General features: G+C 40.9%; 3 protein-coding genes across 3 annotated transcripts; 1 reads left to right on the top strand and 2 right to left on the bottom strand.

Annotated features, from left to right (window-relative positions):
- The first annotated feature begins 4,154 nt into the window (after positions 1 to 4,154).
- Positions 4,155 to 5,495, top strand: LOC133791770 (spermidine coumaroyl-CoA acyltransferase-like). Its single transcript, XM_062229685.1, has one exon. The coding sequence runs from the start codon at positions 4,155 to 4,157 to the stop codon at positions 5,493 to 5,495; it is 1,341 nt and encodes a 446-aa protein (XP_062085669.1).
- Positions 5,496 to 35,636: 30,141 nt separating this feature from the next.
- Positions 35,637 to 37,793, bottom strand: LOC133792784 (uncharacterized). Its single transcript, XM_062230728.1, has 4 exons — positions 37,435 to 37,793; positions 36,506 to 36,545; positions 36,304 to 36,420; positions 35,637 to 36,221 (listed from the first exon to the last, which is right to left on the bottom strand). The coding sequence occupies exons 1-4, from the start codon at positions 37,515 to 37,517 to the stop codon at positions 36,024 to 36,026; spliced, it is 438 nt and encodes a 145-aa protein (XP_062086712.1). The 5' UTR covers positions 37,518 to 37,793; the 3' UTR covers positions 35,637 to 36,023.
- Positions 37,794 to 38,810: 1,017 nt separating this feature from the next.
- LOC133792783 (uncharacterized) lies at positions 38,811 to 46,099 on the bottom strand. The gene is made up of 8 exons (XM_062230727.1): positions 45,700 to 46,099; positions 43,921 to 44,016; positions 43,707 to 43,791; positions 43,101 to 43,222; positions 42,953 to 42,977; positions 42,772 to 42,855; positions 42,625 to 42,654; positions 38,811 to 38,867 (listed from the first exon to the last, which is right to left on the bottom strand). The coding sequence occupies exons 1-8, from the start codon at positions 45,787 to 45,789 to the stop codon at positions 38,851 to 38,853; spliced, it is 549 nt and encodes a 182-aa protein (XP_062086711.1). The 5' UTR covers positions 45,790 to 46,099; the 3' UTR covers positions 38,811 to 38,850.
- Positions 46,100 to 72,089: the final 25,990 nt, after the last annotated feature.

Here is a 72,089-nt window from a genome sequence, read left to right as displayed (position 1 = left end):
TTGAGATTTTATAAAAGCTCTCATCCTAACTTTCCAATATGGATAGTTTGAGTCATTTAGCAATGGAGGTCGAGACACCGAACTACCTTCAGCAAAGAAAGACATTTCACACAAAACAAATCAAACGGAAAATAACCACAAGATCTCACTAAGAGTTTAGTGAACCGCTCTGATACCAAGTGAAATTCTGTTTTTTAAGATTACCAACTTAATTATTCAAATTAAATAATTAATTGTTGAACTGTTACAGAAATGTTTAAACAAATACAAAGACTGTTTAAACACAAATGTTAGTGATATGTTTAAACTGTTTGTGACCAGAAGATAAAAACGAACATAAGGAAAAGAACACACGAATTTTTACGTGGTATCAACAATCTTTGCAGATTGCTACTAGTCCACGAGGCCACGCCCAAGGAATGAAATTCATTAGAAGAATATCTAAACGATTACAAAACCAAATTGACTTATACAAATAAAGACTCCCTCTTGAATTTGTCGCAACTGTTGTAATCTAAACTCCTAATCAAATTTCTGAAGTGCTAAGATCTTCAACTCCCTTCAAATCATAACACTTGCACTTTTCCTCTCGAAAAGTGACTCACGAACAAGACTTCTCCCGAAGCTTGATGAACAATGTCCAAGTGTGTTCAACCTGCACAATTAACACAAAGAAAACAATACAGAAGTACACTGTAATAAACCACTAAGAACTTGCTGGACTTAAGTTCTTCACATAATAAAAAGTCTCTCTAAAACTTGAAAAATATTTGGAAAATAATACACCAAGAGAGATGATAAAAAACCAGCGACCTAAGGATGATTATATACTTTTTAGAATCCCTTTGGGTCGTGGAAAAAAAATCGGAAACCAATCAGCCAATAAATGGAAAATCTTCCAAAACAGGAAAGTCAGAATCTGTTCAAACAGACTGACAATCCGTTCAAACAGATTCATTGGACCTGGACAGTTTTTTAAACCAGTTTCCCTAAATAAATAAGGAAACTATATATACTTTATCTCTGCAAGCTGTGCATGATTTATGGACAAATAAATCAGATCAAAAAATAAAATAAATACCAATAATTTCCATTTCAAGAAAAGATATTGTTTTATAGGAAATTATATATTTATTTTATTAACATATGTATAATAATCTGATTATAAAAAGACACATTTCAACAAAACAGGAAACTACCCATTTTCGAAATTTACCACTCAATATTACTAAACAGGAAACTACCCATTTCGAAAATACTCATTTAATTAATTTTGTCAATATTGTCAAATATGTCAATAAAAGATTTTACATGAATCGTCCCACTCTATTTATAGAGTGGTTTTCTAAATATCTTCCCACATAATTCGGGTTGATACATTACAAATCAATTAAAATAAATGCCATTAAATACATTAGTTACTATGTACGCAGTAATATCCCATGATATTTGGGATTCACTAACAGATTACATCAGATCCCTTAAACATAGGGATTTTACAACAATAAACATGTTCGCATAGCTTACGAGCTTAGGCATTTGACCCACACGCCTTCGAGACCATTCACCTATCGCGAGCTCATCACCTTGGTTCGCTTCTGTTATTGACAAATAATGTTGACGAGACCATCCTCTTCGAGCTCACAGTACTCGAGCTCAAATCGTCTTGTCTGAGGGCACGAAATGAATCAAGAAATTTATACAAGTGTTGAACCATTGCCATTGTGAGTTTCGAGCCTTACTTATAACCTAGGAACACCTCCAAGCTCACCTATCTCGATGTTGTTGCATTTACTGCTCAACGAGACCGTTTCTGACTCGCTGATCACATGACGACTACGCTTGTTTCGAGCTAACACCTTACGACCCTGAGTTTCGAGATCAAGATTTCCATTCTCGAAATTGGGGTGTAACAGTCGCCGCTAATAATGTCGCTGCTAAAAACCGTTTTTCTTGTGGTGTATTTAATATCTACATGTATATGTATGAATAATTACTATATATCTTGGAAGTTTTTCGGTTCAAAATTGAAGTTGTTCTTATCCATATCTATTTAGATCAATCAAAACATATTAATATATTATGGTCAGGTGAACTTCATGTGGATTTCGTTTGCACTATACTTTTAACTTTAATTTCTGTACGTGTTTATCTATTTGTAATTGCGCTAGCTAGCCGACATTTATTAATAATTGCACTGACCGCACTCATATACACAGGACATATATATCTATATAATCATTCTAATATATATCCACACAGTGGTAAACTAAAAATTTAGACATGTTTTGGATGGAAAAGATTACTACTATATAATAATTACACAAATATACACAAAATATGTACCAAAATAACAAGTATTTTTAATAAAATTATCAGTTGAAACTTAATGTATTGGTACATATATTTTGTGTGGAGATATCATTACTAAGTATAGATCGTAATCTCTTAACTAAATAGGTACATTTCTCTTTGAAATCCTTAAATAATTCCCCAAATCGTCAAGTTGTCCTGTAATTATTGGCTGAAGGAGAGGTCTTAATTTTTTAATTTTGTTTAATAAATCTGCTGGCGATGAGAGAATCTCATGCGTGTGATATATATGAAAGATATAATTTTCTGTCGATGGAATATTATAAGTTTCAAAACTACTCCTTTTCAATCTCAAATGAAGTACATAAAAGGAAAGCTGATCTGTCTAGTTCTGTAGTGGACAGTGGGTAGTTGAAGATGTAGATGAGTTCATATATTTTTAATATATATACATATTTATAAATATGAGTAATTGTATATCATGAAAAGTAACTAGCCAGTCGATTGAACACATATAAAATAATAATTTCGAAAGACTAGTGTTGCTTTCGCCTAATCGATCGATCATTACAAAGCGAGGCTGGCATAAGAGTATTAATTATTATTTTCTACTATTTGTTAAGGTTTAAATATAGATAATAAACAAAGAGATTTTACTCTTAAAGCAGTTTTTTTTTTTTGTGTGTGTGTTATTTAAAAATTAACAACAACAGCATCTTTATTAGTTGCTATACTTCGAAAAGTTGGCTTATCAGATTTCCAAAAGAAAAAGGGAGCAATTACTATAAACAAATATGTACACACTGAAGTCAATGTTCTTATCTTGACCTACCAACCCCTTGTACAAGTGTAGAATTCACTAAGACTAGATCAATTACTTGTGATCATTTTAATCAATATTTATTCAATGAAGTGTCGTTCAATTTTTTTATTTTACGTTGTAGGTAAGCAAAATACGCGTAAGAAACCATCAAACTTTTGCACAATTTGGATACAATCAAATAAATACTGTATATACAGTTAATATTTTTTATAAAACAAAAGAAAAACGTCAGAAGTTTTTTCAACTCTCTTATGTTATATTAGCAGGTTTGTCAATTTGTTTTATGAAAAGAAAATGTACATATTAATGGATTAATTAATATATATAACCACGTAATAGTAGTAATTTTTTTTTAAAGATTATATGTAATATTATGAAATATGCTTTTACATTCGTGGTAAAAGGCTTTTTACTCGTGTGTGTATATGTATATTTATAAAGCAGTGATTTTTTTTTTCTTCTTTCTATGAAATCTAAAGGTCCAGAAAAGGTACGGGTTTGAAGATTTCTAATTAACAGGTCCCATTCACATTGGAAAATTCTACATAAACTAATGGAGTATTACAAAATAAGCAACTACTTTTTCAAAATAGTGCTATAAAATATTGAAAAACGGCGCGTGAGTGACATATGCTAACCTACCACACCCCAATTTCCAAACAAAACTTGACTATAACAAAACGAATATCGAAACATATATATTAGATTAAATTTTATCAGAACAGAGATATATATCTATATATTATTACTTTTAAACATTTATGTAAAGGGTACATTTAATTTGAACTATTCATAGATACTTTCGATATGATCATTTTGCACACCAAACCCACCCACCAACCAACAACTGAACTATATATATTAGAGAGAGAGAGAGAGAGATCAGGCTTATGAGATAAATATAGAGCAATACTGTCTATAATAGCTAGAGTCTCTATAAATAAGCATAAAAATCCCTTCAGAAACATAACCTACCTTGTATAATATTTTCCCATACCAAACTCTCTCCTATTAATCCATGGCGCCATTTTCTGTTGTTAGGAAAGATTTTGAGCTTGTTAAGCCCTCAAAACCTACTCCTTCAGAGGTTCTCTCTTTCTCCACCATTGACAACGATGTTAACATGGAAACCATCTCCCCAACCATCTTCGTCTGCCAATCAACTAGCGATTCATCCAATAAGACCGACCCAGCTAACATGATCAAACAAACTCTCTCCGAGACTTTGGTGCATTACTACCCTCTAGCTGGGAGGCTCAAACGACACAGCCACGACGGACGTCTTAGGCTCACATGCAACACAAACGGCGTGCCGTTTTTGGAGGCCACGGCCGACTGTACTCTCTCTTCTCTCAGTTACTTGGACGACCTCAACTTCGACATAGCCAAAGAGTTCGTCTCTACTTCATCGCCATTCGTCGACGAAGAGACCGGTTACGCCCCTCTTATTATGCAAGTGACTAAGTTCTCCTGTGGGGGTTTCACAATTGGATTTGGACTCTCTCACTCGGTCAGTGACGGGTTCGGTGCTGCTCAGTTTTTCCAAACCATAGCTGAGCTTTCTAAAGGCAAAGAACTTTCAGTGAAGCCGGTTTGGGAACGAGAAAGACTTGTGGGGTCACCTATCAAGGAGCCTATAAAGCTTGAGAATGGCTCTCCTGCTAAGTCACCTTATTTGCCATTTTCAGACGTTGTAGATGAGTGTTTTTACGTGAAGAGTGAAAGCATAAAAAGACTGAAAGAAAGTTTAGCTAAGGAGAAGAAGAGTGCTAGTAGTTTAACTACTTTCGAAGTACTTGCTGCCTATGTTTGGAGAGCAAGGTTGAGAGCTTTGAAACTCAACCATGATGGAATAACGACTCTCTTTTTCGCCACGGGGCTAAGAAGGGTGATTAACCCTCCTTTGCCAGAAGGGTATTATGGGAATGCTTTTCTGACATCGGCGGTTGAGATAACTGGGAAAGAACTTGATGAGAAACCGCTCTCTGAGATAGCGAGTTTGATTAAGGAGAAGAAGAAAGATGTCTATGACAACAACTACATTAGAAAATCTATTGACCTGTTGGAGACAGAGTTGGTGACTAGGCAGAATGAGAAGATTAAGGCCACGGGTGCACTTATGGCAGTGACTGATTGGAGGAATTTGGGTTTGGTTGTTGAAGAAATTGGGTTTGAATGGAAAGTGGTCAACGTCACAACGTTACAATGGGAGTGTTTTGGGTCAGTGGATTTGTGCACCTTCTTGCCTCCTCCAAAATCAGACCCTTCAATGAAAGATGCCGTTGGGATTTTGGTTTCTCTCCCTAGACCAGCCATGGTCAAGTTCAAGGAAGAGATGAACACTCTTATGATTAATTAACTATGATCATAATAATGATGGTTGTTTATTTTAATATAGATATATAAATATATACATAGTCGCTTTGAAGATTATATATATAAATTACTGTTTAATCAGAAATATAATGTTTGAATATGTAAAAACTAGTGCTGCATGCAGCCTTTTATTTTATTAGCGCTGGCCACGCGCGCTTTCTATGCTTTTTGACAAAATGTCTTTTGATGAATTATGTATTAGAAAGTGTTAACTAGGCGAGTGTTTTAAAGTACTCAGCCAAATATATATGTATATGCTTTTTATTAGCTTGAGTGTTGATGGAGAATATGTTGGAATTTTATATGAATTATTTAAAAAAAATTAAAGTGTCTCTTGAGTCTCTTTAGTATTTAGAGTTTACATAGAGAGGTGACTATAGTCTCTTTATTTTTATTGAAACCTTTATATATATGAAGCACAAAAGTAATAGACTAAATATTCCGATTCATTCTATTAATTCCTTTGACGGCATGGCATCAACTCCTCCCACATTAACATTCAATTTTTTTCAAAACTATAAAAAATACATTTTCATTTTAGAAACACAAAAACCGTGTTTTCTTCTTTGTAATTTCTAAGCATATTAGCATTGTTAATGTGTTTGTATTCCGGTCTTCTTCAGTACAGGAAAGGTCCAAAATAGATGAATATGCATTGTTTTATCCTCACCGTCAAACCATATCTCATAGCGTCTCAAAAGAACAACATAATTTGCAACTCTACCCAATAATTACATTCGGTAATCTCTTTCCTATTTATTTTCTACACCAAAAGAATATATAGTACAAGCACGTACACACCATGTATTTTATATTATATATATATACGTTTCATTTAATTATTATTAAAATAATGAGAGACCTCTTCTGCCACCTGTATATTATATAGATATCTCATTATTTAAAGCAACGTATATTTACGATCTTCAACGCCAAATGATTAACTTCTTCAAGGAAAATAAAAAAGAAGCCAAACGATGAAGTACGATGCAAATACTTATACACATGCATACCGAACCTCAGTAAATTATAACCGATTCAAGTGAGAATCACTTTAAAATTATATAACATCTCAAAAGAAAAATAAAGGGCTGTATAATATAATCATAGGCGTCTCGCTTAGTAGCACTAGTAGTAGGTAACCAACATTTTCTTTTATATATTATATAATATATATAATACAATTCGTTACCTTTTTTCCTTTGAAAAAAATATATAAAAGAGAGAAAATAAGAAGTTTACTGTTTCTTACGTACGTAATTGCTCACGTCCCTGGTGGTTTTGTTGAATTGTAGCAGTTTAATGATCTGTGTGGGGTTAATGACGACTTGTTAATTTACAAAACCAAACCATGACTAGGTATAGATATGTCATATTATAATAATATACAACAATATTAAATTAACTTATGTCTACTAGGCACTATATCTCTATATATAAAAATTATGTATTTAACCGTTATTTTTAGTTTTAATGATTTTCTTTGTTAACATTTAGCATAATATTATGAATATTTAATAGATTATATTTTTAAAGTACTAATTAAAAATAAATAATTATTTATTATATTAATATAAATTAAAATATAATAAAATATTATAATTATAATAATCTATAATATAAAACTAGATATTTAATAATTATATTCATATAAATTTAAATGTTATAAAATATTATTATAATAATTTATAATATACAATCCTAATTTTATAAAAATTTTGGTAGAAATTATATTAAAATAAATTCACATATTATAAAACATTATTATTATTATTATTAATACAAAACTAAACATTGAATAATTATAGTAATATACATAAAATATCATTATTATAATAATCTATAATATTATATGTACGCCCTGGTTTTCCCACGGGCTGTTTAGCAGGACGAGCCTCGGACTAAACATGGTTGAGCCCGAGGCTCCCACAGGCCGGAGGCTCTATTTCCAGGACGGGCCCTTGCTAGCTCGAGGGGGTCCTGTTTCTAGCTCGCACTTGTTGCCCCAGGAGCTGGGAATAACATCCGACGGCCACGGACGGATAAACTCGGGTTATGAACTGCTCCGGTAGCGAGCTTCTCAGGAAGCTCCGACCCTATGGGAAGTCAACACGCAAGCTAAACGTGCATATTCCTGCCATCACGTGTCCGATATCCCCCTGACTTCTCGGACACGCAGCAGGAACGTGCGTATTCAGACACCCACGGACAGGTTGGGCCGTGCGGCCCATTATCTCCTTCCATACTGATTAGACCACACTTGTGTGTCAGGTTTAGGAATTAATCATGAATATCACAGACTTGACATGACAAATGGTAAGGTCACGGGATGACCTCCCTACCAACTTCCAGGTGCCTTCTCCTATAAATATGGAGACCCTGGGAGTTGATAGGGGTTGGAAAAAAAATAGTCTTTGAAGAACTATATACTTTGTAAACCAATTACCCAGAGAATATCAATAAGATTGACTAGTGGCATAGAAGGATTTTAACCTTCGAACCACTTAAAAACGTGTCTCGAGTCACCTAGTTCTTTCCCCAAAGATTTCCTATCTGTGACGGTTCTACTTTTAGTACTAATCTCTTTCTCTTCTTCTCTTAATTATCTGTTGCCGAAGAACCGCGTCAACAGTTTGGTGCTTTCATTGAGAGCAAGTCCGATTAGTACTACCACAAACATACAACTATGGTGACCACTCGATCCAAACATGGCAACGAGACAGAACAGCATGATGGGCAGGAGGCCCGCCATGTTGCCCTCCCTGATGAGCAAGTTCCTGAAGTCCAGCAGAGGCCAGGAAAGCAGCCGGCGGGCCAAGACGACACTGGTAGTTCAGCGCCCCGACCGCCTAATCCGAATCCATGTTATTACACTGCGGTGGAGATGGAGAATGCTCAGCTGAGGAGCCAGTTAGCAGCAGCTGGTCAGCAAATCCAGGATATTCTGAGTCGACTACCCCCTCTCACAAACAACGGTAACGTTGGAGAGAGGCAAGGCGAGGCTCCTAAGTCTCGCCGGAGTAATCGATCCAGGCATAGCCGTTCGGGTAGACTCCCTGCAGCCAACTCTACCCCTTCACCACACCATCAAGAGGCGAACTTCAGGGAAATGCCTCGGACCGAACAGCAGCAGTACAGCCGTTCGGTTAGGACGTCAACCCCTAGCTCTCAGCCTTCCTCGAGGACGCCCAGAAGAGATCGAGGAAGTTCCCAAAGGAGGGCCGAGGAGATCCGGAGACGTCAGCCCGTCCCCGAAGAACGTCCAGTTCCTCGTCCAGCTCGCTCAGCGCGAAACCAGCAAGCTGGCAGGGCCGAGAGGCCCCCACCTAATTTAGTCCGTCCTGACGGCACTAGGATCGCCTCTCCGGTCAGGCATCCCCCTTCTCCCATCAGATATCCGTCTCCTCAGCCCGTCCGAGACGTCCCGACCTACGGAAATAGTAGGAGAGACCCTCCATCGGCTGGGCCTTCCCGGCGCAGCAGGGTGCCGGGGGAAGGATCAGGTCATGGCCGCCGAAGACGCACTCCGAGTCTATCCAGCCGGAGTCACTGGACCGGCAGTGCACGGAGTGATCTTTCGGGAGGAGACTTGCGCCAGCGACTGAGTTCAGCGCAAAGTCACCATACTGCCCAGGGAGGCGACCTTCGAGATCGCCTCAACTCTCACAGAGAGGATCGAGTTAGGGATGGCAGCCAGGCCCGCTCAGTGGGGGTCCGATCCGAAGTACGTAACGGCGGGAATGCCCCAAATGACCTATCTCAAGATAGGAGGGGCAACAACCCGCCTAATATGTACAACGGGTCCGGAGCTGTTGAGCAGCCACGGAATAACCCAGGATCTCAGGACAAAACCCTAGAGCGCTTAACTCAGATGGAGGAGCTGATGAAGAAGCTCCTGTCGGAAAAAGAAAAAGACGAATATGATTCAGGGGATGAGATGGAACTCTTCGCCCCCAATATAGCAGCAACGGCATACCCTTCTGGCTTTCGTATGCCCCACTTGTCAAAGTTCAACGGGGATGGAGACCCATCTGACCACTTAGGGATGTTCAACACCCTAATGATGGCTCATAACATCGGACCAGAGCTTCGTTGCTTGATCTTTCCTTCCACCCTAACTGGGCCTGCCAGGCAGTGGTTCAAGCAAAGTAAAAGGCAGTCAATCAGCTCCTGGAAGACCTTTTCGGCTGACTTCAAGAGGGCATTCCGCGCCTCTCAGGCCGCCAGGGTCCAGGCCGACTCCCTAGCTAACGTGAGACAGCAACCTGGAGAGACGCTAAGAGCCTACTTGAGCAGATTTGCAAATGTCGCTGCTCGAGCCAGAGACGCCGACGACAGCTCCAAACTCATGGCTATGAGGACCGGGATCCTAGTCGGCGGAGATCTGTGGAAGAATATTCAAAGGAGGGGGGTCAGCTCGGTTAGTGAATTCCTTAACAGAGCCCAAGAGTGGATAAACTTGGAAGAAGCTGAAGCTTCAGCTGCAGGGACCAGCCAGGTCCTCGAGAAGCCCGCTGGGACGGGAACAGAGATCGTAGTGGCGACTCCCGATGTCACGCAGAATAACCAGCCGGTGGCGGCAAAAGAAAAGGAAATGGTGAAAACAGCCAGCACGGTCAAAAGAAGAATAAGTCCGTGGATAAATTCAAGCCCGTGTTCACAACGTATACCGAGCTCACCCAGACCAGAGAGAATATTTTCCTGGCCAACGCTACGCGAGTCCCCTGGAAAAGGCCGGAGCCATTAAAACACCCTAAGGGAAAGAGAGACGCTTCCAAATTCTGCCGTTTTCATAACGACGTCGGGCACAATACCGACGACTGCAGGCACCTCAAAGATGAAATCGAGACTCTCATCCGAGCAGGTCCGTTGGCACAATACTCGCGGAACAGGGTCCCGACAGGTCGACCCGCTCCGGAGATCCCAGCCAGTCAACCTGGACCTCGGGTAGATCAGGACGTCCTTCCCCCCGTGGTCGAGGGAGAGATTTCAACCATCTCTGGAGGACCACACATGGCTGGCACGAGTAGAGGCGCCCAGAAGAGGTATGTGAATGAATTAAAGGCCCACAACGGAGCGGGGTTCGTCCCGGAACAGCGTCAATCAAAACAACAAAGATTAGAGAAACAACTGATTATCTTCGCGGAGGAAGACGCAAGCCATGTCCAATTCCCTCATAACGATCCCTTGGTCGTAGCAGTCCAGCTCGCCAACCGGAGAGTAAGTCAAGGGCAATCAGCTCGCTGCCAGGGAATGCTACAGCATTTCCATGAAGGGAAAATCTAAACCCGGGCAGGTGACGATGGCCGTTCAGGACGAAGAGGAATCTCGGGGACCCAAGGCGGCTCCCGAGATTGAAAAACCTCAGATTTCCGAAGGCGAAGAGCTCGCCCTAAGCGAGGACATTGACCCCCGAGTAGGCGAGGACAGGTCCGAGCTCCAAGCTATTGAAGAGCTCGAGGAGGTAAGCATCGATGAACAAAACCCGTCACGGACGGTTAAGCTCGGAAAGAACCTCTGCGATGGAAGAAAGGCGGAGCTAACTACGTTTCTGAAGAAGAACCTGGACGTATTCGCATGGTCGCACGAGGACATGATAGGGATCAGTCCGAGCGTAATCATGCACACGCTCCACCTAGACAAAAGCGTCCCTGCCAAGTCTCAAAAGCAGAGGCGTTTAGGGACAACCCGAGCCGAAGCCCTTGAAGAAGAAGTGGCCCGGCTCAAAAAATGTGGCTTTATCCGCGAAGCTAAATTTCCCGTTTGGGTTGCCAATCCCGTGTTAGTTCCAAAGCCCAATGGGAAGTGGCGGACCTGTATCGACTTTTCCGACCTGAATAAAGCCTGCCCCAAGGATTGCTTTCCATTACCAATGATCGATCAGCTGGTGGATGCCACGGCAGGGCACGAGCTTATGTCCTTTATGGACGCGTACTCAGGCTACAATCAGATCGCGATGAATCCAGCAGATCAGGAACATACCAGCTTCATGACCCCGACTAATGTCTATTGCTATAAGGTCATGCCGTTCGGTCTTAAGAATGTCGGGGCTACCTACCAAAGGCTGGTAAATAGAATGTTCGCGGACCAGATCGGGAAAAACATGGAAGTGTACGTTGATGATATGCTTGTCAAGTCTAAGATTGCCAGCAACCATGTCACCGATCTGGAAGAATGCTTTAACATACTGCGAGAATATGGCATGAGGCTCAATCCTCAGAAGTGCACTTTCGGTGTCGCATCGGGGAAATTCTTGGGTTTCATAGTCAATACCCGAGGAATCGAGGCAAACCCCGACAAGATCAAGTCACTGCTCGAGCTTCCTTCCCCCCGGTCGCGGAAAGATGTCCAAGGCCTCACAGGAAGAGTGGCTGCACTGAACCGGTTCATTTCCAAATCGACCGATAAGTGCTTACCCTTCTACAACCTGCTCCGGGGAAACAAGAAGTTCGAATGGACAGTAGAATGCGAAGGCGCATTCCTCGACCTAAAAGCGCACCTGGCTGAACCACCTGTGCTATCAAAGCCCAAGGTAGGAGAACCTCTTTTCCTCTACATGGCCGTAACTGAGGACGCAGCTAGTGCCGTTCTGGTGCGAGAAGAGGACCAGACTCAGAAACCGGTTTATTACATCAGCAAGAGACTCCTCGAAGCTGAGTCAAGGTACCCATTAATGGAAAAACTGGCGTTCTGCCTAATCACGGCCTCGCGAAAACTCAGGCCATACTTCCATTCCCACTCTGTACACGTCATGACCGATCAGCCTCTAAGGCAGGTTTTGCAAAATCCTGAAGCCTCAGGACGCTTGCTAAAGTGGGCGGTCGAACTCAGTCAGTTCGAGATTTTCTATACTCCCCGAACTACCATAAAAAGTCAAGCCTTGGCCGACTTCGTGGCAGAATGCGCGGGATTCCATGAGATCCCATCAGAAGACTCACATCAGCTCGTCTCCTCAGGTTCATCGTGGAAGATCTTCGTTGATGGCTCATCTAACGAGAACGGCTCCGGGGCCGGAATCATTCTGATATCCCCAGAGGGGCATAGATTCCACTCGGCGCTAAGGTTTGGGTTCAAGGCATCTAACAACGAGGCAGAGTACGAAGCCTTGTTAGTTGGACTTAGGATAGCTAGTGAGCTAAAGGCAAGCTTTGTCCAATGCTTCAGCGACTCCTAGCTCGTGGTGAATCAGGTTCTAGGCGAGTATCAGGCGCGGGGTCCCAAGATGGCCGCCTATTTGGCAAAGGTAAAATCCGAACTGTCTGCGTTTGGGCGGGGGTCGATCGAACAGATACCTCGGGAGCAGAACGCCAACGCAGATGCTCTCGCCAAGCTCGCCACCTCGGGAGAGACAGAAACCCTGGGGTTGGTGCCAGTTGAGTTCTTGAAGAAACCTAGCATAGATGGAGATCGAGCAGATATTGAAATGATTGACATCAGGCCGACCTGGATGACTCCCCTTATTGAGTATCTCGTCGAGGGTAAGTTACCCGTAGGGCGCAACGACGCACGACGAGTCCTTTATCAAGCTCCGAGGTATACGCTAGTCGAGGGGGTGTTGTACCGACGTGGGCATTCCTTACCTCTCCTTCGGTGCATTCTTCCAAGTGAAGCGAAGGCCATCTTGCAAGAAGTTCATGACGGATTCTGCGGAGATCACACTGGGGGGCAAAGCCTGGCCTTGAAGATCCTCCGGCAAGATTATTATTGGCCGACTCTGTCCAAAGACTCGATCTCATATGTAAAAAAGTGCGACAAGTGTCAGCGGTTCGCGGCGGTTGCCCGAGCTCCTCCGACCGAGCTAAAAATGATTTCATCTCCCTGGCCATTTGCCGTTTGGGGGATAGATCTAATAGGCGCCCTGCCCACCGGAAAGGGCGGGGTCCGTTACGCCGTGGTAGCCATTGACTACTTCACCAAGTGGGCCGAAGCAGAACCGTTGGCGACAATAACATCGAAAAAGCGATCTGTTCACCGAATTTTGTGAAAGGCACGGAATTGTGAAAAGCTTCTCGTCCGTGGCCTATCCCCAGGCAAACGGTCAGGTCGAGGCTGTCAATAAAACTCTGAAGGCAAGCCTCAAGAAGAGGCTAGATGAGGCAAAGGGGATCTGGCCAGAACAGCTCCCCCAAGTTCTGTGGGCCTATAGGACCTCACATCGGACTCCCACGGGCCACACTCCTTTCTCCCTAACCTTTGGAAGTGAAGCAGTCCTCCCCGTGGAGGTGAAGGTCTTGTCACACAGGGTCCGGTCCTACGACCAAGACGGGAACCACGAGCTCCTACGCCATTCCTTAGACTTAGTGGATGAAAGGCGAGAGGATTCACAACTCAAGCTCGCCCATTATCAACAGAAAATCACTCGCTACTTCAACACTAAGGTCAAAAGACGTGCCTTTAGCGTCGGTGATTTGGTCTTGAGGAGATTTTTCCTGGCAGGGAAAGATCCCAAAGATGGGGTTTTGGGACCAAGCTGGGAAGGACCATACCAGGTCATCGAAGTCATCAAAGAGGGAACTTATAAGTTAGCTCGACTTGGTGGAGGGGCGGTCCCGCGGACTTGGAATGCTATCCAGCTAAAGAAATACTATCAATGAGCCATTTGTAAGGCCTAGAAGGTCACATTCCATGTATAAATAAAAATCAAATGTTTCTCGTTATTTGCAAGTGTAATTTTAAAGTAACCACGAAAGACCCTTTCCCAGTTACTTGGGGGGCATATGGTACCTGGATATAACCAGGTCTCCTTAACGACTTAGGTGTTAATTTTTATCTACGGATAAGAGTTATCACAAACTAAGTCCTATCCTGGTCTTAACCAGGTCACAAAACTTAGAAGTTAACTGAAAGTTGTTGACCGTGGTTCTTCTTTAAAGAGCCCGGGATACAGATAAAAGTTGACGCGAACTAAGTTTTTCAAAATAAGTTCCTGGTCTTAACCAGGTCAAAAAACTTAGAAGTTAACTGAAATTTGTTGACCGTGGTTCTTCTTTAAAGAGCCCGGGATACGGATAAAAGTTGACGCGAACTAAGTTTTTCAAAATAAGTTCCTGGTCTTAACCAGGTCAAAAAACTTAGAAGTTAACTAAAATTTGTTGACTGTGGTTCTTCTTTAAAGAGCCCGGGATACGGATAAAAGTTGACGCGAACTAAGTTTTTCAAAATAAGTTCCTGGTCTTAACCAGGTCAAAAAACTTAGAAGTTAACTAAAATTTATAGATCGTGGCCCTTCTCTAAAAAGCCCGGGATATAGATAACGGTTAACCCGAACTAAGTTCATAAAAATAAAGAGATGAATTGTAACCAAACGCATAAAAATATATATATGTCAAACTGGCTGAGCAAATTGTCTCGAGGTGGAAACGCCTCACATAAAAAAGAGAATTACAATAGAAAGAGAGTTCAAAATACTTAAAAGAGAAGTATCCTAAGACCCATCAGTTGGCCCTTTGGAGGTCGCGGTCTCATCCTGCTCCGCCACGACAGCGGCCTCTCCAGTCTCCGATGGAGGAACCTCCTTATTTAGGCGGGCTTGGAGCTGCGGCAACAAGAATGCCCAGAGGTCCGGCGGCATGAAAGAAAAGTCCGCGTCCGGATTGTGGGACCAGCAGTGATAGAACAGGTCTTGTAAGGACTGCTCCGAGACGACCTGCTCGGCTTTCAGGGCGGCCTGGGCCTCGGTCTTCGCCGCCTCAAGATCTGTCCGCGATGCGGCCAGGGAGTTTTTAAGCTCTTGGTTCTCGGAGCGGATCTTCTCTAGCTCGGCTTTAGAGGCCGCCAGCGCGTCTCTCGCCTCCTGAGACTCCTGGAGGGCGGTCTGGCGCTCAGCTTCCAAACCCTCGAGCTGGGCCTTGGTCCTGGCAATGCCTCTGTATGCGTCAGCAATGCCCTGCAGGAAAGGAATGTTAAATTAACAAACTGGAAGGAAAAAGGCGGCGTGCGAGTGTTAAAACCTTAAAAGAAGGGGGCACTTTACCGTTAAGGTCATGTCCATCGCAGACTCTATAACTCGGACCGGGCTCGTTGTTTCGATGGCCCGGAGCTCCTTCTCCCTGATATTGTAGAAATGGCTGACGGCGTAGCTAGCCGACTCATACACCGTACCCCGGAATGCTTCGGGCATCTTCTCCAGAGCCCGGGGGTCGACCGGGATACGCACATCCGGGGCTGCCGCGGCCAGATTCCCGACCTCTAATACCCCGTCCTGGGCGGCTAATGGAGATCGTTGGGGTGGCGGGTGCATGAGCCCTGTCCTGGCAACAGGGAGAATCGCCCCCGCGACCTGGGATGGCGGGGCTTTCTCCTTCTCCTTAGCCGGGGATTTGGTGGAGGCCCCAGCCGAGCTCTTGGACTCGCGGAGCCTCTTTAACCTCGGCCCTGCTGGGGGGTTCCCGCCGAACACAATGCCCCGCAGACTATTTCCGGGCTGAGACATCTCTTCTGCTAAGAACAAAAAAAAAACATTGTTATTACAAGGTAGCAATCATGCAGAAATAGAGACAAAAGGTTCAAAGGCAGTAAGTAAGCAAATACTAAGGGAGCCCTACCCCCCGAGCTGGAAGAGCCTAGGACGATTATCTCGCGAACTGGCGCAGGTTCTAGGTCCGGTTCTAACTCGGGGCTGGACTCTTCTACGTACTGCCTAATCCCCGGAGCATAGATGCCCCTCTGGAGCGCAGGCCACGTGCGTAAGTTGGTCCCGTACTCCTCAAAAAGGACCGACCTAAAGGCTAGGGTATTATCTACTACTACGGTACCCTTAGGCTGACTCTCTTGGTTGTCCAGCACGAGCTGGTCAACACAGTGAAGCAAGAGCGTGTCCAGGTCCGGATTCCTTGGGTGACGATGGACGAGCTGCCTAGGGTTGAACCTAACCAGCCGGGGGTCTACAGTGGCCCTATCTAAGTTCTTAAATGAGTAAGAGTTACCTTGACCAGAAGGACCCGCAGCTGCTCCGGATTGGGCCCTCTCCTCTCTCATCCCCTGGGCGACCTCCAAGGTCCTCTTCCTGTTCATCACCAGAGGAACTTCCTCACCTTCCTCCTCGCCTTCTTCGTCTGCGACCTCCTCCGCGACGATCGGTCTGTTGTCGCGAGCTGGGGGAGGCCCCCGGGGCCTTTTCAAATTCAACGTCTGATTTGGGAAAATCAGCTTGCAGAATACCATTGTCTCGTCCGTCACGAGCGCGCGGTAGTCCTTCTCACTGGGGGGCAAGTTCGCCAGTGTATCGTATTGACCCCCAAGGGTCACAAACTTTCCGGTCCTCGCGTAAATGGCTGCAGGGTTGGTTGAAATCAGAAGTGGAATAAGGGAGGAGCTAAAACAAGATAACCTTTAAAAGGCGAGCTAAATCAAGGATCACTTACGAGGACGATTGAAGTAGTGATGATCGCAATTGCGGAACCCAGTTGACATGAAAAACTGGTCTTTGAAGTCGTTTGGATGGCTCGGCAGCTCGATGACTGCTGCTGTGTTAGGGAAGCGGGTTAAATAATAGAACCCGTCGCCTCGCCCCCGCTGGTCCGGGCTGGCTTTGAGGCAAAAGAAATATAGAATATCAGCAGGAGTGGGGACCTCCCACTCATGCTTTTGGAACAAATACCTCAATCCCGCCAGCAGACGGTATGAGTTGGGGGGGAGCTGAAATGGGGCCAACCCCACATAGTTCAAAAAATCAGCAAAATACTGATCCAGGGGGAGGAAGGCCCCTGCCTTGAAGTGTTCACCGCTCCAGGCCGCGAACGACTCGTCGAGCGGCGTGTAGCTCCGCTCCCCATCCGCAGCAGGTCGGGCGATCACGGAGGCCACCCCCAGGGGAATGTTGTGGTTGAGGAAGATTTTGGTGATCTTTGCCTGGTCGGTTATCTTCGAGACAATTCTCTCCGCCTCAAAAAACGCGTCAGGGGCCACCTCGGCTTGCTTCTCCACCGCCGGCCCAAAGTGAGGAATTGGCGAGCTGGGCACCACCGCCTTTCCTTTATCCCGTTGGGAAGACGAACTTCCCACGTTCTTCTGTGGCAGATTTCTCTTTGGAGCCATCTGGTCGCCTATCGAACAAAAGAAAACACTTTAGAAAAGGCGACCCAAGCAGGAGAGTGAAGCAAATATTAAGTACACGAGCTGGGGTAAGCCCAGCCCGTGGAGAGTGGTGCCACGCGTCCCAAGGAACACGCGCCTATGCCCTCAACAGATCCCAGATTACTCGGAATTCGTGTGTCAGAGGACTCAGAGTAAAAAATTGCCTTGGGCGAAAAGTTTCAACAGGCAAGGCGTGGCAAAACCGCTTTTGAGGCGTATTCCCTAAGCTACCCGGTTTTTGCACCCAAAATTCCTAAGGGTCCTACCCAGAAATTGTTCCTAAGAGAGAACCATGGAACCCATATTCTAAGACGATGTCCCATGACAAGTGTGCCCTAATCTAAGAAGGGTTGTCACCCTCCATATCCGCGCGACCCAGAAAACCTCTGCATGTGGCTACAGTAATTTTTTTTTACCTAAGCTACAGTGGCATGCTTTCAAAAAATAAACAGGGGCAGAAGACTTACAATATATGGTTAGATGGTGAGCGAGGTTGCTGCGCTGGTAGGAGCTTCGTTGGTACAGTGGCCTCCAAGGCTTTGAAGGAACTCGTACGCTTAAAGCTTCGTGAACGGAGAAGATGAGAGCAATGGAAATGAGGGTTTCGTTCTTCGGAAGGTCAAAGAGAAAAGAAGGAAATTTGAGAGGTTTTGAATGGTAAGGTGGCCTGTGCGTGGGGTGACCACCTCCTTTTATACAAGGGAAGGATCACGTGTAAAAGGCTCTTGGGAGACCCTCCACTCGAAATGTGAAACGACGACTGGACAGTAGGCTAGGCCATTTAATGCGGTTCTCGTAGAGTGTACCGTCGCCCCCCCACGGCGTTCCACGTATCAGACGCCTGCGAAAAGCAGGGAATACGAAGGGTTGTGGGGGAAGTCTAAAAGCCCCTACTATGGTCTCCCATATCTGACGTCATAGACCACGAGCAGGAGCTTGGGGGGCAGATGTACGCCCTGGTTTTCCCACGGGCTGTTTAGCAGGACGAGCCTCGGACTAAACATGGTTGAGCCCGAGGCTCCCACAGGCCGGAGGCTCTATTTCCAGGACGGGCCCTTGCTAGCTCGAGGGGGTCCTGTTTCCAGCTCGCATTTGTTGCCCCAAGAGCTAGGAATAACATCCGACGGCCACGGACGGATAAACTCGGGTTATGAACTGCTCCGGTAGCGAGCTTCTCAGGAAGCTCCGACCCTATGGGAAGTCAACACGCAAGCTAAACGTGCATATTCCTGCCATCACGTGTCCGATATCCCCCTGACTTCTCGGACACGCAGCAGGAACGTGCGTATTCAGACACCCACGGACGGGTTGGGCCGTGCGGCCCATTATCTCCTTCCATACTGATTAGACCACACTTGTGTGTCAGGTTTAGGAATTAATCATGAATATCACAGACTTGACATGACAAATGGTAAGGTCACGGGATGACCTCCCTACCAACTTTCAGGTGCCTTCTCCTATAAATATGGAGACCCTGGGAGTTGATAGGGGTTGGAAAAAAAATAGTCTTTGAAGAACTATATACTTTGTAAACCAATTACCCAGAGAATATCAATAAGATTGACTAGTGGAGTAGAATGATTTTAACCTTCGAACCACTTAAAAACGTGTCTCGAGTCACCTAGTTCTTTCCCCAAAGATTTCCTATCTGTGACGGTTCTACTTTTAGTACTAATTTCTTTCTCTTCTTCTCTTAATTATCTGTTGCCGAAGAACCGCGTCAACATTATATAATATTAATTTTTATTAAAAATTTTGTCATTTATATTTTAAAAAAACATGATCTAACTTATATAATAAATATATTCATATGAAATAGTAAAAAATATAATAAATACATTATATGTAAATGTCGTGTGTACACATAATATATTTATGTAACTAAATAAGAAATTAGAATAATATTTCTTTTTTATCAAGAATAAACAAAACTTATTTTCTAATTATTAATGTGTGATTTGATTAATATCATAAATATTTTACACGTAGTTTGTAATCTAAAAAAATATTATATATATATTTAAATCATAAACAATGTTTTAGTTAAATTTTTTTAATATATTTATGTCATTATTATATATAACATTATTTACTTAAATTTTATATAACAATTAAAAATAAGTCATTTTACGCTCTGTGGACTTAGTATATAATACTTGTGTACGTGTTATATATATGTACGTGTACTGTATGACAAGTACTAAAGACAAGCTATAGTATAACATGTAGCTATATATGGAATATATTCAAATATTGAAAGGTTTATCTACGATATATGCTTACAAAGAGATAATTATAATTTAATTATGTGAAACCCTACTATACGCTACGCACTCCTCATGGGAAATAAAACAAGGGGGAGGTTGGTCGTTGCTCCACTTGATGTTCTTGTTTATTTTTCTACCAGTAAAATAAACAAAATATGGCCTTGAAAATTGAACAAGTTGGTTTTCCAAATGAGTAGAAGTAGATAAGGTGGATTAGTAAAGTCAAAGAAGTAGAACAATTGCGCCTATTATCAAAAGGGTTGGTCGTGATATATTGCGTGAGGGATTTTGATTGGAAGAATCAAACACTCTTTGACGATTGGGATGTATCAATCTAGCTACTTCTGCTTTCGTGTCTACTTTTCGATCATGATCAGTGTTATATAAGACTTATTCCACGCATATAAAACACAGAAAACCTACTCATGCATTTCAACAACTGCTGCTGTCGGTCCTTCACGTGTCACATATCCAAGTGATCTTACTTGTCACTTATGTTCTTGTTTGTCCTTCAGATTTTAGCAACGAAATTTTTTACTAAGGAAAATAAAAAGAAAAAAAATAAAAGAAAATATTTTCCCACAAATTTAATAAGAGACTTTTTTTTTTTAATATTTTCTTTTTTTTATTGATATATACAAGTATTGTAAATTTTAAAAAATTATACTAAGTTTAAATTTTTCTAAAAAAAGAATTCTTAATTTATTAATTCAATCCAATATGAGAAAATAGAATTCTTTGGATTTCATTTTTTTCCCTCTTAAAATTAGGGGTGCACAAAAAAACCCCTAATCCGCGCCCACTCGCCCAACCCATCAAAATCCGCTGGCTTTGAACCTGCTCATTAAAAAACCACCGAAATTGGGTTGGGTTGAACCCAACCCACCACAAGATTGGTTGAGTATGAGTTGCAATAATATAAGAAGGGTCAAACCTGCACCTGCTACTTTTTTTTTATATATATATTTGTAGTAATAATATAAACCTAAAAATACAACTCATAAATGGTTCATTGAAATTTATAAAGTGTGTGACCATTTTAATTTATTTGATGGAGATATTGGATTTTTCGATGTGAATTATTATATTCTTTATATTTATAAATATATATATTTATAGTAGTCCAAATATTTAACTTTTTAAATGAAATATTATTAGTTACTATTAGATTAATGGTGCTAACTTAGGAATTGTGTATAAAAGCTTGTCTAGGAAAAATAGATGAAAAAAATAGTGTTACTTGTATTGATGGTTAAATATTAGTGAAAATAAAACTCAAATTGTTGAAATTATTAATGTATGAATTGATGAGTTTAATACAATTTCTAATTGGGAACTTTGTGGCAATAATACATATGTAGTTAAGTTTGTTGCACATAAATGCTTATGTAAAATATTTGGTGGCAATAATGCCTACCGTTAATGTTTTGGTGCAGTCATTGGTCCTTCGCTGTTAAGTCTAACCAAGGACCCATCTGGCTACCACATGACCACACCTAATTGACCCAAATAATTTTCAATTTAATAAATATTTTAAAATATTTTTTAAAAATTTAAATAATTTAAAACATCTAAAATTTAATTCAAAACAAGATATAATTGTTAATTAAATTTAAATAAAATCTAAAGGCTAAATTTAAATTAAATAAAAATCTAATCAAACTTAACAAAAAAGAAGTAAACTAATGGTATATCTTAAAAAATAGATTTAAAAAGAAATCGTATCATTAAAAAAAGAAAAAAAAACCTTTCTTCTTCGACGATTCTTCTTCTTCTTCTTCTTCTTCGACTCTTCTTCAGCGATTCTTCTTCTTCGAGTCTTCTTTGACGATTCTTCTTCGACATCTTGAAGGATTTTGGCATTTGGGTCGACAAAAATCTGGACAACGAGAGAAATCAAACATTTGGGTCTATGGGTCGACGGTGATTTGGGCGTGCTTGGAGGTGATCGGCGCCATGGTTGGTCGACGAGCAACAGAAGCTTCACAGTGTAAACCATAATGGTTGGGTGGACCTGGACAGAGGGAGGCGACAGAAGCTTCACAGTGGTTGGCTTAAGATCTTAGGTTGTAAAGACTCTCTTTTGCAATCGGCATCTACTCTTCGTAAGGTATGGAAGCATTTCAATGTTAGGAAAATTGATCTGAACCCCAGTTTATGATGCCTTAATATACTTGTGTTCCCGTTCATTTGATAGTGTTCTAGATTTTCTCAAGCCACTGCATTCTTGCTTGAGCACAAGCTCCTCATTAATGGCTGGGTGGGCCTGTGATTTTGTGATTATCACTTAATAGATTATGTTTTTTGTTGATTTTATGTGTAATTTAGGATTGATCTTGATTGTAATAAATTTTTTCTTGGAAAATCTTAGACTGTAAATTTGTTCTATTTATGTTCTTGAGTGTTGGATGAAGGGGACCCCAAACCTAGAAAACATTGGCCCCAAATCCAGGGGCAAGGTTGAAAGGATCAAGATGACCAATTTTTTTTTCCTTCTAATGAATAATCAGGAGAAGAAGGACAGAGGGAGCAAAAGAAATTATGAAAAAAAAAGTTATTTTGTTTTTATTTTATTTTCTATTTTTAATTTTTTTTAAAAGTAGAAATGATTAGTTTTTTTTAATGATTTTTAATATATTTTATAAATTAAATAAATAGACGAGTTAAGTGCAACCACGTGGCAGCCACGTATGTCCCTGGTTAGACTTAACAGTCACGGACCAACACTTGCACCAAAACATTAATGGTATGCATTATTGCTGCGAAAATTTTTATATAAGCATTTAAGTGCAACAAACTTAACTACATAGGTATTATTGCCGCAAATTTCCTTGTATAATTTGTATAATTTAGATAATTATTACACTAATTATTAGAATTTTTTGTGGAATTTTAAATTCAAGTTTGAGATACAATAATTTTTTTATCAAGTTATTTGTTGACGCGGTTTTTCGCCAACAGTGAATTATATGAATAACTAGGATGGATTAGCGCTTAATGATAAATCATACTAAGAAAAGGGATAATGCTCAAGGATGTTGGAAAATCAACTGCAAAGAAAATAATCACTCCTTTTTACGTGGTTCGGAGGTTAAAATCCCCATAGTCCACGAGTCATTATTATTGTTGTATATCTCTTTCTATTTTTTTTTATAGAGTATTTGCATTCCAGAAAAGAATCCAACCCCTTGCACAACCCAGGGTCTTGGTATTTATAAGAGAATGATCTCTGGGTAGGTATTGGGGCCATCCCGTGATCTCTTGATCCTTCACATCATCTATGTGACATTGATGATTAATATCTAAATTTTACATTGAAGTGTGGTCTAATCAATAGGTAAATATAGATAATGGGTTGCATGGCCTAAATCAAGTGTGTGATGTCTGATCACGCACGTTTATATTGCGTATCCGGGAATTCGAGAATAAAACAGACACGTGATGTCTATTTTATGCACGTTTATATTGTGTGGTCAACTTTATAAAGATCCTGGGGTACGTCAGACCTCTGGCGTACCATGAGCTTATCGTAATGTTAGCTTATGCCTTTTGATGCCATATTACACAATGGCTCCAGGTGGTAAGTTGTTAAATGACTCATCAACTCGAGCTTTTTGTCTAGGGGATCGTATCGAATTTCCTCGGATGAAAGGTGGACACGTGGAATGTTGATTATGGATTTTAGCTAGTTCGTAGTACCCGAGCTGCCTCAATAGGGTACGTGCTGATATTCAAGGCGTATATTTTCCCCCAAGTCCCTGCTCGTGTTCTATGATGTCACTGCTGACTTTCACGGTAGAGACTTTTAAACTTCCTTTTCGATTATCCAGACCATGCCCACCATTTGAGTACTGGACACGTGGAACGCCATGATTGGCATCTGTTTAGGTTTCGAGGATTATATTAAATGGTCTGGCTACCTTTTTTCCACTGTTTTATCTTTCGAATTATGACCCTCGTATCTCGCATTAATTTGATCGAACGATCCTCATTTCCTCATGCCTTTTACGTATAAATAGGGCTGGCAATTTTCAGTACTCATCACCTTTCATCTGAATTTTTTCTTTATTTTCTCTCTTCCAAGTTTCAAAAGGTCTTCTTCTTTTGATTAAAATCCCAGAAATCCCCATACTCTCGCCACAAAAACCCTCCAGGAGTCCAGTCTTAAGGATTTCTCTAGGACTCCTACTTCTATGCAGCCTGCAACTCTCGTTTGGAAAACATACTATAAGTCTCTTGTTTTTCGTGTGTTTCGATTTCCTTTCTTTTTCTTTTGTTATGCAAATCTACATTTCATAGTCATAAACAGTAGGTTATTCCTGAATAACTTTGGTGCATAGGTTTCAATTTTAGGCGTATTGAGTAGATCCTAAAACATGTCTAGGATTGTGATGTTCATAACTATGTAATTTCTGGGTAAATTTAGGAAATACCCACTCGGGATATGGAAGACGAGAGGTTTTTAGGTTATAAAACTGGGTAGCTTAGGGGTCACGCTTCCTTGGTGTTTTTTCTCTCAAAACCTCTCCCCCAAGGTAAGTAATAGCCTGACCCTCCTGACACACGGATCCCTGAACATCAGGGATCTGTTGGAAACTTAGGCGTGTGTCCACGGCAGCGCGTGGCGTCAAACCACGGGCTGAGATTACCTCAGCTCGTGCATGAAAATCCTTTGTTCTTCCCGCGTTTTTTGTCCTTTCATAACTTTTAGGTTTCTTACTAAGTATTTCCTTATTCTTGTTCGCTAGGCGATTAGATGGCGCCCAAAAGGAGTGTGTCCAAGAAAAGCGCGGCCGGCTCGTCGTCCAAGCAATCCAACAGGGGAAAGGAGGTCGCGGTAGAATCCCCCATCCCCCAATTTGGTCCCACAGTGGAGAAGGAGATCGTTGTGGGACCTGATGCTTACTTTGAGGCGGAGAGGATAGTCTCGAAGATCATGACCCAAGGGAAGGTCAACAAGATAATGCTGTCCCATAACATCGAGATTGGGACTGGCGTTCTTATTGCCCGGCCTTCTTCGAGGGGGAGAGCAGCTGCGCACCCCTCGATGAAGACTTCGCGGCCTGCAGTGATGAGCATTTAAGGGTCGGGGCCTTCCTCCCCCTTGACCAGTATTTTGCCGACTTCCTCAATTATGTGAAGTTGGCACCATTTCAGCTTCCTCCGAATTCCTATTGTCTGTTGGCCGAGCTGAGGTATCTTTTCCTGAAGCAGATGTGGGAGGTCCCCACCCCTGTGGATATCCTCTACTTCTTTTGTCCCAAGGACAGCTAGGATCAAAGGGGACGAGGCGATGGGTTCTACTACCGGACCCGCTTCCCGAACTCACCTACAGTCATCGAACTGCCCAGCCATCCCAACGACTTCAAAGATCAGTTCTTTATGTCGAATGGGTTTCGTAACTGCGAGTACCATTACTTCAACCATCCTCATAAGTTTCCTTTCTATTCTCAACTCGCAAAATTATTATTACTTTTTCTTTTTCTGTCTTTTCGCGTGTATACTGACTGGAGCATCATCGTGCAGCAATTTTTGCGAGGACGGCCAAATCCGTGACCCTTGGGGGTCAATATGATACTCTGGCGGGGCTTCCGCCTAGTGAGAAGGACTACTGCCAGCTTGTGTCTGATGACACGATGTTAGCGTGTAAGTTAATCTGTGCAAGCCAAACTCTGGCCTTGAGGAGGACGCGGGCTAATTACCCAGTAGCCCGCGAGCTGGCGCCTATTCTCGAGGGAGACGCTGCGGTCGATGATGGCGGCGAGCAGGAAGAGGAGATCGAGGTGCCGCTCATGCAGAAGAGGCGAGCTCTTGAGGCTGCTCGGGACCCTGATTTGGAATGAGCTCAATCGGGGGCAGCAGCCAGTCCCTCCGGCCAAGGTAACCCATACCCCTTTGGGGACCTAGACAGGGCTGCCGCAGACCTTAAACTAGTTAGGTTTAACCCAAACCAGCTCGTACACCGACCCAGACCATAACACAACCTTGCTCCAATGCATAGATCAATTAGTACTACGTCATGACATGGACCGTCCTAGGGGTACCGTAGTAATAGACGACACATTATCTTTTAGGTCGGCCGTTTTTTAGGAGTATGGGACCAACCTTAGGTCATGGCCCTCCCTTCTCGAGGGTATAGTTGCTCCAGGACTCCGACAATACGTAGAGGAGTCCAATCCTGAGGCAGATCCTGACTCAGAACCCCCTTTGATTCACGAAGTAGTAGACTAAGAATCCCCCCCTCGTATAGAAGTTCCGAAGCTGGAGGTCGTGGCAATAGTATCCTCCTCTAGCTCGGAGGGTAGGACCTTTTCAATACACCTTTAGATTTCCTTTTTAATATAATAACTTTACATGTGTAATAACGTCTTTTTCCTCTTGTTTCAGGCGAGGAGATGGCATAGCCTGGGGACAACGACCTATGCTCCATCTTCCAGGAGGGGAATCCCTCCTCCGGGCCACTTGTAAAGAGGCCCCGGCTTCCTAAGAAAACTCCTCTTGCTGCTGGGGCAACCTCCAAGTCCCCTGCCAAGGGGAGAGGTCAGACTCCTGCAGTTACGGAGAAGATGCCGCCTCCTCCCCCACGACACCTAGCCCCTGCTCGGGACCAGGTGGCACTAGTCGGAGCTCCACCGGTCCCCACTCCCATCGTGCGTATCTCAGTTAACGCCTAAGATCTAGAGAAAATTCTAGACACCTTTCGGGGAACGGTCAATGAGACCGCGAACTACACGGTGGAGCATTTTTACAAAGCCAATCCGAAAGACTTATGGGAGGTCGAGGCGAGGAGTCCCGAGAACGTCATAGAATACGCGTTGGGGATGAACCTCATGATAAGCCTAATTAGTTAAATTTATTCTTTGGTTTTCTTCCCAGCACGCGCCTAACTTTCTTTACTTTTTTGCAGGCGGCTTTGGCCCTACATCGCATCCTAGCTCGGTCCAGGGCCAAGAATGAAGAGTTTAGGGCCGAGCTCCAAACTGCTCAGGCCGCTCTCGCAACTGCTCAACAACAAGAGCAAAGTACCAAGGCTGCCTTGACGGCTGCCCAAGAAGGCGAGCAGGTTGCGCAGGCCTCCTTGGCTGCTGTGAAGGCTGAACTCGCGGAGGCCAGGGCTAAACAGTTGGAGATCGAGGTTGCTACCAAGGTAGAAAAGGTGGCTTCTAGCTCCTCCATGGAGGCCATGCTTTACCATTGTTGGGCCTTCTATCAAGACGACAACTTCTCTTTCCTGGCCCCCGAGGTGTGGGAGCCATATCTTGAGAAGTTTAAAGCTCGACTTCAACAAGAGCCGCCTTCTGAGACTGGGGAGACCTCTGCCGTCGGCGAGCAAGAAATCGAGGATGTGACCTCTTCGGGGCGTCCTGGGGAGTCTTAGTTTATTTTGTATTTTTCATTTGTAAATGCTAAGCACGAGGTTATTCTCATCGAGACAATTTATTAATTTTAGTTATCCAAGTTTTACTTGTTCTTCAATTTTTTTCTCATATTTTATGATGTGTTCGGTAGAAACTTAGTTCGCGTTAGTTTTATTGACACCACTTTTTCTTTAGAAAAGCCTTAATCAATTTAACCAACTTCTAAGTATCGGGACCTGGTCGTGTCCAGGATATTTAATTTAAAAACTTAGTTCATGTTAGTTTTATTGAATACTCCACTTTTTCCTTAGAAAAAACATTGTTAATCAATTTAACCAACTTCTAAGTATTGGAACCTGGTCGTGTCCGGGATATTTATTTTAAAAACTTAGTTCCTGTTTGTTTTATTGAATACTCCACTTTTTCCTTAGAAAAAACATTGTTAATCAATTTAACGAACTTCTAATTTTTGGAACCTGGTCGTGTCCAGGATATTTAATTTAAAAACTTAGTTCATGTTATTTTTATTGAATACTCCGCTTTTTCGTTAGAAAAAACATTGTTAATCAATTTAACCAACTTCTAAGTTTTGGAACCTGGTCATGTTGAGGATATTTAATTTAAAAACTTAGTTCGTGTTAGTTTTATTGAATACTTTGCTTTTTCCTTAGAAAAACATTGTTAATCAATTTAACCAACTTCTAAGTTTTGGAACCTGGTCCTCGGGTTATCTGCCCCCCAAGTAATCAGGAAGTTAGCTTTCTGGGTTACTTTGAACTAACATACAAATGAAATCGTACAAAGACACAAATGTGCCATAAACATTTTTTTTTTATATATTCTTCTAAAATTAAATGGCTTTTATATCCAAGCCTTACATAGACAGGTGGTTTGATCACTGATAGTACTTTTTCAAATGTATAGCATTCCAGGACAGTGGTACCATCCATTAAGTCGGGCTAATTTGAAAGTTCCTTCTTGTACGATTTTGATTATCTGATAGGGCCCTTCCCAGCTCAGGCCTAAGGCACCATCTTTGGGGTCCTTGCTTGCTAGAAACACCCTTCGGAGTACTAGGTCTCCTAATCCAAAGACATGCTTCTTGACCTTTGAATTGAAGTAACGAGTGACTTTTTCTTGATAATGCACGAGTTGTAGCTGTGAATCTTGCTTTTCATCAATCAGGTCAAGGGACGCGCTAAGCAATGTATCATTCTACTCCCGGCTGAAGGTCTGGATCCTATGCGTAACTATCTTTGTTTCGACAGGAAGGACGACCTCACTTCCGAAAGACAGGGAAAAAGGGGTGTGCCCCGTCAAAGTTCGGTGTGAGGTCCGGTACTCCCATAGTACCCGCGGGAGTTGCTCGGGCCAAACTCCCTTGGCCTCGTCTAGCCTCTTCTTAAGGCTTGCCTTGAGCGTCTTGTTCACAGCTTCGACCTGCCCATTAGCCTGGGGGTAGGCCATTAAGGAGAAACTCTTAATTATGCCATGTCTTCCACAAAATTCGGTGAAGAGGTCGCTATTGAACTGGGTTCCATTGTCTGATATGATCTTCCCTGGCAGTCCAAATCGGCAAACGATATTCTTAACCACAAAATCGAGGACTCTCTTCGACGTTATTGTTGCCAGGGGCTCTGCTTCTGCCCACTTTGTGAAATAATCAATGGCGACTACTGCATAGCGAAATCGTCCTTTTCCCCTGGGCAGGGCTCCATTTAAATCAATTCCCCAGTCCGCAAATGGACATGGGGACGAGATCATCTTTAGCTCAACTGGTGGAGCTCGGGCGATCGTGGCAAACCATTGGCATTTGTCACACTTTCGAACGTAGGAAATTGAGTCCTTTGATAGAGTGGGCCAATAATATCCTTGCCTCAATATCTACAAGGCTAGGTTTCGCCCCCCAGTGTGATCTCCACAAAAGCCTTCATGCACCTCCTGCAAAATAGTTTTAGCCTCCTTTGGCAGAACACATCGCAGAAGAGGCAGAGACAGGCCACATCGATACAATGTTTCGTCTACGATTGTATACCTAGGAGCTTGATAGAGTATCTTCCTCGCATCATTTCTCTCATCGGGTAACTTCCCTATTGTAAGGTACCCGACTATGGGAGTCATCCACGTTGGCCTGGTGTCGATAATCTTGATCTCCCTTGTATTCTCCACCACGCTTGGTCTTTCCAAGAATTCCACCGGTATCAGGTTCAAGGTTTCGACCTCCTTGGAGGTAGCAAGTTTTGCTAGAGCATCAGCATTGGTGTTCTGCTCACGAGGGATCTGCTCGACTAGGCTATATTCAAATTCAGATAGCTCTTTCCTCACCTTGGCCAGGTAAGCCGCCATCGTGGTTCCTCGCGCTTGGTATTCTCCTAATACTTGGTTTACCACGAACTGGGAATCGCTGTAGTACCGGATGGCCCTGGCCTTCAACTCCTTTGCCACTCTAAGCCCAGCCAATAGATCTTCGTACTCGGCCTCGTTGTTGGACGCCTCGAACCCGAACCGTAACGCGGAGTGGAAACGATGCCCCTCTGGGGATATCAAAATGATTCTAGCTCTGGACCCGTTCTCGTTAGATGAACCGTCCACGAAGACTCTCCACAAGGCCTGCACCGGTTCTTCCACATGTTCCTCTTGGAATCCAGTGCATTCAGCCATGAAATCAGCCAGAGCTTGGATTTTGATTGTAGTCCATGGTATGTACAATATTTCGAATTGGCTGAGCTCGATAACCCATTTCAAGAGACGTCCAAATGCTTCAGGTTTCTATAGTACCTGCCTTAAATGTTGATCGATCATGACGTGGATTGAATGGGACTGGAAGTACGGCCTAAGCTTTCAAGAAGCTGTGATAAGGAAGAAATCCATCTTTTCCATTAAAGGATACTGCGATTCAACTCCGAGAAGTCTTTTGCTAATGTAATAGACTGGCTTTTTGAACTCGGTCCTCTTCCCGGACCAGCACGGTGCTAGCCGCATCTTCCGTAACAGCTAAGTAAAGAAAAAAAGGCTCTCCTGCCGTTGGTTTAGACAACACTGGCGGCTCGGCTAAATGTGTTTTTAGATCGAGGAAGGCCCACTCGCATTCATCGGTCCATTCAAACTTTTTGTTCCCACGGAGCAGGTTATAGAATGGCGAACACTTGTCAGTAGACTTGGAAATAAACTGATTAAGGGCTGCCACTCTTCCTGTCAGACTCTGAACGTCTTTTTGCGACCTGGGCGGTGGCATTTCGAGCAGTGATCTGGTTTTGTTAGGGTTCGCCTCTATCCCTCTAGTGTTGACTATGAAACCTATAAATTTTCTTGATGCCACTCCGAAGGTACATTTTTGGGGATTCAACCTCATGCCATACTTCCTCAGGATCTCAAAACACTCCCTTAGATCGGGAACATGGTTATTGGCAGTTTTTGACTTGACCAACATGTCGTCAACATACACTTCCATGTTTTTCCCGATCTGATTAGCGAACATTCTGTTGACCAATATCTGATATGTAGCTCCTGCGTTCTTTAGCTCGAAGGGTATGACATTATAACAATAGACGTTGGTTGGATTCATGAAGCTTGTATGCTCCTAGTCCATGGGATTCATAGTGATCTGGTTATAACCAAAGTATGCATCCATGTAGGACATGAGCTCGTGTCCCACTGTGGCAAGGGGAAGCAATCCTTGGGACATGTTGTATTCAGGTCAGAGAAGTCGATGCAGGTCCGCCACTTTCCGTTAGGTTTTGGGACCAGAACAGGATTGGCGACCCAGATCGGGTATTTTACTTCGCGAATAAAGCCTCATTTTAAAAGTCGAGCTACTTCCTCTTCTAGGGCCGCAGCTCAGGTCGTGCCCAGACACCTCTGTTTCTGGGACTTCGCAAGCAGTCTTTTGTCCAAGTTAAGGGTATGCATGATGACGCTCGGGCTGATCCCTACCATGTCTTCATGAGACCAGGTGAAAACGTCTAGATTTCCTTGTAGAAAATTCAGCAGCTTTGCCTTTCTCTCGTCGTCAAGGTTTTTCCCGAGCCTAACCACCCTCGTAGGGTCTTTAGAATCGATGTTTACCTCTTCGTTCTCTTCGATAGCCTGGAGTTCGAATCTATCTTTGCCTACTCTAGGGTCGACATCATCACTCAGGGTGGTACCTACACCATCGGCCTGCTGAGGTTCATTTATCTCAGGGCTAGTCCTCACTTCTTGGGATTCCTCGCTCCCATCCTGAATGGCCATCGTCTGCTGCCCGGGTTGTGACATTCCCTTCATGGAAATTCTATAGCATTCCCTGGCAGCGAGCTGATCGCCTCGGACCATACATATCCCCGTAGAGGAGGGGAATTTGACTACGAGGTGGAGGATAGAAGTTATGGCTTCGAATGCCATCAACGTAGGCCGACCCAAAATCGCATTGTATGCAGTGGGACAATCGATGACCACAAACTCAAGGAGCTTGGAAATAGTTCGGGGTCCCTCACCTAAGGTTATTACTAACTTGATTGTTCCTATTGCTGCTGACCCTTCGCCAGAAAACCCATACAACATCATGGAGGTGGCCTTCAGCTCGGTTATAGACAACCCCATTTTCTCTAGCGTGGATCGAAACAACAGGTTCACTGAACTCCCATTATCAACTAGTATCCTCCGAACTTTCCGATTGGTGATCTGGGTGGTTATGACTAGAGGATCATTATGCGGGAACTGGACATGACTAGCATCTTCTTCGGTAAAACTGATTGGCTGTTTCTCTAATCGCTGCTGTTTAGGTAGATGCTACTCCGAGATAAACTCAACCCCATTGTGAGACCTCAGTTCATTGATGTATCTCTTCTGGGCACCTCTGCTCGTGCCTGCCAGGTGAGAGCCTCCGGAGATGGTGGTTATCTCGCCCCCTACTATTGGAGGAGGGGTATCCTGATTTACCCGGGCCCTGGGCTGGTTTATAGGAGCCTCTGGAGCTTGTTGAGTACTTTGCCCAGCGAGCTGACTGGAAGGGACTCGATTCCACGCATACTGAGCCAAGGGTTCGGCCCTGATGAGTGTCTCGATCTCATCTGTGTTGTGACCAATGTCGTTGTGGAATCGACAAAATTTGGAAGGGTCTATTTTTGCCCTTTGATTTTTTAAGGGCTCCAGCTTTTTCCAAGGAAGGCGAGCAGAATTTGCCAGAAAAATATGCTCTCTAGTATCCGTGAGGTCGGCATAAGTCACGTAGACCGGTTTGAACTTCTCCATGGGCTTGTTTTTCTTTGGACCATTCTGGCCACCCTCACCATTTACCTTTCTCTTGCTTCCTCCCCCCTGGTTATCCTGGTCAACGGTTTGAGTCGTAGTTACGATGTCCGTTTCCACTCCAGCGGGCTGGTCAGGGACTTGGCCGGTTCCTACGACCGACACTCGTGCTTCTTCCAAGTTTATCCATCTCTGGGCCTTGTTCAGGAATTCATCCACGGTGTTGACGCCCTTCCTCTGGATTTCTTCCCATAGGTCGCCCCTAACAAGGATTCCAGTTCTCATAGCCATGAGTATGGAACTTTCGTCCATGTCTCTAGCTTGGGCCACAACGTTGGCAAACCTGCTCAGATAAGCTTTTAAGGGTTCTTCGGGCTGCTGCTTTACGTTAGCAAAGGAGTCCACCTTGATGCAAACTTCCTGAGAGGCTCGGGGTACCCTCTTGAAATCGGGGGAGAAACTCTTCCACGAGCTGATAGAATGTTTCTTATATTGCTTAAACCATTGCCTAGCTGGCCTGATCAGAGTCGAAGGGAATATCAAGCATCTCAGGTCGGGCCCAATATTATGGGCCATCATAAAGGTGTTGAACATCCCCAAGTGATCCGATGGATCTCCATCCCCATCGAATTTGGATAGATGGGGCATCCTGAAACCCGACGGGTACGTCGTTGCTGCGATGTTGGGGGCAAAAAGCTTGAGCTCATCCCCCGAGTCATATTCGTCTTTTCCCTTTTCTGACAGGAGTCTCTTCATTAGCTCCTCCATCTAAGATAATCTTTCGAGGGTTTGGTCTTTGATCCCTTGGTTGTTCTGGGGCAGTTCAATAGCTCCCGTCCCATTATACACGTTAGACGGGTTATTGTCCCTCCAAGCTTGAGCTTGGCTTGGTGGGACATTTCCGTTGTCATGTATTTCAGAAGGACCATCCTCTCGGCGAGCATGACCCTCATTTCTGGTCGGATCCCCCCTTTGCGAGTTGAAGCGATCTCGAAGGTCGGTCCGCGATTCGGCTCGAGGGCTTTGGACCGAACTTAGATGATTTCTCAAATCTCCACCAGATCTGCCACTTCGATGGCTTTTGGTCCAATAACTCCCATTAGAAAAGCTCAAAGCCTGCTGTCCAGGTGAGGATCTGGGACATTTCCGCGCGCTCGTGGGGGGTGAGCAGGAGCGGCAGGAGGAAGATTCCTCCTGCTATTTCCGTATGTAGGAATGTCTCGAGCAGGATGAGGAGGAGATGGATATCTTATCGGTGAAGGAGGATGTCCGATTGGTGACGCAATTCTAGTTCTGTCAGGTTGGACCAAACTAGCCCGCGGTCTCCTTGCTGCAGTGCCTCCAGCCCGAGGAGTCTGGCGATCCGATCGCTGCGCGTGAGGGCTAGCCGAAGCAGGTTGTCTACGCGAGCTCCCCCCAGACCTCATTCTTGAATCGCCACGAGCTCTCCTGGGTGCATTCGAAGGTGGAGCCAAACTTGGGGTTGAAGTTTTGACTGACCGGCTGACTCGTTGATGGTCCCTAGGAAAATCATCAAACATAGTTTCCTGGTGATGGTGCGACATGGGCGCAAAACTCGGGGTTGAGGTTCTAACCAATTGACTGGGCTTGGACCGACTATCCCGGCGGGACTTGTGAGTCTTACTTTGCCTCTTTCCGACGTAAATGTCGGTTGCAAGAGGGGGTAGCCGGGCCAAGACTTCCTTGATTTGCTTATTTGCTTTGGCTAGACGGATCCTCAACTGCATGTTCTCCATCTCCACCGCCATCAGGTAACCCGGGTTCAGATTTGGCGGTAGGGGTGCTGAACTTCCGGTGTCATCATGGCCCATCAGTTGTTTTCCCGATCGTTGTTGAATCTCTGGGTTTTTTTCATTGGATATAGCGGTATGGTGAGCCTCCTGCCCACCATGCTGATCTGTTTCGTTACCATGCCTTGAACAAGTGACCACCATGATAATTTTTTTGTGATAGCACTAATCTAAACCCTCTCAATGAAAGCATTAAACTATTGACGCGGTTTTTCGCCAACAGTGAATTATATGAATAACTAGGATGGATTAGCGCTTAATGATAAACCGTACTAAGAAAAGGATAATGCTCAAGGATGTTGGAAAATCAACTGCAAAGAAAATAATCACTCATTTTTATGTGGTTCGGAGGTTAAAATCCCCCTAGTCCACGAGTCAATTTTATTGTTGTATATCTCTTTTTATTTTTTTACAGAGTATTTGCATTCCAGAAAAGAATCCAACCCCTTGCACTACCCAGGGTCTTGGTATTTATAAGAGAATGATCTCTAGGTAGGTATTGGGGTCATCCCGTGATCTCTTGATCCTTCACATCATCTTTGTGACATTGATGATTAATATCTAAATTTTACATTGAAGTGTGGTCTAATCAATAGGTAAAATAGATAATGGGCCGCATGGCCTAAATCAGGCGTGTGATGTCTGATCACGCACGTTTATATTGTGTATCTGGGAATTCGGGAATAAAACAGACACGTGATGTTTGTTTTATGCACGTTTATATTGCGTGTTCACTTTATAAAGATCCTGGGGTACGTCAAACCTCTAGCGTACCATGAGCTTATCATAATGTTAGCTCGTGCCTTTTGATGCCACATATTACACAATGGCTCCAGGTGGTAAGTTGTTAAATGACTCATCAGCTCGAGCTATTTGTCTAGGGGATCGTACCAAATTTCCTCGGATGAAAGGTGGACACGTGGAACGTTGATTATGGCTTTTAGCTAGTTCTCTATACCCGAGCTGCCTCAACAAGGCACGTGCTGATATTCAGAGTGTACATTATTATTCATGGTGACATTGATGAGTAAAGGTGCACTACTACAAAATTGACATGGGACGATGGTTTTAAACCGTCGTATGGACTCTCGTACGTCGATTCTAATAATGTCATCCCATGCAATGTCATGCCATGTAAAGCATGAAACGACGGTTTAAATAAAAAGTGTCATCTCTTGTCGTACATGAGACAATGGTTCCTATACAAACGTTGTCTCTTGTGGTACATGAGACGACAGTTTTTGTGCAAGTGACATCCACTGCAGTAAATGAGACGAAAGTTCCTACTCAAACATCATCCTCCTACAGTACATGAGATGAAAATTTATGTGCAAGCATCGTTCCCTGCAATACATAAGACGACAATATTGTGGAGACCGACGTCCCATGTAGAATATGAGAATTTTTTTCATTTATCTATTTTCAATAACTATATTCATTCATAATTTCCTGTGTAATTACAATATAGTTCAGATAGAATCAACGGGCAAACAAAATCAATAGAACTCAGTATGTTCCAAATCTAAAAATTACAAGATCAAAATATGTAAGTGCTAACTCACTTGGAATATAGAACTCACTTGGGATAACTATGTAAGTGCTAACTAAATACTACAGTTAGTATATTTTTTTAATTCTGATTTCAAAAGTTACTCTAGCTATGACTCATCCACTCAAGAAACTCTAGCTATGATTTCAAAAGGTAACTCTAGCAAGCCTCTTAGACCCTTACTCTATCTATGACTCATCCGCTCAAGAAACTCTAGTTATCATTTCAAAAGGCAACTCTAGCAAGCCTTAGACCCCCCCCCCCCCCCCCCACAGGCTTATGAAAGTAGTCTCTTTGTGTGACACCTCGACTCTGGCCTCGAACTCGACCGAGGTGCTCAGCAGTACCTAACACTTGTGTTAGGATATCATTTTTTCTGATCTCAATCAGTTTGCCCTCTTTTATTTGCTCAAGCATGTCTTCCTGTACAAAATTTAATCAATTATTTGTTTGTTACTAAAATATAAAAAAATTACCAAAAGTCATTTAACGTTTTACAACTTACGATGGCCTCTCCCATGACCTTGTCACGCTCGGTGACATAGTTGCTAGAAGAATCTTTTCTGGCCTCCTTCCAGAGTATAGGTCGATCTATCTGCTCTGTTGTGCCCCACTTAGCTTGCTGCATATAATATAATTAGGTCAATTTTAACATCAAATGAGGAAAACATAAAATCAAGCATAATTCATTCTATATATGTACTTACTAAATCAGCTTCCAATTCAATATAGCTATGGCGTGAAGTCCTACGAGGGTATTGTAAATGATTACGCCTTTCTTGTTGTATTTTTCTAATTTCTTGAAACTCTCACAAATACCACAAGTAAACACTTCCACTCTCACAAATAAATCACAAGTAATAAAACACCACATTCAAAGAAACACATATTCAACAAAATCATTAATATTCAATCATTATATGCAGATGAAAGAACTCCTAACAGAGTTAGCAATGTGCCACTACCAAGGCTAGAAATTCATATATTTCATACTATACTTATTTAACATAAGATGATCTATATAATCTATCTGCTCCGTTATATGACATTTTGGCGTCTTTATCATCTATTGAAAACTCAAAACTCTGGACAATCACCGATTAAAGAAACTCAAAACTGAAAAAGAAGGTAATTACATGTAACACAACATTTTATATGACCATAAGTTGACTGTTAACAATAAAAATTCAAGCTAAAGTGCAATGCTCTGTTTATAGAGTAAGAATCATAAGTTGGTTTAAAAATTCATCGAGGCAAATGCGGAATATGTAAGACAAGCCTCAATTTAAAGAACCTTGCTTCTCCAACCTTTTAGGTGTTTTTGAGAATAATTATATATTACAATTTGTAACTTCAAACAAAATATATTCATATGCACTTGCTAATGACTTATAAATTACTTCTCCTAAATATATAAACAAATGAAGAACTTATGCAAGGGACTAGTAATATTGACAATCCTTACTAATGAGCAAATGAAATAACATAAATTAGTAGTTTTAGTTCCTCATATGTGACTGCTCATGAAATAACCCATCTCTCTATTATCATACTTTAATCAATATTACAAAAAAAAGATGACTTTTAAAGTTGCATTATGCTTTATTACTTGTCACCAAACGAAACACAAAATGACCTTCCAAGAAGCATCATGGAGAGCCTTGTAACATTGCCTAGCTTTCTTCTGAAACTCCAGCTGCTCATACCTCTCTCCTCCATATCCTCCTCTTTCTACGACTTTTTGAGAATCATAATGTAATGTTGCAGTTCAGCACAAAGTTTAGACCAAAAAAAAGAAAAGATATAGATGCCTTTTCACCATGTGAGAAACTACAATTAAAGGTCTTCCTGGAGGTTTAAAACTTAAAATAAGGCAGATTGAACATCAGGGAGAGCTTTGTATCTAGATTGTGTAAATGGTCCAAAACCATGTATCATTCATTGTAAAAAAGTTATAACCTCAAAATTGGCAGTAACCAAAATTGGTACATTCATGAATTTACATACTAACCTGAAAATTATATAACTTAATTACCTCTGGTGGTATATCAAGATATACTACAAGATCTGGAGCCAATAACCCTTTTTCTGGAGCCTACAAAGATGATCTGGTTTGTTAGAAATTAAATACAAACAATTGTTTATAAAAACAACTAAGCATATCTTCACCTTACACCACTCAAAATCTAGTCCTTTGGCAGAAGAGAAAGCCACCCCAGAATAAGAATACCGGTCAACAATGATGGTGGTTCCAGATTTCAATTTACTTTCCATCAAGGATCTGCAAAGAACAGGAATTTTTCAAAAATCCCACGTTTGCTTCTGTCATACAATATGGTTTTAATGAAAAGTCCAACATTTATCACAACAGCAATGATAGGAAGCATTATAATCTGAATATATTTTTTTAATTTAACAAACCAAATATTCAACAAATAGTTTACTATTTCACCACTAGCCATCCATTTGGACTGTCTTTACCCTCTGAATAATCTGAAAGATAAGAGCAGTGCCATGACTTTTGTTAAATCAACATATCATCCATCACCACATTAAACCAGTTACAGATATGAACTCAGCCAATTTTTGTTTCAAGAACCAATAAATAATAAAAAAGGCTAAATAAACAGAAGAAAAAAATTATTCGTTATCTAAATCAACCATAAAGCAATAATGAACTCCAATGCATATAAAAAATTTAGAATGACATAGCTAACCTCTTCTCCCAATGGTTGGCACTGAAAAGAAGATGTATAGCATGATCATCAAGTTGAGATTCATTGAAAAGATAGGGTGATATCATTTGCCCCACACTTGTTGTTCTGTCTGGGAATCGCCATAATTCAGTTGAATGCCCCAATCCTTCCAAGTACTTGTGTAGACTACTAGACTGTTGTTTTTCCACAGCGATCTAAGCCTTCTAGAACAATCAATGCACCTCTTGAGCCACTGTTGCCAGTTGACTTAAAGCCATGGATATTTTCCATTTGAATAGACCTAATAAAGCCCTTTGAAGGATACTTCAGTTGTATATTCAATGACCTTGTTACAGCTACTGTCCCAAAATTCCTACACAACAAAAGCACTCAAATTGTGGAACTCACCAAGAGCAAAAAATCAGGACACTTGCTATTGGGTATGAGAAAACAAAGACACACATATAAAACTGGCACACCTATACGATTTATCCAATTAATGATTTAAAAAAAAAATCAATTTTGCCACTTGAGTTGGATTTCTATTTACTTGACACTCAAATATATCTAATAAAACTCTTTATGCAAAGGGATACTAACTGTAGATGCAAATATGCCAAGGTCTTTATACTCCTAGTCTGCTATTGTACCAAAATTCCTACACAATAGAAACATTAAATTATAGTAACCATCAAGAGCAAAAACTTTCGATGACAGTTGTAATTGGGCATTTATGAAAGGGGCATAAACATCACCTATAAATTTAAGGGCTCATTTTTGTTTGATGATTCAAAGTGTGTAAAGAATAAGAAATCATTTCACTTTTCTGAATTCTATGTGCTATTTTCTCCCACCCTCCATTTTTTTAGGATTCACTACCACATCTGAGAACTTATGCATAAAAAATATACATTTTTTAAGACAAAAAAAATATGAAATAGACTATAGGAAACATGGAAAAAAAATTAATAATCTTACAAAGCCTTAGAAACAGTCAGATGAGAAGCAATGACCATTTATCTTCCAACCTATTAAATGAGATAAAAGAAAATAAACACAAACATCAAGGCCCAAATCAATAGAAAAAGCAAAAATTGGAGCCCAAACTAGGTAAGCAAACTAAAACTTTAATATAACTATAGAAAAACCAAAAGCTATTCACGAATAGTTTTTTTCATTTAGATGGATTTTTTGGTTTGAGTAAAATGAAAGCAAATAAGTAAATAAAGCAACCATAAAAATTCAAAGAATATTGTTCCTGTATTAGAGCCATTCAGATATTTATCAAATAGACATGTTACAAATGAAGAGACACAAATTCAACTAATACTGTTCTCGTCTATGGGGGTGAAATATGAAGAGAGATTTATCAAATCAATATTTTTCGCAGTGAGGAGAGTAAACGCTGAACAATTTCACTGCACTGAGAGAGAGAGGGGCTCTCTAAAATCAAGAAAAGAGAATTGGGCTATTGGAGAACTTGTAGCAGAGAGAGAGGTCAGAGAAGGGGGGCCTTGAAGGTCGAACAGTTTGTGAAAAATTAAAGAGCGCCTCTGTGAAAATGCAGAGAGGAGTAAGGAAGAGAAGGATGAAGAGGTCATTTTTATATCTGTGCAAAGAAGAGAGAGAGTATTTACTACCAGTACTTGCACAAGTCCTTATCTCAATGCAATTTTCTAGGGGCAGAGGAGTTTTCTTTACCAACTAATATATCCAACTAATGTTTCAAACAAACAAAGAAATAGAAAATTGAAATTATAGTTTACAATCATTGACGACATTGTAAAGTCATGTGTAGTTAGTTATTATTGACTGCAGTCTTTATTTAGTGCTTACTATTGTCCGAAACAAAACACAATCTGTATTCACAGAGGATAAAGAAATAGTGGAAATCTTACTTCATTGTTGTCAATCACAAATTCACAATTAGGACAGGCTCTAGCGGGGTTGCTTTTCCAATTAATTCTTTCAAGATCATGGTTGCTAGAGGCACTCTTGATCTTTGTAGAGATTCTGTTACCATCTACTAACCATGATGGTCTGCACAAATTACACCAACAAAATTGCAGTCAGGATTATTGTTGTCACAAGCAAAATACTAAGAACAAAAAATTATCAGTCTAGCTTTAAAAGATGGATAAAACTTTTACAGTTTAGTTACAAAAATGTGGGACTCTTCAAAGAAGCTATCAAAAGAAAGAACTTCATAATTAGCTGTCAAAAGAAATTTAGGAGAAGTTCGATTAATAGCTATGGTGGAAGGTAAGATAGCAAGACTTGAGAACCAAATCAATAAAATTAAACTTGGACTGCAACATGAACAAGAAGCAAAAGAAGAATCAAACCAATAGTAGCTCTTCTACAATATATGAATACACATTGGATTAAGCAGTTCATGTCAATTGTTTAAATCACTCTCCAGCCTCTACAAGAATAGATTAATATGAGTAAAATAAAAAGCTCTTATAAAAAATTATGAAAATAATCACATGTAACCTTCAATAAAAAGGGTTAAAAGAATGAAGGCATAAATATTTTTTAGTATCAATTGAATCAGGCTACAAAATTTGAAATGAAACACAGATATATGAGTTCTCTGCAACCCCAAGATGAGTTTGGACCCAAGACTCTAATCTTGAAAAGGAAAGAACAAGAAAAAAAAAAAAAAACAAATTTAGCCATAAAATAAATCTTTAAACAGCGAAGCTATTAAAGATTTGCTAACATTCTTCACAGAAAACTGCCAGAATAATAAATCTCCAAGTTCTAAGCAAATCACACAATCTCGTTTGCTTTCCATTTTAATTTGATGTCTAGCACAAAACAAGTCTAGTAGTGCGGTTGAGGAACATAAATCCATTCCAATGAAATGATTTAAATAGGATAACATACACATATATTGTTATTATTATTATTATTATTTATTTTATTGTTGTCCAGGGTTGTTATTGGAAAATATATTTTCAACAATTATAAAGTAAATTACCATTGACACATCAAGTACTAAGAAAATTTTAAGGTCTCTTCAAACAACATAAATGTGTGGGGAGAAAAAAAATATAAGCTTCTTAAGCTGAAAACATTAATTTAATAGTAAATATCCTAACAATGTAATACATTGTATTAAATTTCAATTATCCAGCATAAATTGAAAGTATCCACACTAACCAACAAACAATTTCAACAAAATACTGGTCAGTTTACAAATAAATTTGAATGACAGTAATAGTGAACTAAACAATTTAATACAATTATGCCACAAGTATCAGAGAAAGGAATTTCACAAATGACATTGTACCTATAAATTATAGGCTATAAATGCAATATATGTTTGCTCTCATCAAATATAAATATATGTTAAATCATTGCAAACACTAGAAGAAAGTAGGTTGTACCTCATGATAAGATGACAAGTCCCAAATACATTGATCCACAAAGAAATGTAAATGATATCATTCCCCTGCAAGTGTAAGCAAAGCATTAAGATTAGCAAAATATAATTTTACATGGAGAAAATATACATGCTCTCTTTTACAAGTTTACCTTATTGAAATGTGATCTCAACTATACAAGATGATACATGATTACATCCTGATCCCTAAACTTTAGAATCATTAAAATTGATTTGACGACCAAATATTCGCAGACCAAGATAATAGCACAGTTTCAATCAAGCTTAATATAGAACGACACATCTTACGAACTAAAGGTACAACATTTCGAAAGTTTGGGGAATAATTAAATGATATTTTCAAAATGTAGAGACTAATGATGTGCCATTTCTGTTAAGTTTTTTTTAAAGGAAAGCCATGTTAAAGATTAAGACTTTTTTAAAGTTATGGTATGTCGTTGAATTTAAAATTCTGAACCAACTCAACTTTTTACAAATGCTTAGGGACTAATAAAAAGATTAATATAAATGAGTTTTAAAAAACATGCTCACCATATGACTCCCCATCCAACTCCATTGCAACAAGGACAAATTTCAGAAAACTTCTCAGCATCACTGGAGTTGACTCTTCAAGATATTAAATCATCATAGATATCTGTCATATGTATTTGAATATCAAACACAAGTGTAGAATTGGTAATCAATAGGTTACTTGCTAAAGATGAGTGGTGGCACATACCATATACTGAAAACAAGCTGTTCATCACACCTGCAATTAACCAAATCAAACATTTACAGCTGTAAATCTCCATCCAAAAAGATGTGATAATAAGTATAAAAACTAATAAAGGAGTTTTGCCACAAAAATAATAAGATAAAAAAGTACCTATAAAGAGAATAACGTAACGGAGAATACGGACTGTTGTCATTTCTTGCAGAACCCAAATTAAAGCAAGGAAAATGATGAATCCTGATAGAGTCAACCAGTAAGAATCAGAAAATGGTAAGGAAGCATTTGAATATATAAAATTGACAGTACTTTTAAACAACTCAATAAAGTTTCTTACCGATACAAAGTCCACGGAGTGTCCACTATATAATGAACAAGATTAAAAGGGAAAATTAATAAGTGCTCACTTCATAGTAACTAATGAAGACAATATGCAATAATGTTTGCATTTCTCAACACTGAAATATATGAAATAGAAATCTTACATTTTTAGCAATACAGAGCACCACAAATAGAGCAACAATTAAACAACCAGCAGCAATTCTCACAGTGAGGAGATTTGTTGATGCGAGTATCAAAGTCATTCCCCAGAATGATGAGCCAAGATCTGAGTATGTAAAATTTCGTATAAAGCATGAAGCCATGGAAACACATCATGCTAATTGACAAGAAATGTAAAACCAATATCAAAAGAAATAAAAAATTCTACTGACTTTACAAAGACCTCATTTTCAGTTTTACTACAATTGAACTTGGTGTATGCAATTTGAAAGAATAATCAGTAATAAGAAATTCTTAAGGGTAGTTCAGTGCCAGAAACCAAGTGCAAGGCCAACATGTATAATTGACGCACGTAAGAAACACCTTGAATACATAAAGAACTGAGAAAAAAAAAAGGTCTATTGAAGTGAAGCTTTTTTTGTTCAGATTGAAAAAAAAATCAATTGAACTAAGGAATGCAAAGACAAAGGAAATACATTCATGAATATTCTATCAAAGAAAAGCATGCAATGTTTTATTTCCACTTAACAAACTTGAAAGTAGGGCGTGGACCATAGAAAAAATAGTTGCTAGGGAAAAAAGTGTATTACATCCTGCAGGTAATATCAACCAGTATACACCACCACGCGTTTGTGTGACGCCACCCTCATTTACATGGACTTGGATTCCCTCCACCTACACATGAGATCATATTAGTTTGCATGACTGACTTCAGGAACCACGGAAATGAGGATTAAGTGCATGAACTAACTTCACAATATAAGCATTGAGTACAAAAGAGGGGAAAGGTGAAGAGCTTCTAACATGACCACATGTGAGTTTGCAAGAAATAGCATGACTTGCTTCATGCAAGAACACTGTGATGAGCTTAAAGGGTGTGAGTAGTACTGTTCTCCAGAGCTACAACATGCACAACAAAAAAGTTAATGTCATTAGAGCTGCCAAATTGAATATGAAGTTTGCCAAAGCTATCAACAAGACTATTAAAAGTTCAGACCATCTTGGCTTTTACCAAAATCGTCTCATTTTTATTTCCTTTAAGCTATTAGGTCTCAAATCTCAATAATCTATCTTTTATTCATCACAAACCACTAATAAATAGAGGAAAGCACACAGAAAAGGAAGAGGCAGAAAACATAAAATCAGGAAATGATAGGATTCATATGCCTAACAGATGATCCTTCTAAGTCTGGTCCTAATCATATTAGTATCTATTTAAGAAATTAGGTAAATAAATACAGCTGTAAAATAAACACAGCTGTTTACTACAGCCCAGCAGTCCTTCAACATTTTCTGTTATGAATACGGCCCAGTAGTCCTTCAACATTTTCTGTTTACCACTCTTCATTATTAATAATTTTTCCTTTTCTAGGTAGCTAGGTTAGATGTATCTACATTAGCCTGCAAACTTGACAGTCATTTTAAAGTGGATCGGTCAAATCAACTAGTTGAAAGCTAACTCAACCCAATGAATCTTTGCAGCCATCTCATTGTCAATTTTCACTAGCCTCTATCATTTGGTTTGGCTTGATGCTTATCATTTTGATCCATGCTTCCCTTGTTAAAAACTCGTACACTCTACTCAAATGTACCTCAGACCCTGATGACCCAATAGATCTTTTGAAAGTAGCTATTACAAGTTTCCCTTTCTTTCTATTTTCTACTTCCGTACCATAAGTTTGACCAAGTAAATTTCATTGTGTTAAAACCAATGTCAAAAGAAATACAGAGCGCAACAAACAAAATCACTTCTAATAAATAATTTTCACATACAACCGTGTTTCTCTATACGTCTCAGTGTCTCTCCATTTTGACCAACATCTCCCCCTTTCTTACACTCCAAACAGATATATGACAGTTGCTAATCACAAGATGTCTCGATCATCCCACTACTATACTACTAGTCTCTAGCACATTAATTCTATCATCAAAATGTCTGCATTCCATTTAAGCAAAGCAAAACTTGTATGTTTTATCTTTGTAGGTGTTTATGATAAGTAGAAAGCAATATTCCTATAATTTATTTTTCATAAAATTTGGTGAATACATTCCTAAATTAATAGAAAGAGTCTACGAAAGAAAAATTACACAAAAGAGAAAACCTATATGCCATATTCAAGATTTAGAGTACACCCATACATACAGTCTTACTTATTAAACCAAGCAGGTTCTAAATGACTAGCCCTTGTACTAATAGTAGCTCTTCTACTATACAGGACAACTTCTATATTTTTATAAACAAATCAAGGTAAGATTTAACAAAACAAAACTCTACAAAGAGACCCAAAGTTTAAAAAGTTCAAGATCACAAAAAGAAAGAAATGGGAAACTCGTCTTTAATTTTAAAGCACATGTACATGGTGAAACAAAGGAAATACTACTCTCAGATTTTTGAGAAAAAAATGTACGAAGAATCAAAATCATGTGCGAGTGCGTCCCCTTTTATGGTTCCGTTGACTTTACCCGTTGACACTTTGAATCAACCAAAACAAAAGACTCCATTTTTTTTTTTCATTTTCTTTCTTAGAAACAAAACATAGCTTAAAGGGGTGTTTTATTCATAAAAAAAAAAAAAAAACTTACCAAGAGGATAACGATGGTGAAGACTCCAATAGTGGTCAAGAAGACAACTTGATCATGCTGGCAATAGTTCATCAAGGCCCAATTCGTCATTCTGAATCTTCAATCCCAGAAATCAGAAGAAAGAAAGTTGAGAAGAATTATTGGGAGTTTGAACTTTGAGAGGAAAAAAAATAAAGAAAAGGGAAAGAAAGCAATTTGGACTCCAGTGATTGCTCTAATATGGTGTGAGCTATGAACATATATGAGAGAGGGCAGAGGTCCATACCTGGAGAATCCGTAGCGCACCTGAGGTGTTGTCGCCTGAAAAGGAAGAATCCAGTCGCCCGAGAAGAGAGGTTGACTCCAGTCACACGAATTGTTGTGGATGTCGAGCAATGGTGGGGTTGTTGTCCTGGGGTCGAACGACGATTGGGCTACTATCTTGGGGTGTTGTCCAGGGTTGTCGAACGGAGGTGGGGGGCACTGTCATGGAGGAGGTGCTGCGCGCAAGGTCAAACGAGGGTGGAGGGGTTCACGATTACTGGGGCAATTTTTTAACCTAGAAATAAGTCATTCTTTACAAAATAAAAAAGAGAAAAAATAATCTATTTTTTAAAAAATAGTTTTTATTAGTTTTAAAAGAAAAAAATAAAATTAATACTATAAATTTTTAATAAGTATCGATTGTGTTTAATTAGTAAAAAAAATTATATTGTTTGGTAACACTTAAAAAATAGTGTTTTATTTAATTAATTAAAAATTTAACAATTAAATATAAAATATGTTTAGTAATTCTATTTTTATTTGTTATTCTTTAAAATTTATTAAATTTTGAAAATAGATTTTTTTTCACTTTCAAATTTTTTTTAAACTGCTTTCGACTTTTCCTTTCTTTTTATTGTTCTATTCTTCAAATCAACACCTCATATTGTTAAACAAAAAATAAAAATAAAAGTTATCAAACGTGTTTTTTTTTTTTTAAAAAAACAATAAACGCGTTTGATAACTTTTATTTTTATTTTTTGTTTAACAATATGAAATGAGGTGTTGATTTGAAGAAGAGAAGAAAAAAAGAAACAAAAAGTCGAAACGGTTTAAAAAAAATTAAAAGTGAAAAAAAATTCTATTTTCAAAATTTAATGAATTTTAATTAAAATTTTAAAAATAATAAATAAAAATAAAGTTACCAAACACTGTTTTATGTTCAATTCTCAAATATTTGATTAACTAAATAAAAACCTATTTTTTAAGTGTTACCAAACAGCACCATCATTAATGAATTTTTAATAAAAGAAATCTTATTTTATTAAATATATAATAAGTAATTCAATTAGCAATTAATATTACAAAAAAATATTAAAATATTTAAAGAATTATTTGCATAACTCATTTAAAAACAAAACTCATTCTTTAACTATTAGCTATTTTGTGTGTTGCAAATTATTAATTAATATATTTAAATAAAATATATTAAATTATATTAAAAAATACAAATTAAATTAGTACTTGATTAGAAAAATTGTATTGCATTAGACAACAGTTTAAGTAGAAATGTTGTCTCATGTTAAAAATAGACATGTTACAACAGTCTCATTAGAACTGTCGTTTCATGTGAGTTTTAATTTGCATGGCACAACAGTTTGTGAGCGACTGTTGTGTCATGTATATTTTTAACATGACACGACAGCTTTACCACAAACATCATCTCATGCATGTCGTCTAAGTACAATTTTGTAGTAGTAGTGGTATAAGTTTGAACTTTACAGTCTATAATTTTTTGTTTTTTAAAATATAATAAGTTGATAATTTTGAACATTAAATCAACCCATCCTGCCCATAAAACTGCATAAATGTACCCATGAAAAAACGGCCTAGACCACACAATTGTTGGGCAGTTATGGGTTGCATTTTTCTAAAACCGCCAAATAAAAAAAACCACACAAATTGCCCAAAATCCGCGTAATCCGCCTGCCACACATCCCTACTTAAAATCCAAGGTACAAAAAATGCCTAAATGAATTGGAACCATCACTCTTGTACTTCAACATATTTTTAATCTTAGGTGGCATTTGGTTGCGAAACAAAAATTGAATGATAATGGTAATAGTAATAGGAATGAAATTTTAATTCTTTTGTTTGGTAGAGACCTTGGAATTAGTAACTGTATACGAATTATTATATTTGATATAGTATGAAATGGAATGGAATGAAATGAAATTTGTATTTTTATTCTACTCTTATATATGATTTTTTAATCAAATTATCATTATTTTTAAATGTTACTTTTACCCTTATATAAATTAAACAAATAAATAATCACTACAACAAAAATCAGTTTTAGGGGCGACGCATGTTGCCCCTAATAACCATAAAAGTCGCCCCTGATGTGTTGCCCCTAATAAAATGTGCCTAATTGTGTAAATTAGGGATAACTAATGTGTCACCCCTAATATTCTAATATCAGAGGCGACTGTGTAGCCCCCAATGTGTCGCCCCTTATATGTCACAGTCGCCCCTGATACTTGATTATTAGGGGCGACATTGCCGCCCCTAATACCATTTTATTTTTAAGAAAATAATAAAATTATTTTAATAATTCACTACAACAAAATAGGAGTTGAATGGATATATGGGGGAGACATTGTAGACATTTAATGTTTCCCCCAAGAGAGACGTTGTTGGATGAGCTATCATAAGTGGTCCTACAATGACTCTAATGGGGTGACTTTGTAGACATTCAACGTCTCCCCCTGGGAGTCATCATAGAGTGTACGGTTTACACACTACGATGAATCCCAGGTGGAGATGTTGAATGTCTACAAAGTCTCTCCAAGAGAGTCACCATAGGGTACCTACAACGTCTCCCTTGGAGAGACTTTGTATACATTCAATGTCTCATATCACGAGTCATCATTGGTTTTTGTTTTTCTTTAAAAAAAAATAAAAAAATAATTAAATAATTAAATAATTATTTTTAGTATATTAATTAATAGAATTAAATATATAATTTTTTTAAATGAAAATAAAAATATTAATTAAAAAACCTAAATTATTTGAAAATTTAAATTGTGAATTTTCATTAATAAAACTGAAATGGGTATATAATATGTTTTAGCTAGCCAAATATACAAAAAGGTAATATTTGTGTGAATGTGGTATAATTTCCCTTGAAGCTTCCATCGACGCATATGGGCGTGAGCATCGAAGGGGCGAGGGCCTCGTTGTATGAGGACCAAATAGCCTTAGACGTGTGCACATGCCCCCACCAACACTTAGCGCACCCCTTGGTAAGCAAGGGCCTCGCATTATTCTAGCATTCATGGGCGCCTTAAGGTCAAGACTCCTTTGCGCGTGGCTTAGAGCCTCTGTCGGCTTGGTGTGAGGTCCGCAAAGAGGAAAGTACCTCGCTGTGTGAGTCTGAGCAAATGGAGGGAGGCACCTCGCTATGCGCTGTTGCGTGAGGCTTAGAGCCTTGTTTGACTTAGTGCGAGGCCCGCAAGGAGGAAGGTGCCTCGATATGCGAGGTTGAGTGAGTGAAGGAGGCACCTCGCATAGTGAGGTGCTACATGACCAGATGCTAAACGCTGGAACCATATACCTAGATGCCTCGCTATGTGAGGCATCGTTCTGCAAACCCCGTAACGCGAGGTTGATCCATGGTAAGGGCTCACTTCCTAAGGCCTACCTCTTGGAAGTGCCTCAACATGGAAACCTTATAAAGGAAGTCCCTTCTACGCTAATGTAGAGCTCATGATGTTCTCTTACACTTAGAAAAATATGAAGAAGCTTGGAGGGAAATTGTACCTTAAAATGAAAGAAGGACCATCGGGTACAAGACACGCGTATGAGTATGAGATATACAGCTATAAACGTGGCGAATGCGTGATTCTGACATCAGTGCCCGAAAAGTAGTGGTGACAGAAATTAGTACATGAAGTGGTGTCACGTAGTGCATGCCTCTGACAATGTACGAGAGCCGATACCTCTACGTACTACACCACTACCCTGACAATGTACCTACGTATGATCTTGTCCCTTGGGACCACCTTGTATCAGGGGCAACCAGAGCCCATCTATAAATAGGCTTCAACCCCTCAAGCTAAGGGGTGGGGAAATTCTTTGTAAGCTTAGATGACTAAGGAATATAAACTTTTTGCTCCATTTTAGTTCTGCATCTTTCTCCTTCAAATTCTTTCTATCTTTTTTCGACATAGTTTTTGCAATGCACTTTGATTTTTCCGATCCTATACTGTTGACGAGTTCTCACCGTCAACAATTTGGCGCCATATGTGAGAAGAACAAGTATCAAGCCATCATTCTTTCATCAATTACAACAAGGAAAAATGCAAAGGCATTCAAAACGCCTATGTCAACTATAGGATATTGAGGTTCACCTGGATCGAGAACAGCTAAGAACCTCTAGGAAGGACCCTCTACCACTTAAGCATGAAGATATGCCGAAGTAACATCCTTCGCCAAGAAAGGAGAAGGTGGTATCATCCCCGACTGTTCAACTCGACAAAGGTCATCTAGAGCCACCAGCGCACCCTCATCCTCGACCTCCGGTTGCACCACGCTCCGGCCACCGAGACCTGGGTACCTCTTGCACATGCCAGTCAAGAGTCCCCGAATACACTCTGTGAGTATCAGCTCAAGGACTCATTTCTATGAGGACGAGATACGTGAGTTACACAAAAAGAATCAAAGGCTGGAAACCACACTAGAGAACATGCAAGAGGTGTTGAACGATCTTCTGCAATGGAAGTCGAGCATGCTCCTTCCCAGGCATAAGGAGAAGGAGCGTGGGAGAGGAGAAACCACAGTCCCCATAGACGACGGAAGAACCCGACTTTCCACTGGCAACACTCCTCGGAAAGAGAACCACGAAGGACCTAGGCTGGCAAAGTACCCCCTGGAACAAAGGCGGAGGGACGACACTGGTCGTAGGAACGAAGCCGAAGTCACCTCTAAGGGGGCGCCCCCTGACCTAAGAGAAAAGCTCAATGGAAGAAGGTCAGAGGTAAGGACAACACCTCCTATGGCCCCTCCGAATGGAAAAGAGAAGAGAAAGGCCAACCCTACAAAGTTGAGGGACTCATTGAATAGAAGGCGACAATAGCTAGACACCGAGATGAGGAGCCTTCAGAGTAAAATCGTCACGGCGTCTGGGGCACATTATCGATGAATAGTTCGACTACGAGTCACCCCTTAAAAGAGAAATCCAGCTTAAACGACTCCTAGCTAACTTCAAAGAACCTCATATGACCCCGTATGAGGGCACTTTAGACCCTAAGTACCACTTAGACGCCTTCAATGATTTCATAGCATTACTTGTCACCGTTTCACTGTCACGCTGAAAGGGCTTGCGTACAAGAGGTTGAAGAAGCTGAGGCTGGGAACCATTAGGTCATGGCAACAATTTTCTGACGAGTTTCTCCAGCAACACCATGCCATATGCCATTACACCATGCCAGGCACTATCATCGCTAACATAAAGTAAGGTGAAGGCGAAAGACTAAGGAGTTATATCCATAGGTTCAACATGGAGGCGGCTAAAGTGGGAAGCCTGACCAGAGGAGAACTCAAGATGGCAATCATGGCTGGAGTGTGCCCAGGCAGTAAGCTATGGGATAATATGCTCAAAAGGGAGGTGACTGGCTTAGACGACTTCTATGAAAGAGCATAAAAGTACATTTGTGTTGAAGATGGCCATGAGAACCTAAAGGCAGGAAAAAGTAAATCCCTTTTCAAGCCCTTAGCCCATGAAGGTTCAAATGGTGCAAACAAGAAGAAAGTGTACGAGGGGCCAAGGGATGACCACCAGAGAAAGCACAAATGCGGAGGTGACCCTAGGCCAATGTCCTACACCTTCTATACAAACCTGACAGACACCAGGGAACATATCTTCCTCACGAATGAAGGCCAAGTTCCTTTCAAGAGACCCCCGCCGATGAGAAAAGATCGATCCAAAAGGGACCCTAGTAAATATTGTCAGTACCATAAGGATATTGGCCATACCATAACAAAGTGTATCCATTTGAAGGTGGAAATTGAGGAACTCATACGCAGGGGGCACCTAGGTAGATATGTTAGAAGGGAAAATAAAAAACAGAAGGACGGGCCAGCGTCACATCAGTCCCGAGAAAGAGCCCCAGAAGTATAAGGAGAAGTAAGAACGATCTTCGGAGGTTGGATATTTGGAGGAGAGTCCAGGAAGGGCCGAGACAGGTATGCTAGAGAAGCAAGATGAAGTCCACCCCCATGTATCATGAGCCTGAAGCAGCGACACCCGAAGAGTTTTAAGGGAGAGAATGATTCTGTAACTTTCACAAAGGAGGATGCATGAGGGGTGCATTTCCCCCACAATGATCCCTTGGTGCTGTCCGTCCAACTGGCCAATATGAGGGTACATAGGGTCCTCGTAGACAATGGAAGTTTCGTGGAAATCTTGTATCGCCCCGCCTTGGAGAAGATGGGCTTGGGTATCAAGAACTTGAAACCTTGCCATTCCTCCTTATACTTATTCACTGGGGAATCGATACAGCCCCTAGGAGTGATCAAATTGGCCCTCACCATGGAGAGAAACCCAAACAAACTTCTATCATGGAAAACTTCATCGCTGTAGATTGTGCTTCAGCTTTCAATGTGGCATTGGGGAGATCATCCCTAAGTGAATTGAAAATGATAACTTCAATATATAACTTAACTGTCAAATTCCCAACTTCTGGAGGAATAACAAGTATGAAAGGGGAACAAAAAGAAGCGAGGGTGTGTTATAACACCTCCCTCCACACGTCTGTAAAGCCATGGGAACCTATGACGATGGTAATACATGGAGGCACAAACCCGTAGGAGCTAGATCCCTGAGTCACAGAGGAACTAGGGGTCAAACCTGTGGAAGAGTTGGAAGAAATCGTTTTAATGGAGGAACCATTGCGAAAGTTGAAGGTTAGAAAATAACTTCAAGACGACATAAAAGATAAATTAGTAAAATTTCTGAAGGATAACCTTGATGTATTCGCCTAGAGTCACGAAGACATGGTGGGAATAGATCCTTCAATCATGTGCCATCACTTAAATATCAACCCTGAGGCAAGGCCGATTAGGCAGAAAAGACAAGCGCTCGACCCCGAGAGATATGAAGCCTTGAAGGAGGAGGTAGACAAACTGAAGACAAATGGATTCATCCGCGAAGCATTCTACCTTGTATAGGTATCAAACCCCATGCTAGTCCTAAAGCCAAATGAAAAGTGGAGGATTTGTGTGGACTTCACTAACCTTAATAAGGGTTGCCTTAAGGATAGCTTCTTGCTTCCAAGAATACATTAATTGGTGGACACAATAGCCGGACATGAGTTACTTAGCTTCATGGATGCTTACTCTGGATACAACCAAATACCCATGAACCTGGCCAATTGTAACGCCCTACTACCTTAGAGCCGTTACTAAGTGAGTTTTAAAAGAAACTTTGTGCAATGAACTCGCTAACCGAGGTTTTTAAAAAACAAAAGTGTGACTAAGCAAAAGTTAAGGTTGTAATCTTTAAAAATGCGTTGTTTCATTGAAAACTTCTAGTATTTAACATTTGGGATCCCAAAATAAGGTTTGAAAACTATTTACAACTTAAAATAAGTTTACAGTTGATTAATTATTAAAATCACAGATTATTACAGCCATTTCTCGAATAAACCCCCAACCAAAGCAGTCGGGCAGGCCAAACATGTACGCGTCGCTTCACGCTCTCCGTACTCATGGCTGGTTGACTCAATCTTTGCCCTTACCTGCAACACAGAGCACCCGTGAGCCGAAGCCCAGCAAGAAAACTCATACAGTATATAACATATGCGAATTATATAGTTAACATATCAGACTATCCATAGATAAACAAGTATTCCATCAAACTAAATAAACACGGCCATGCCGTCCCAGAGGCATTACCTAAGCCTGGGTCTCGGTCCTCACCGTAAGGATATCCCCTGTATCCATTGGGGTCCCACCCTGTCTACAAGCACTTCACGTGCTAAGTGTTACTTCTAGCCCAGCTGCCGTTCTTGGCCTTTCACCGTTCTCGGCTCCTTGCCGTTTCGGCTCTTTTGCCGTTCCCGGCTCCTTTGCCATTCATTCTTACTATAATCACAAATAGTATAACTCAAATAACATTCAAACATATATCAATTCAATTAAGTCTACACCCTAACATGTAATGCAATATAGGGATGTGCCCTGCAATCACACTATGGGCCCATGCCTTGTCCTACGGGTGCTACAGTTTTCTTACCTGTCAAATTGATAGCTTTCATCACTTGACTCCTTGAGCACGATCCCACTCGAGCCCTAGCGCACACCAAAACACAGCCATAGGTCAAAGTCATCACCGAACCTCAAGTCCGAAATCCTAGCCTCGGGACCAATCCCGAGCCCCCCGGGAAGTCCTAGATCCACAAAACAAGATGGTGGAATCGAACCCCGAACCCTAGGTCAAAATCCCTAAAAAATAACCCAAAAACCCCTTTCTGGGAACAGGGTAGCACTACAACGCTCAAAAGAGGGCGTTATAGCGCTACAAGCAGAACCGCACCACCCCAGAAACAGGGCCTAGCGCTACAGCGCCCAAAGACTAGCGCTGTAGCGCTAGTTGCAGGCAGGCAACCCTCATTTTCTTTTTCTGCGATTTCTTTGAGCCAATCTCAACCCAAACTTCCCCAAATCTTTACCAAACTCAAAATCAAGCTTATAAACACTCTCCACTCATCCCAAGCATCCCAAATCCTCAAAACCCAAGCACATTCATCCCAAATCTCAAAATTTACCATGATTAACCCTAACCTAGAAATTCAGTCAAACATCATAGTTAAAGGCTTAGAATTCATACTGTTGATGCAATTTCGACCTTGATTCAATTCCTAGACCTCCTTAGCTTGCTCTTCCACAAAGATTGCCCAGAAATTCCCCTAAAGTTCCCATCATTCAGCTTAATTACACAACTTAAACCAGCCAAACCCAAAAACTGAAAACTCTAAAAACTTACCTCAAAAGTTGATGTATTCTTGCTAATCCCTTGCCAAATCTTCAAGTCTAACTTAGGATCCTTGATGCTCAGCCTATCCTAGCTCTCCTCTGAGCTTTGCTCCAAGAAATTTGAAGAGAAATGGTGCTAGAATCCACAAACCGCCCCTTTTGGAAAAACCACTCTGTTTTCTCTCTTTTTCTTTTTCTTCCTTTTTCTTTCTTTTCCACAGCCATCTAACTCTCTCTATCAATCCCACTAAGTATATAAAGCCTCATTTAATCTATCTCTAAGAAGTCTAATGAACAAAATTCTCTCCCTATCAAATCTAAACCCTTTTTGTCCACGTAGGGCCATTTTAGTCATTTTACCCAATTCCCGCTAATTCCTCAAGTGTCTCTAATATTTTCCTGTTGCTTTCCAATACCTGATAAATCACCAAATATGTATTCCTCATCATCAAAATTAATCTCAATATATTCTCTAAATTCCTGTTTATACCCCCAGGCCCGCCCCGAGCCGGGTATAAATTCTCGCCTGGACTTTTCTGCTAATCTGCTCTCTGGGATCATCTCGAGTCACAAATCACAGATACATCCACATCACAATGTGGTCTCAACAATCATCACATATCAATACAGTTATGCCCAAAATGGCCAAAATTACTATCATGCCCTTCTAACACAATCAGGGCCTACATGCATACTAATACACATAGTCATGCATCTCAAATAGTCAAATAGTCATATAACATGCTTTAAATCATAACCATGCATTTTACTCATTAAATTCACACATAAATCCCAATATGCCCTCCAGGCACACTAATCAAGGCCCTTAAGCCTTAATAGAGAATTTGGGTCGTTACACCGATGAAGAGCATACTTTGTTCATAACGGATAAATGACTCAATTGTTATAAAGTGATGTATTTTTGGCTAAAGAATGCAAGTGCCACCCACCAAAGATTGGTGAACAAGATGTTCGCTAACTAGATAGGAAGGAACATGGAGGTATACGTAGATGATATGTTGGTGAAGACCAGAAAGGTCGAAGAACTCAACTGGGATCTAAGTGAGATGTTCGATACACTCCGAAAGTACCGAATGAAGCTAAACCCACTCAAGTCCACTTTCGGAGTCTCTTCGGGAAAGTTTTATGGTTTCATGGTTAACTCCAGAGGCATTGAGGCTAACCATGGAAAAATTAAGGCCCTAGTAGAGATGAAACAACCTATGAGCCAAAAAGAGGTGTAATGTCTAACGGAAAGAGTAACAGTGCTCAACTGGTTCATTTCGAGGTCCACGGACAAGTGCCTCCCCTTCTTCAACATCCTAAAAGGGAGCGAAAAGTTCGCTTGGGATGGAGATTGCGAGGAAGCCTTTTCCAAGTTGAAGGAGCACCTAGGAAAGCCGCCCTTGTTGGTTAAACCCAAAAAGGGCAAAAGACTATACCTATAATTAGTGGTATCTGATCATACCATAAGCGCTACCCTGGTTAAAGGAGAGAAGAAGCACCAACAACCTATGTATTACGTCAATAAACGTTGGGTAGACACAGAAACCTGATACCCAGAAATAAAGAAATTAGCATATGCCTTAGTCGTGGCCTCAAGAAAGTTAAGGCCCTACTTCCACACCCATGTGATTGAGGTACTCACTAATAACCCTTTGAGGAAGGTCTTGCACAAACCTGAAACCTCGGGAAGAATGATGAAATGGTCGATGAGTTAAGTCAATTTGACATCACATATACCCCAAGGGCCTCCATCAACGGGTAGGTGCTCGCGGACTTCATAGTCGAGTTCACCTTTCAGCCAAATGAAGAAGGAGAGATAGAAGAAAGAAAATTGGTTGATAAGGAAGAGGAAAGGGAGTTCAAGGAATGGAGCCTCCACTTGGATGGAGCATCCAACAAAGGGGGAGCTGGAGCAGGTATCGTGATGACTGGACCCGGAGGGCACAAGATGTATTGTGTGATAAGGTTTGGATTTGAAGCTTCAAACAACGAGGCAGCATATGAAGTACTTCTAGTCGGTTTGCGGTTGGCCAAGTAGCTAAAGGTAACACATTTACACATTTTTTGTGACTCACAATTGGTAGTGTTTCAGGTGAAAGGTGAGTATCAGACGAGGGGTCCCAAGATGGCCGCATACCTAGCAAGGGTAAAAGGCTATTTGGATCAATTGGAGGGGTATACCATAGAGAAAATCCCAAGAGAGAGGAATACGAATGTCGATGCCCTTGCCAAGCTAGCCTCCACAAAGGATGGAGATACACTCGAGTCCATGCCTGTGGAATACTTATCCAAGCCAAGTATCACTGAAGCAGAGGTTCACATGATCAACACCCCCAAAGAATCATGGGTTGACCCAATCATGAAATACTTGAAGGATGGAACTCTACCAAAAGACAAGAGAGAAGCTGGAAGGCAGACATATAAAGCCTCCCCCGTACACCCTAGTAGACGGAGTCTTGTACAAGAGAGGATTTTCTATCTCACTCTTACGGTGTGTCGGTGAAGAGGAAACAACAAAAGTTCTATATGAAATACATGAGGGAGAATGCGGCAACCATGAAAGTGGGCCATCTATGGCCAAGAAAGCCATGGGACAAGGGTATTACTGGCCCTCTATGGAGAAGGATGCTAGTGACTTCACAGAATAGTGTGACAATTTCCAGAGACATGCAAACTACTCCCGGAAGCCCCCAAATAAGCTAATTAGCCTGACCAGCCCTTGGCCTTTTCCTATTTTGGGAATAGACCTGATTGGCACCCTTCCCGTAGGTAGAGGAAGGGCCAAGTATGCAGTTGTAGCAGTAGATTACTTCACCAAGTGAGTTGAAGCAGAACCTCTAGTAAAAATAACGGCCAAGCAAATCACCACCTTTGTCAACAAGTCCATTGTCTCAAGGTATGGAGTGCCTTACAAGATTATTTATGAAAACGACACCCAGTTTGAGGGGGAAAGTGTAACGCCCTGGATAGCCAAGATGGTTACACCGTGTGTTTAAAATAGTGCTTAACTCGTTAAGCGAGTCATTTGGACTTAACTGTGTAATTGAAGACTAAGACATGGTCAGATATCAAATGGTTTGGCCAACAAAATGATCATTTTTCATTAAAATATTAAGTTTAAACACGAGATCCCAAAAATCAGTTAGAGACTTGTAAAGGATAAATAGAATACAACTTAGCTATCCTAAGCGACAAACAGGATTAAACCCTAGTTCCTCCCAGGCTATCCAGATCATGACGATCGGGTAGGCTGGATATGTACACACCGCCTCTGAAGCTCTCCAACTCATGGTTGGTCTGGCAATCCTTTTCCCTTACCTGCACCATGTAGCACTCGTGAGCCAAGGCTCAGCAAGAAAAATTAAATCAGTATGCACAACTAGGCAACAATATAAAAATAGTAAACAAACTCATTACATTCAATCAATAACAGGACATAAACAGCCATCCTAACAGTAACATTTAGCTCAATTAAATGCGTAAACCAAACTCATCAATCAATAGAAATAGTTAAGTGAAATCATACTTCTGTTTATTGTATAATGTCCAGGCCCAACACCTTTAGGCTGAGTCCTCTGGTCTTATAGCCGACCCCGACACCCTTAGGTCAGGTTACATTCTGCATGTTTGCTATCGGCCCTTGACACCCTTAGGCTGGCTTGTAAACAAATATAATCACAAGTGCAGAATGCACAACAAATAGTCAAGGTTAGCGTACACAAGCATGCCTATCTAGATATTCTCAGATACAGAAATATTCACATTCATAACATATTCGTTAACAGGGGTTTAAGCCCCATTCACAACTCGGGTGCAATTTTCTTACCTCAAGTCCCGAGTAGCAAGCGTTTGGTAGCCCGAACACGATTCCTGTCCCTGAGCCCTTAGCGGTATAACCTAGTCACAACGTATTAATAAATAACCATTAAAACCTAAACTGATTACAAACTTCAAGATAACATACTAGCCTCCAGGACCTCGAATTCTACTAAACAGGTAGTAGAATTCGTCCGAAGAGCTTAGGTTAAAATTCCCGTCATTAAAACTTGAAGTGGCCCAAAAATGACCAGGCGTGCCAGGACTTGCCCCTAAAGGCCGCGACGCGCCTCCCAGATCAAAGAGCCCCCTGACTGAAACCAGGACGCGGGCCACGACTTGCCTTAGAGAGTCAGCGCGCTTCCAAAGCAGAAGCCCCCACCTGGCCTGGGTTCACCTAGGTCGTGGCACCACAAGAATAGGGTTGTGAATTGACCCTACGAACCCAGGATTTTCCTGTTTTTCCTTAGCCAAAAATCCACCAAAAACTTCCAAAATAAATCCTAGAACTACAATTCAATTCCAAGCATAACACCAATATGATACCAGCAACAAAACCCCAGCTCACCACACTCAAACTTCCATCCAAACTCAAATTCATAACCTTAAACCTTAAAGCTAAGAACAACCATAAAACCAAAAACAGAACATAATTAAAACAGTAATCGAAACTCACCTCAGCTGTGAATTACTCCTCCTAGCTGTAGCTAACCAAATTCTAGGCCTCAAGTCTTCAATTCCCCAAGCCTTCATACATCAATTCCCTTTAGCTTCCTCAAGAATTCACCGAAGTTGAGAGAGAAAGGGAAAGGGTCGGTTGGAGGAGGAGAGAGAGTTCTGACCTTGGTTCTTTGAGTTTTTACAAGCTACCACTACCTATGCTAACCCAGAGGTAAGTCTATCCTCTTGTAAGAGACCATAATGCCCCTTAGTATACCCTTATTTCTAATGCCTCCGAGGCCAAAAACGTCATTTGGCACATCCCCTGCTAATCCTTAAATTATCTTATAAATTCCCAATTAATCCCAACATGTCCAATTAATCACCAAATAATTTCACATTAACCAATAAATCCTAGATACATACTAAGTCCCCAAAATACCCCTAGGCTTGCCTCGAGCCGGGTATTGGATGTCATTGTGACTATTCTGCTAATCCGCTCACTAGGAACGCCTCGAGTCGAATATCGCTAATATATCCACATAATAATGTGGTCCTCAATCATTTAACACATATAATCACATTTATGCCCTCAACGGCCAAAATTACAAGTATGCCCGTATTGACAAGAACAGACCCACATGCATATTTAGTACACATAAACATGCTCATATATTTACATTACCATATAAATCATGTACACCACATAGTCACACATTTATTCAGTTAATTCCACATATAATTCCAATTATGCCCTCCAGGCACAGTAATCAAGGCACTCAGCCTTAATAACCGAGTCGGGACGTTACAACTATCCCCTCGTTATTGAAATTTTATCCTCAAAATTTATTCAAACGTCTTGGGCCTCCAATCCTGCGAATCCAGCTATATCCACTAAATCTTGTCCTTTACCTTGCTATCTCTATGTAACACTCTCACAAGAGTGACAGTCTTATTCTATAAGACTCTATCTTATTTATCACAAATTCCATTAGCTTTTCCTTACGCCGTAAATCCCTCTAAAATCCTAGGGTCTCCTCACCCCATCAGTGGTAAAACTTAACACTTCTTTCCTTGACATTGGCACCAGTAACACCTTATGAGCCACCACCCATACTGGGGTAGGGCTAATCTATAGGCCCCTGGCCTAGTCCTTAGTAGGATCTCAAAGGTCTATTAAATCGAGAGTCAAAACTCCTATTTCTTTCCCAAAATATCCTATCCCTCCTAGTCCACATTACTCAGAGAAATACAAAGCCTCCTGTCCTGGAACTCCGTGTTCCCAAACCTGAAATTTGTGAACTCTTATGTCCTTTCAAATAGGAAGACACCTCTGCTCTATCAATCCTAATAACTTCATTGGTCCACGGGCCAATTCTAAACCATAATACTTCCCGTCTCTTACTTCATTTCTTGGAATGAGTACTTCTTGCACCTTCTCTCATTGTATCTTATTTAGAGTCACCCTAGTCGTTGACTGGCTTCCATCACCGTGACTATAAAATCAAGGGACTGTACTTATCCCAATACCTCAAAAACTTACACATTCGAGGTAAAATCCCCCAAGTTCGAGTCATTCCTTCAGATTGTCAGTCTATTTGAAGGTAACCAATAATTCTAAGTTCCCAATCTTATACTCATTTCCCTCTACAACCCTTTTCCGGAACTTGGGAAATAAAGGGCCTCAGTCTGACTCCATCAACTTTGGGGTCCCACGGAGACATACGGTCTCCCTTCACCCATACGTATTATTATGATACCCGTTCACATGAACCGAGGTGCATTAACTTAATATGTTGTGTCACAATTTTTCGTATCCAATCATCTTACTTGCAGTCTAATGTAATCCACCCTTACAGTCCACAACTATACCCTTTTGCCTTCCAATATAAATTTTTTTGATCTTAACATCCACTCAAATTTCCTGGATACAACAATCATAAGGAGGTAGTACAAGATTCATCGAGAATCTCCATCTCAACACCAGGTTCCATCGGATCATTCATCCGATCCTCATATCTTAACTCATTCATACTAAAATAGTGGGATTCTTAACCATTCCTACAGGATCTTCTCTCTATATTTCATTGTTCATAGAAGTATATTTGTCAACTATCAACTACAAATTCTATACCAATCTTGGTCGTTACCTTGTCTGACTTTACTATAATCCGTGGCGAATTTTCCAACTGACACAGACCTTTCTAACTCAAGATGTCAGCCTCCACGTTAATATTTTCTATGCAATAAAGGATTTCCAATGTAAATCATCCATGAATTCCCACTAGAGCCTTTGTCTCGTGGTCTTTCCCCTATGGGTGATAAAACGTTTTAACTCTTTATACTAGTGCATGCACTTCTATTCCATAGGTGCCGTCACCGCACCCTAACCATGGCTATTTGGTATTACCGTCAACTTAATGCTCAATGTATAACATTTGTGTTCTTATTCCTGCATCTACCATGAAGCACGGGCAACCATCATTTTTAGTCTATACTCGAGCGCATCCTAGTCTTTGATGCACCACACTACAATTTAATTTTTTAAGCAAGGGCAGTGTCCATCATGCCGTCCTCCTATATCAGTCCACCACTTACATATTCTAATATCAGAGTGTGCTAACCAATCTTTATTCTGTCTTCTGAAAATCCGATACAAAACTATCCATTTGGAAAAAATTTAGGTTCTTACGTTACCTCAATCTAGGGTATGGCTGTCATCGAAGATGCTTCAAGTAGTAGCCGATGTGTCTTACCAATCTCATCGTGCTTCTCACCCCTCAGGCGTTCCTTTTGTAATTTCCTTGCGATTTCTATCTAAATTACGTCATACATGATCCCATTATCTCCCATAACATGACCTTGAATACACTTGGAGAAATCAGAGCTTATTCCTTCTGGAACCATACCTGTAACCCTGCCTCCTTAGTCTTGATACTATCAATGAAGTGGTCATTCACGTTCTTCTTCTAACTGGGAGTAGACCAAAACATCCCTAATCAATCAGAATATGGCTTGTCCATGACATTTCTGCATTCTCTGCTTGTCGTACTTACCGGTGCCATTGAAGCCTTGGTCAGTTAAAATCCTTCACTGAAAACCCATTACATCGTACTTGGTGCAAGAAGTAATTCCTGAAATGTCTCTTTCCTTGATCCTCAGCTAGTAATAACCAGAACGAGGGTCAATTCTTGAGAGCATTGTCCTACCTTGCAACCAGGCAGTTAAAACCTTTATTCTTGGCAAACGGTGTTAACGTGTCCCATGGTGAGATGCTTTGTCTTATCAACCCTCAAATCAAATACTTCTTCAACTGAACTGTTAATTCTTTCTGCTGAGCTAATGTCATTCTTCATGATGCCCCTGATACCGATTCTATCTATACCTTAATCCTGTAACGTACTCAATTCCTTATCACAACAACGATCTCAACGATTCCTTGTGCACCCATCTGAAACCTTACTGGTCGATCCAGTTTTCATCCTGTCTAATTGATATATTCCAAGTAGTGCCCACCACAATATTTAAGCATCCCCTAGATACAACTGGGTCTTTCCCTTTTAAATCCAGATGTCACCTTCATTTCTTGCAATCCATGGTTGTCCCTTATTTGGTAGGCTAATCCATACTCAAGAATATATCAAAATCCTCATATGAAAAACTCAATTGATTATACCGTCAATCTTCTACCCATAATACTTTATCCCTTCTCCTGGAAGTTACCAATTTTCCCCAGTAGGCACTAATATCTCAAACCCCATGGCATGGAAACCATGAAGCATGCCCTCTATATCTTTGTCTCTTCTAGGAGACATGAAGCACCAAACTCATTCAGCTCAGTATAAAACAAAAAACGAGAACTAGAAAGCCAACCAGTCACCTCCAAGGGACTAGCCTCAGGCTTTGCCTGTATCAAGGCAGACACTCGAACTAGGGTCGAGTAATCTATACTCCATGGTTCTTCCAACTTTGATTTCGGGAAATCCTTCCTGACATGCCTAATCGTTCCACATAGAAAACATGCCTTCACTCGGCGTCCTCCCAAATGTTGTCTCCCGCACCTAACACATACTAGATAACTTCACCAAGCCTTATTGCCGCCCTGGCAGCCATCTTGTAAACTATAACCCCTCATGTCAGGACTAGAAGTAGTTGAACTATCAGGGGTCCTTATTTTCTAGTTACTGGGCATCCGCCCCTACTTGATCCCGCAAAGAAGGATACCATTGCCTTAGCTTCCTGCCCTACGACACTCTCACTCCATATCTCATCTCTAGCGTCTTCCATAACGAGGTCCTCCCTACTGCCCAAGCATAGATAGAAGTCTCATGTACTAGAGCGATCTTAACGCTCTGGGCCATCCCAGGTTTCAAACCTCAAATGAATTGTTCCTTCTGAACCACATCCGTTGGTACCAAATCAAAAGTGGATCTAACCAACCCATCAAATTCACTGGCATACCTTGTCACTGTCTTACAATCCTTGACCGAGTTCATAAACCCATTGGTCTTCGTAGTTTGAACTGCGTCACAGTAGTATCTTTCATCGCACAATTCCTCCCAACTTATCATGACAACATTCCAAGTCCGGGATACTACCTCCCACCACATCTGGGCATCTTCCCACAGCATATACATGGCACAAGCCACTCTGCATTGCCTGCCACTCCTATATAATCAAGGATGGGGCTTATCATGCCCATCCACTTTTCTACTCTGAACGAATCCAAACCTTCCTCGAAATGTGGAGGATACTGTTTCTGGAGTCTTTCAAATGATAATTATCATCTGTTTCCACCCTCAGGTTGAACCAACACTAGTGCCATTGTTGTCAAGATATACGAAGCAACGTTTCCCCGACAGAACTCGCTGTCTCAACTAGCTAATCTCCTCACCCTGATCTGGCAGTCTTGCTTGCATACTAGCAAACATCTACTGCAAATTCCAGGGGTAGATGGAGAGTTTAGACCCCAACTATCATCTGCAATCCCTATACTAACGATATAATGTCCAATTGAATGCCTTGGATACAAAATTCCTGAATCTTTCCGCAGTCAATGATTTAACCTCTCTGCCCTGATATTCATATCCAGAACCATCCCGTGGGCAGGGCAAAACAATCATAATAGCCAAACACACAATATGCATATCAACACACAAATACAATGTTCAGGCATCAATTATCAAATCCTATTTCGACCAAATACACTCATACACATCATGCTCTTTATACTAGCATGCAAATAAGGCACATAGATTCAATTTAAATAATTAACCATATAATCATGTCATTAGATACCTAACCATGAGTTGAGATTATCTTTAACGGTGAGTGTACACGCCCAGCTAGTCTTCAGGGACCCTTAAGCCTAGACCACTCTGATACCAAGTTGTAAAGCCCTGGATAGCCCAAACTGTTACATTGTGTGTTTAAAATAGTGCTGAACTCGCTAAGTGAGTCATTTGGACTTAAATGTGTAACTAAAGATTAAGTAAAGGTCAGAAATGAAAAGGTTTGGTCAACAAAATGATTATTTTTCATTAAAATATTAAGTTTAAACATGGGATCCAAAATATGATTTACAGACTTGTAAAGGATAAATATAATACAACTTAGTTGTTTTAAGCGGCAAACAGGATTCAACCCTAGTTCCTCCCAGACTAACCTGACTGTGACGATCGGGTAGGCTGTATATGTACACACCGCCCCTGAAGCTCTCCAACTCATGGTTGGTCCGGCTGTCCTTTTCCCTTACTTGCACCACATAACACCCGTGAGCCAATGCTCAGTAAGAAAACTTAAATCAGTATGCACAGCTAGGCAACAATATAAAAACAGTATAAAAATAACTCATTAAATTCAATGAATAATAGGATATTACAACCATCCTAACAGTAACATTTAGCTCAATTAAATGCGTAAACCAAAGTCATCAATCAATAGAAATAGTTAAGTGTAAATCACACTTCTGTTTATTGTATAATGTCCAAGCCCGATGCCCTTATGGCCGAGTCCTCTGGTCTTATAGCCGACCTAGGCACCCTTAGGCTGGGCTACATTCGACAAGTTTGTTATCGGCCCCCGGCAGCCTTAGGCCGGCCTGTAAAAAAATATAATCACAAGTGCACAATGCACAACAAATAGTCAAGGGCGGTGTACACAAGCATGCCTATCCAGATATTCTCATATACAGATCTGTTCACATTCATAACATATTCATTAATAGGGGTTTAAGCCTCATTCACAACCCGACTGCAGTTTTCTTACCTCAAGTCTCGAGTAGCAAGCGTATGGTAGCCCCGAACACGATTCATATCCCTGAGCCCTTAGCGATATAACCTAGTCACAACTTATTAATAAATAACCATTAAAACCTAAACTGATTACAAACTTCAAAATAACATACTAGCCTTTGGGACCTCGAATTCTACTAAACTGGGTAGTAGAATTCGTCCAGAGTGCTTAGGTTAAAGTTTTTGTCATTAAAATTTGAAGTGGCCCAAAAATGACCAGGTGGGCCGTGAATTTCCCTAAGGGCAGCGGCGTGCCTCCCAGGTTAAAGAGCCCCCTGACTGGAACCAGGACGTGGACCGCGACTTTCCTTAGAAAGCCATGGTGCACATCCAAAGCAGAAGCACCCACCTGGCCTGGGTTCACCTGGGTCGCGGCGCCAGAAGAACAGGGCTATGATAACTCTTGAATAAAGAGTTATTTCATGTGTTTTTGAGCTTATAATTGTGAAAAAAATCATGGGTGATGTTAGTTTATTTTTAGTTTTTGTAGCTAACTTGAATGTTTTCATTATCTTAATTAAGTGTAATTATGTTTTAGTTTTTAATAGCTATTGGGTTAAAGATAATGATTTCATGGATAAATATTTGCACAAAGGAATGAGTGAGCTTAAGAGTCTAGTGTGATGAAATTATTGTGTTGATGGCTGAATATTCAGGATTGCTGCAGCAAAATTGAAGCATTGTGATCAGCTATATTTTGGAGCATTGAACACGTGGCAGTCAAGAGTCAAGCTTACATTTCAGCTGATGTGGCAGTGGCAGAAGGAAATAATTAGCATAATGGAGAAAAGGACAAAAGAGAAGGAAGACTTGATGTTTTGGGAGAAAAAGAGGGGCATTATGGTACTTTTGGAGGAGAAGAAGAAAACCTAATATACCAAAATAATGCTCCAGCAGTAACATACAACCAGCAGCCATTTTTGGCAAAAGAAAACGAGAAGAAAAAAAACAGAGAAACAAGCTGAGATACCAACAAGGAAGAAGGAGGACAAGCATAGAAAGCTTAAGCATCATTTGGATTTGTTCTTTCTTCTTTTCTTAAACTTTCTGTTATTAATTTCTGAGTTAGATTCTAATTCTGAATATTATGGGCTGTTTTGATTGTGAATTACTGTTCATGAAACTAGCCATGAACTAATTTCTTGGTGGCTTGAATTGTTGATGAACCCTATGTTATAATCTATCCATTTCTTGCACTTTATTTTAGTAAAATCTCCCTTGATCATTCAAGTGTGCTTAAATTTATTTCTTGTTGTTGTTTGGCCAGCAATGGCAAGTTATTTTAATTATATTTAATGCTGGAAAGGTTGAATGTAATAGGAAGAACTTGGATGACACAAGTCATAATCTAGGTTAGGTTATGTTAGTAATTAATATAGGGATATGTTAATTACCTTGTGTAACATATGAGAAGTGAACTGTGATTGCATTCTTAAATCTGATTTTGCATAAGAATATGTTTAATTAGGTAGAAGAATTAAGGTCATAAGATTTGGGAAAGTTTTATGCATGTTAAATGAACTTTTTGTTATCCTGGGAGTTTTGCTAGAAAATTGCTGCAGCATTACGTTCGCAATGTGTTCAGGAAAAATAATATAGGGGGATTCAATGATTCAAGTCCATTTTAAAATTTATATTTTTCTCTCAAGGTTCTTGTTCAGTTTACTTTGAGTAATTTTACTTTCCTTTTATTGGGTTAAATTGGAAAATCAAAGACATTCAAATTGTTCACTAGTGTAATTGTTTAGTAATTACTTTTTGCATTTAGTTTTAATTTGCAATCCTTGTGGAGACGATCTTGAATACTTACTACTTTATTACTTGTTTTGTTACTGTGTACACTTGCACATTTTAATCGAATCAATTTTCACAATAGGCTGCGACTTGACCCTATGCACCAAGGATTCCCTTGTTTTTCCTTAGTAAAAAATCCACCAAAAACTTCCCAAAGAAATCCTAGAACTATAATTCACTTCCAAGCGTAACACCAATATGATACTAGCAACAAAACTCCAGCTCAACACACTCAAACTTCCATCCAAACTCAAATTCATAACCTTAAACCTTAAAGCAAAGAACAGCCACAAAACCAAAAACAGAACACCATTAAAATAGTAATTGAAACTCACCTGAGCTGTAATTACTCCTCCTAGCAGCAGCTAACCAAATTCTAGGCCTCAAGTCTTCAATTCCCCAAACTTTCAGCCACCAATTCCCATTAGCTTCCTCAAGAATTCACCAAAGTTGAGAGACAAAGGGAGAGGGTCGATTGGAGGAGGAGAGAAAGTTCTAACCTTGGTTCTTTGAGTTTCTACTAGCTCCCACTGCCTAATCTAACCTTGAGGTAAATCTATCCTCTTGATAAAAGACAATAATGCCCCTTAGTATACCCTCATCTTCTAATGCCTCTGAGGGAAAAAAACGTCATTAAGCACATCCCCCGCTAATCCTCAAATTATCTTATAAATTCCCAATTAATCCCAACATGCCCAATTAATCACCAAATAATTGCATGTTAACCAATAAATCCTAGATACATACTAAGTCCCCAAAATACCCCTAGGCTCGCCCCGAGCCGGGTATTGGATCCCATTGTGACTATTAAGCTAATCCGCTCACTAGGATCGCCTCGAGCTGAATATCGCTAATATATCCATCTAATAATGTGTTCCTCAATCATTTAACACATATAATCATATTTATGCCCTCAACAACCAAAATTACAAGTATGCATGTATTGACAAGAACGAGCCCACATGCATATTTAGTACACATAAACATGCTCATATATTTACATTACCATATAAATCATATATACCACATAGTCACACATGTATTTGGTTAATTCCACATATAATTCCAATTATGCCCTCCAGGCACAGTAATCAAGGCATTCAGCCTCAATACCCAATTCGAGATGTTATAGAAATGTTCGAGGAGTACTATAAGAAGAAAAGAATAAGGAGAAGCTTCTTGGTTGTGGTACATCCATAGGCCAATGGGTAAGTGGAGGCCATTAACAAGGTCCTCAAGAAGAACCTAAAAACAAAGTTAGAAAAACTGAAGGGAGCATGGGTCGATGAGCTACCTAATGTACTTTGGGCCTATAGGACCACGCCACGTTCGACTACTGTGGAGACCCTTTTCGCCTTATCATATGGATGTGAGGCTATCCTCCCAATTGAGATGAAGATTAACTCTTTCAGGGTATAGGCATACGAGTACCAAGTCAACCATACGGCAATAGCTGAAAATTTAGACATGTTGGAAGAAAGAAGGGAAAGGGCACAACTAAGAGTGGCGGTTTACAAACAACGAGCAACGAGGTCTACAACTCCAGGGTGCGAGAAATAACGTTCATAGTGGGAGACTTGGTGCTGAGAAAAGTGCTCCCCAACACGCGAGACCGAGGGGTGGGTGTACTAGGGGCAAATTGGGAAGGACCTTACCAAGTCGCTCAGTGTATACCGCCAAACACTTATAAACTAGCACACATGGATGATATCGTAGTACCTCGAGCATGGAACGCGGAACACCTCACGAAATACTACCAGTAAGTCTTTTGTATCCAATGCAAAGAATAAACGTACTTAGTTTGTTTATGTTATGATAACTTTAGTAGATAAGAATCAAAGAGGTTACCCAGATAACCTCACAGTAGATGTAATCATTTTATATATGTCTTTGTAATTTGCCTACTATAAATAAAAGTATTTCCTACTTCACTTGCTACATTTCTTCTCTATGCGAGCATTTATCAAAGTGCTCGATGGAAAAAATTTCACCAAGAACTTGGGGGGCAGGATAGGGGGCACACACACACACACGCATATATATATATATAACTCGACAAGTTGTCTCTTAGATTCAAAAGGATTAGCTACCTTTATGAATATCAAGAGAGTTAAGAAACTTCACAAAGATAACCTCCTACCAAAGGCTAACACACCCATAGGAGGTGAGGCTTAAAGGAAGGTATCCCCCAATAATTCTACAACGGCCATCAAGCCGTCTAGCCAAAAAGGGTCCTAAAAGAGACCCTTGTAAAAATAATACTATACATAATGTAAAAATAGTATTATCCATTATGAATGAAGTGTACTCCTCATCAGCCAAGTTCATGGGTATCTAGTTGTATCAAGAGTAAGCATCCATGAAGCTAAGTAATTCATGTCCGACTGTTGTGTCCATCAATTGATCCATTCTTGGAAGCGGGAAGCTATCCTTTGGGCAACCCTTATTGAGGTTTGTGAAATCCACACAAGTCCTCCACTTTCCATTTGGCTTTGGGACTATCACAGGGTAGAACGCTTTGCAGATGAATCCATTTGCCTTCAATTTATTGACCTCCTCCTTTAAGGTTGCAATCTCTTGAGGTCAAGCACTCGTCTCTTCTGCCTAACTGGCCTTGCCTCGGGGTTGATATTTAAGTGATGGCACACGATGGAAGGATCTATTCCCACCATGTCTTCATGACTCTAGGAGAATACATTAAGGTTATCATTCATGAATTTTACTAATTTCTCTTTTTATGTCGTCTTGAAGGTATTTTCCCACCTTCAACTTTCGCAATGGTTTCTCCATTACAATGATTTCTTCAAACTCCTCCACAGGTTCGGCCCCTAGTTCCTCTGTGACTCGAGGATCTAGCTCCTGAGAGTTTGTGCCTCCATATATTACCATCACCATAGGTTCTCATGGCTTTACAGACTTGCGGAGGGAGGTATTATAACACTCCCTCGCTTCTTTTTGTTCCCCTTTCATACTTGCTATTCCTCTAGGAGTTGGAAATTTGACAGCTAAGTTATATATTGAAGTTATTGCTTTCAATTCACTTAGGGATGGTCTCCCCAATACCACATTGAAAGCTGAAGTGCAATCTACTACGAAAAAGTTTGCCATGATAGTAGTTTTTCTGGCTTGCTCTCCTATGACGAGAGCCAATTCGATCACTCCTAAGGGTTGTATTGAGTCCCCAGTGAACCCGTATAAGGAGGAATGGCAAGGTTTCAAGTTCCTGATGTCCAATCCCATCTTCTCCAAGGCGGGGCGATACAAGATGTCCACGAAACTTCCATTGTCTATGAGGACCCAATGTACCTTCATATTAGCCAGTTGGACAGTCAGCACCAAAGGATCATTGTGGGGGAAATGCACCCATGGTGCATCCTCCTCTGTGAAAGTTATTGAATCATTCTCTCCCTTAAAACTCTTCGGGGGTCACTGCTCCAGGCTTATTATACACTGGGGTGGACTTCGTCTGGCTTCTCTAGCATACCTGTCTCACCCCTTCAGTGACTATCCTCCAAATCTTGGGCCTCTAAAGATCGTTCTTACTTCTCCTTGTACTTCTAGGGCTCTTTCTCGGGCCCGAGGTGACGGCGGCCCGTCCTCCGTTTTTTATTTTTCCCTTTTGACATATTTGCCCAGGTGCCCCCTGCATATGTGTTCCTTAATTTCCACCATCAAATGGGTACAATCTGTTGTGGTATGACCAATATCCTTGTGGTACTGAAAATATTTACTGGGACCCATTTTGGATCGGTATTTTCTCATCGGTGGGGGTCTATTGAAGGGAACTTGGCCTTTTCTCATCGGTGGGGGTCTCTTGAGGAAGATATGTTCCCTAGTGTTTGTCAGGTTTGTATAGAAGGTGTAGGGTGTTGGCCTAGGGTCAGCTCCGCGTTTATGCTTTCTCTGGTGGTCATCCATTGTCCCCTGTACACTCTCTACTTTTTTGCACCATTTGAACCTTCATGGGCTAAGGGCTTGAAAATGGATTCACTTTTTCCCGCCTTTAGGTTCTCATGGCCACCTTCGACACGAATGTACTTCTATGCTCTTTCATAGAAGTCGTCTAAGCCAGTAACCTCCCTTTTGAGCATATTATCCCATAGCTTACTGCCTAGGCGCCCTTCAGCCGTGATTGCCATCTTGAGTTATGCCCTAGTCTGGCTTCCCGCTTTAGCCACCTCCATGTTGAAACTATGGATATAATTATTCAGACTTTCTCCTTCACCTTGCTTTATGTTAACGATGCTAGTGCCTAGCATGGTGTAATTGCATACGGCATGGTGTTGCTAGAGAAACTCGTCAGAAAATTGGTTCCATGACCTAATGGTTCTCGGCCTCAGCCTCTCTAACCATTTGTACGCAGGCCTTTTCAGCGTGACAGAAAAATAGTGACACCTTGCCCTGCTATTGATCCCTCTCAGCTTCATTAAATTGTTGAAGGCGTCTAAGTGGTACTTAGGGTTCGAAATGCCCTCATAGGAGGTCATATGAGGTTCTTTGAAGTTAGCTCAGAGTTGTTCAAGCTGGATTTCTCTTGTGAAGGGTGACTCATAGTCGAACTCTTCATCGATAATGTGCCCCCCAGATGTTGTGAAGATTTTACTCTGAAGGCTCCTCTTCTCGGTGTCTAGCTCTTGTCGCCTTCTATTCAAGGAGTCCCTCAACTTTGTATTGTTGGCCTTTCTCTTCTCTCTGCCATTAGGAGGGGCCATAGGAGGTGTTGACCTTAACTCTGGCCTTCTTCAATTGAGCTTTTCTCTTAGGTTAGGGGGCGCCCCCTTAGAGGTGACTTCGAATTCATTCCTACGACTAGTGTCGTACCTC

The sequence above is a fragment of the Humulus lupulus genome, chromosome 7 (genome assembly GCF_963169125.1).
Source record: "Humulus lupulus chromosome 7, drHumLupu1.1, whole genome shotgun sequence".
Lineage (NCBI taxonomy): Eukaryota > Viridiplantae > Streptophyta > Magnoliopsida > Rosales > Cannabaceae > Humulus > Humulus lupulus.
The sequence above is the reverse complement of the archived record's forward strand: the minus strand, read 5'-3'. Positions and strand labels throughout refer to the sequence as shown.

Excerpts from the sequence above, each read along its gene's own strand:
- LOC133792784 (XM_062230728.1), bottom strand. The coding sequence starts at position 37,517 with ATGGAGGAGAGAGGTATGAGCAGCTGGAGTTTCAGAAGAAAGCTAGGC. Across the intron at positions 36,546-37,434 it reads TCCATGATGCTTCTTGGAAG|GACTTCACGCCATAGCTATA; the intron begins GTCATTTTGTGT and ends ATACCCTCGTAG. Across the intron at positions 36,222-36,303 it reads AGGTCATGGGAGAGGCCATC|GAAGACATGCTTGAGCAAAT; the intron begins GTAAGTTGTAAA and ends AATTTTGTACAG.
- LOC133792783 (XM_062230727.1), bottom strand. The coding sequence starts at position 45,789 with ATGACGAATTGGGCCTTGATGAACTATTGCCAGCATGATCAAGTTGTC. Across the intron at positions 44,017-45,699 it reads TCACCATCGTTATCCTCTTG|CTCTGGAGAACAGTACTACT; the intron begins GTAAGTTTTTTT and ends TGCATGTTGTAG. Across the intron at positions 43,223-43,706 it reads GTTGATATTACCTGCAGGAT|ATCTTGGCTCATCATTCTGG; the intron begins GTAATACACTTT and ends TTACATACTCAG.
- LOC133791770 (XM_062229685.1), top strand. The coding sequence starts at position 4,155 with ATGGCGCCATTTTCTGTTGTTAGGAAAGATTTTGAGCTTGTTAAGCCC.